The sequence below is a fragment of the Mercenaria mercenaria genome, chromosome 5 (assembly GCF_021730395.1).
Source record: "Mercenaria mercenaria strain notata chromosome 5, MADL_Memer_1, whole genome shotgun sequence".
Taxonomy (NCBI): Eukaryota; Metazoa; Mollusca; class Bivalvia; order Venerida; family Veneridae; genus Mercenaria; species Mercenaria mercenaria.
This window is the reverse complement of record NC_069365.1, coordinates 26,174,259-26,246,347: the sequence shown is the minus strand read 5'-3', so window position 1 is coordinate 26,246,347 and position 72,089 is coordinate 26,174,259. Positions and strand designations below refer to the sequence as shown.

Here is a 72,089-nt window from a genome sequence, read left to right as displayed (position 1 = left end):
AGAGAGCGTTTGACAAGGTCTGGACTGATGGACTCCTCGTCAAACTGGTGACGACTGGAGTAGGAGGTCACATGCTGAGGTGGATTAAGTCATACACAACGTAGGGAGCATATGAACAAATACTCAAGACAGTATATCATGGAACAGTGAGACCCCATTTAGAGTATACCTCAACTGCCACTACTGCCAAAACTAACCAACAGGCTTTAGACAAGGTTCAGAACCAAGCATTGCGGATCATGACAGGTGCTACAAAGTCAACACCAATCTCCTTCATGGAGAAGCTAACAGGCACACAGCCGTTACAAGACAGGAGACATGCAAAGGTCCTGCTTCAAGCAGAGAAGTTCAGGTCTTTTCAAGACCATCCCATGAAAGTCAAGCTAGATGGCTACACCAAAAATCGGCTCAAACGTAGCAGCTTCGTTCATAAGGCAAAGAAACTCAACCGAGAGTTCAAAACTGAGCTGAATATACCAACGACTCCCCTAGGTAGTGAAGACATTATAAACCCACTGCCCTCAGTGACTGTGAGACTTGCTGTTCCTCGTCATGACTGCGGGAAACAAGAGGATGAAGACATTCGGAAGAGCCGCACACTTGTTATGATCAATGAAGACTATCCTCCGGAATCATGGACTCGTGTCCATACAGACGGATCAGCCACATGCACCGTCAAAGATAGAGGAGCAGGAGTTTTCATTCATTACCTATCTGGCAAGAGAGAAACACTACATACAGCCACAGGAAAACACTGCAGCAATTACAAGGCAGAGACTGAAGCACTCATGAAGGCCGTCTCAATGGTTGAAGACTCGACAGAAGAAAGCTCCTCAGTCGATTTTCTCACAGATGCACTGCATTGTCTGTCATCGAAGCTCTGGTCAGTAATAAAGCTCCGCAGCTAGCCAGGAGAATGCAGAGCCTGAGTATAACCTGCAAAGTAGCACTTCAGTGGATTCCATTCCATTGTGGACTTGCAGGCAATGAAGAGGCAGATAAACTGGCTAAGATAGGAGCTCAGTCAGAACAACCAACAGAACCTGTGAGTTACAAGGAGAAAGTCACCATCATCAAGGCACTAACGAGACCAAGGATGGAGGAAGATGCTTTTCATCTCCTTGATCGGTCTGAACAAGTGATGATGGTCAGGCTTCGCTCAGGGCACAACACGCTCAGTGCTCACATGTATAAGAAATACAAACTGGCATCACCGCCAACTTGTCCATGTGGTGAGGAAGATCAGAATGTGGAACATATACTTCAGAGATGTAAATGGCATGACCAGGAGCGAGCTGCGACTTGGCCGATAGATACCTCAATCCACCAGAAACTGTATGGAAGCATTGAGGATCTACGGCAAACCACAAGTTTAATCGAGGCTACTGGTCTGACAGTGTAGTCGCGGACGAGAAGAAGAAGGAGAATGATAAGATTTTAGTCATTTTATTCCATAATGCATCTGAAATGTCGAAGTACAATACAGACAACTATAGGAATAAGTTATCAGTAAATACTGATACAGCATGTTACACGCGAGATGTTTTTGAGATTATGTGGACTCTACAATTTATATCATAAAGACTGTTTAGAAGAACAACTACTGTACATAACAAATATGTGACCTTATATTATTTAGAACATTTAGGAGAACAACAGTGTACATTTATTTTTAGCTCACTTTTCGAGGAAGGTAGAGCTATTGCACTCGCCCCAGCGTCGGCGTCAGAGTCGCCGTTGATTTAAGTTTTTGATTAAGCCGCGTTTCTCTGTTACTATCAAAGCTATTGTCTTGAAACTTAATAGATATTTACTATTAAGGTCTACATCAGGAGAAACAACCCCCATATCTCTGATTTGAATTCTGGTGGAGTTGTGCCCCTTTTTTACTTAGAATTTTTGGTTAAATCTTCTGATAAAGTCAAATATCTTTGTTAATATCAATGCTTTGGGCTTGAAACTTAATATTATTTGCTTTCAAAGTCTACACCAGGAGAGGCAATTCCCATTAGTCCGATTTGAATCTCGAGTTATGGCCATTTTTAACTTAGAATTTTTGGTTATTTTTTTTATTGTCAAATATATATGTTACTATCAAAGCTATCGACTTGAAATTAAAATATTTGTTTACTGTAATGTAACAGGTTTGAAAGGTTCGGAATATTGTATATTATATAAATCATTGTTTAATATGTTACGGAGAAAGATGATAAACTGTAATGCTTGAATCTAAATAGAAAATATTTAAGGTTGCTGAATTATCAAACCTGTCACAAAACATGTAGCCCAAGGGTTAAACAGGTATACTTAGTTGTTTATACCATTTACTTCCGGGATCAAAGTTAAATATGTTTAAGGAAAAGGCACGACGAATTGCGTAATTTTACATAGCGGCTAGACTGCTTAATTAAATATATATGCTGAAATATAATTATCTGGGGGAGAGAGATTTAGAGTTAGAGAGAAAGATGGGTTATAGATGCTAGATTGACAAGGTCAACTTTACTTAAATAATATCTAGCTAAAATGTTATGTTTAAACATTAAAGACTGTTCCTATGATAAATAAAACTGGTTAAAAGGTTATGTTTGTTGTACTAAATGTCCACGCTACGTTACAACGCGCGTTTCTTATTCTCTTTGCTTGTTAAATAATTTATTTTAAAATGGCAGACAACGCTTCTATTCAGCAAATATTTCAAGATTTGGCTTTCAATTAAAAAAACGTTTCCACCGCAATAGAGAACTCAGAGCGTACAACATATGATTTCAAAATTTAATGGAAAATTGAAGATTTTAAGTCGTGGTTAAAAATCAATAGAAAAAAAAATTTATTGTAAATGATTTAAATGATGAAGAAAGAAATTAATTTGCTATCAGACTGCAACAGGGCCAGTTTTCAGATTTTATATATAGATTTATAAACGAAAATCAAAATTGTACTTGGGCTCTTTAAAACATGTTTTATTTACTAGATTTTCTGAAATACACGACTCACAGCTGCTTTATATTTTTTGCAAAATATAAAAAAAAAACCTGATGAAAATATAAATGTCTATGCTGAAAGATTATTAACTTTGGCAGAAAAATGCTATGAAAATCAAGATCAAGGTCAAAATCATATTGCAAATTTAGCAATTACCCGAAACTTTAAATAGGTCATTTTTTTGAGGGTTAACAGAAAATTTTCTTAAAATGAAAGTTATGCGTGATTCGCCGAAAACTTTAAGGCTGCAGTTAGGGTCAGGAATGAATGAGCAAATTTAAAGAAATGGGTTTAATTTACGATTCGGAAATGCTACTAGTAGCAAAATTTTTCAGAAACTTGTCCAAAAAGCTAAGGAGTTAGACCCATATTCAGCCACAAATTCGTTGTCAATATTGCCGAAGGCTAGGTCTAATGTCAGAAATGTGGGGACACGCCCAGAAAATTTTTTTCATGCAATATTATTACGAAAGAAAGCCACTAGACATATGCAGAAATTAAGCCAAGTAAATTTCAAAACAATTACGATTGAAAAAAATAAAATTGATTGCTGGAATTGTGGGAAAATAGGAATTTTATGAGAGAATGTAAGTGAAATTGAGACCTAAAAAAAACATATTTAGGCCTTTAAAACTAAGATCTTCCTGTCATAAAGAAGTCGATGGTAGGAAAATGATTTAAAACGTATTTTTAAGCGCTAGCAGGGAATCCAACTCTTGTACAATTAGATAGGAAACAGAAGATTAGGGCATTAGTAGACTCGGGAGCAGAAGTTCATTAATTAATAAGAGGACATATGAATCATTAAATAAAAAGCCGAAACTATTTAAAAATCAAAAAGTTTCATTACAGTCTGTAAATGGTAATTCCACTGCATGTAGATGGATAAAACAATTTGTTTTTCGAAAGGTGGTGAAAAAATAGAACATAAATTTTTGTGGTCTCATATGAATAGAAAAGCAATACTTGGAAGGGACTTTCTCATTCAGAACAAATGCAGAAATTTATTTGATCTTTTATCAATGAGAGTTAAAAATAGTATGTCACAATAAAAGGAAGATGTAATATTGCTTCAGTAGTTAGATTGCAAAAAGATACTGTAATTAAACCTCAGACAGTACATATTTGTTCAGGACAATTAAGAAAGACCTCAAATAAAAATTTTAAAACATTGAATTAAAAAGTGTTGAAGATGGTTATCTTAGTCAGAACCTGGTTTAATGGTAGCTAATTCAGTCTAAATTAGTAAACATCTTTAGGTTTCCTGTTATTTTAGTAAATTCTAAAAATAAAAACAATTAAATTAAGAAAGGGTGTGCCGTTGCAATTGTTGAAAAAAAATTGATGAAAAATGTATAGTTCTGTTTCTGATGTCAAAAAAATTATCAAACAATAAGGGTGAAAAATCAAGTATAAATACAAAAGAAATAATAGCACCAAAAGAAACACTTTCGTACGTAGAAAAATTAGTTCAAGCAAATAGGGACGTTTTTTGCGAATAATGATCAGAATTGTCACAGACAGTTTACGTTCAATAAAAATTTCCCTACGTTAGAACTAAAACGTTTAAAACAGCGACCATATAGAGTGCCATTAAATGACAAAAAAATTATGATTTGATGTATAGATGAAATGCTTAAAGCTAACGTAAAAAGACCTTCTCAAGCCCTTATCCCAAGTCTGTGTGTGGTTAAAAGAAAAACGACAACAGTACTAGATTTTGCAAGACTTTAGGGATCAACGCCTGGTGAGACCCACAGCATCCCCTCTACCTCATATCGATGATAAAATTGGCTCTTTAGGTGATTCAAAATTATTTACTACCCTGGGACTGTCGCTCAGGATTTTTTGGCAAATACCGATTGATGAAAAAGATAAAGGGAAAAAACTGCATTTACCACTTCAGAGGTCTATTCGAATTTAACGTTATGTGCTTCGGATTAGTTAAGCCCCTGGGGTGTTTCCAGAATTAATGTCTAAAGTCTTAGAGGGATTAGATTTTGCTGTGGCATATTTAGATGACTGTCTTATATTCAGTAAAACATTAGAAACATAAACGCCACTTAGATATTATTTTTCAAAGGTTAAGAGAGCATAAACTAAACTTAGTTGAAAAAGTGTCAATTCTGCAGCCAAAAACCGAATACTTAGGTTTTGTCATAGATGAGAGGGGCATTAGACCAAATCCTGATAAAGTTAAGCTATTAGGTCATTTCCCGGGTTTCCCAAAAAATGTGCGTGAAGTTGAAAAATAATTGGGGCTTCCTCGTTCTATAGACGGTTCATCCCTCATTTTCAGAAAATATCAGAACCTCTTTAAACCTTACAAGGAAAAGTCTCCATTTATTTGGACAGAAGAATGTCAGAAAAGTTTTGAGAAAATTAAAGACAATTAACAGCTATTCCTTTCTTATTTTACCCAGATCCAACCAAGCCGTATACACTGTATACCGATGCCAGCGATAGTCATGTGGCAGCGTGCTTAACTCAAGCGTGTAATTTCACCAGAATCACAGGGAAAAAAAAGAAAGACTATATATTTTCTGTCTCATAAACTAAGTGAAACACAAAAGAAATCAGAAATTTTGAAAAAGAGGCATAGCCATCTTTTATTCTTTGCAAGTCTCCATTTTTTTTAAACACAATGCTAAATTTACAATCAAATGCGACCATTCTCCGCCTCGTATTTATTAAAAAGTCCAATGCAAAACAAGAAATTCAGTTATGGCATTGTTTAGTGGTTACAACTGTAAGATAGAGTATCTTCAGGAAAGGCAAATTTTTATTGTGATTTCTTTTTACGACACCAGATTCTGAAAATAAAAAAACAGAAAGTGAGCAAGAAATTGAACCAGATATAAATGACAATACCTACAAAATTTCTGACAACATACAGTGAAAAGTATAAATGTTATAAACTCTAACAACTTAAACCGAAAGAAGTAGCTACAAAAAATATCAAAAAAAAGATTCTTTAGTTGAAACTGCCCCCATCATTTGCAGATTTAGATATGTGATTAGAACAAGATAAGATCCTGCAATTGTTCAGATGAAAATGCAATTAAGATGGTGACCCAAGTAAGGCTGAATTGAAAAAGTATTTAGAAGTAGACAATGTTCTATAATATATTTTCGAACCAGAAGAAGAACCAGTTATGAGACTGTATGTTCCTAGTCATTTGAAATCATTAGTTATAACAGAATATCACAACAATGGTCACCCTGGTACACAACGTATGTTTGCAACTATAAAAACAAAGTACTGCTGGCCAAATATGTTTAAAAAACTTCATAGATATGTAACAACTTGTGTGTTTGCCGTCTAGAAATTTCACAAAGGTTAAAGGGCTCCCTTAAGAGAAAAAAATTATTGCACCATTTCCATTTGTATTGTGTCAAGAGACATTGTGGTCCTTATGAGAAGACACTTAGGGGCAATCGTTACATCATTTGTTTTGTTACATGTTCAGGGGTTTTCCAGAAGCTTTCGCAGCCCCTAAATAAATAAAAATACGTAATAGACTTACTTTTGAATGAGATATATCTAGATGTGGATGTCCTCCCCAGATAATTCATGACCGAGGGTCAGAATTTACGAGTTCTGCGTTTAAGGAAGTTCGAAAGGATTAAACCATTGACATGTATCATGTACAGCATACCACCCTGAAAGTAATGCAAAACAAGAACGAATGCACAGAGTTTCTCATGATATTTTAGGAAAAGAGTTCGGGGTTATACACGAGAATGGGATCTCCATCTTAATATGTCCTTACCAGGCATACGTCACAATGTTTCTTCAAGTTCAAAGTTCACACCTTTCTATCTAGTTTACAACAGGACCCGATATTACTCATAGAAATTTGCTAAAGCTAGAGCTAAAACAATGGCGAAGAGTTTCACAAGATGTTCTTCAAGAACAACATGCAAGTTTCCTTACTCCCTATAGACATTTAAAGCGCCCAAAACGAAAACATAGGCAGAAGTAGCCAAAAAAGCAAAATACATTAAGTTCGAATAAATGACCCTGTCTATTACAAGAACTATCAAAGAAAAAACAAGCTTGAAGATCGCTGGAATCACATTACAGAATTCTTGAAAAAAAGGGTCCAGTTACATACCTTATTAAAAACCAGCTTGACAATTCAGTTTTTAAAGTACATGCAGATCAGATAAGGCTTGCTGACATTGCTGAATGGCCCGAACGTAAAGCTGTCAAAGGTTATCCAAGACGAAGGGTTAAACTATGTAATACCCCCAGATATTCTACTCAAGCGTAATGTTGAATCTGATGTTTCTGATGCTGAAATATAAAAACAAAATCAGAAAATTTTAAAAGCTAAAAGCCAAATAGGGCCCGTCAAGAACGTGAAAATTTTCTCAGAAGATAACATCCCTTTAGCTCAGTTAAAAAAACCCATTTAAGAGAACAGAGTAGGGACAAATGACTCAGAAACGGAACAAAAAGCAAGCAATACTGGCGAAAGTTCAGTAGTATGGGTAAAAAAAACGAAGAAAACATTACCTTGAAATGAATCCGTATGGAATCAGGTGCTTGCATTTGATCAGTCCCTAGAGACAGATGACATGGTACACAGTCTTTGTCAACGAGTTGAAAATAATCAAAGTAAATGTTATGAAAATGTAACAAGACACCCAAACACCCCAATCATGTTAAAACATGATCTGATGCAACAAAAATATCTGCAAATGATATTTTAAATCCATGGTCGAGAATGAAAAAACAAAATGAATGATTCAAGGACTGGGTAAAGACTGTTTTTTGACTTTAAATGCTAGACAATTGTTTAAGGACTTACGCGGAGGTCCTGTCTTTGAGAAATTTTGCTATTTAACAGATAAAATGGGTTAACAAGAGTTGGTAAGAAAGTAGCGCTATATGATGACGTTGATAAATCCAAATGACTTCCAAGGTGTATATTCATATACTGTATTGTTTTGTAAATATCTTCAATTAAAGTTATTGTTCATACTTTATTATTATAATTATTCGGTGTTGGTTAAGTTCCTAATGCACAAAATTTATTTTCTGCATACTTTAAAAGGCTAGTAGAAAATACAAAATACAACCCCAAAGTAAATTTTTTTTCTTAATTTGTTTAGAACAGAATGCCTATGCTGTTATTCACATTTGTAATTATTGGGTTTTCAGAATATTTTTAAAGGCAAATAATTTAGTGTTTTAAACCCGTGAGAACAATTTATAATCGTGAGGTTCACTAGTTTAAAGCATTTCTTATTTTAAGACGCATGAAACAGTCATAATGTGAGATTTACAATAATGGTTATTGATTAAGTTTACGATAAAGTATAAAAATTTTTCCTGGCTAACATTTTTTAAAGTATATTTTGTTCTATTTTTAAATCAATAAAGTAAAAAATGGTCACAAAAATGCCCGTGAAAAAAAAGAAAAATGCGGGGAACCAGTACAAAAATTTTGTTATTCGTTTAACTATGTATCAAATTCACTTGCCCGAATAATTTTGGCGAAATAATTCATAAAATATTAAAAGATAAATATATAAAGTACTTACCTTATAATAACTTGAATACGTGTAATCATTCCTCCCGGTCCCTTGTTATATCCTTTTATTATAAACTGATGCACGTATTACGGTGGAACTTTAATTTAAAATTTTAAGCAAAATTTCTAAAAAACGTCTGCACCACAAACAAGCAAGAACTACAATTGCCAGTTAGATAACAGTTTCTGCCAGAATGCAAAAAGGGATGACAAATTCACGGTTTGAACGCACGATAATTGACCAATGAGAGACTGCCCTAACAAAAACAGCCCTCAAGGCCTTATTATCAGTCACTATATCAGCAACTTCCTGATGGAACGCCGAAGAGACAAAGATTAAAATCATGAATAATACAACATCAACGAAAATAACTCGAGCTATAATGATATATTAATCTTTCTCTCCATCTACAATTAAAGAAACTTTGTTAGGACAAATCTGAAATTTTGTGTAGAAAACAACAAAGGAACAAGACAAACAAAAAACATTTAGCACAAAAAATATTTATCGATGTCAGATTTCGTCGAGTATTATACTTTTATTCCCATGCAATTTTATGAAAATACCCGACAAAGTTTGCAAATAAATTGATTATGAAGACTATTTTACCAAGATGATATGAAGACTATATTTTGCTCTGCTGAAAAACTGTAAAGAATTTTAAAATATTAAAACTAACTGGAAGTGTTTTAGGGCAATTTTAGGATTAGCAAATTCAGGATCCCACGGCCTGCTCCGCTACTCCGCAACGAGATGTGTGCATATAGAATTCAAAAAAAACAGAGAATTATTACGGAAAATATGGGACGCCGATGTGAACAACGCGAAACAGCGATTGGTACCACTTGCGGACAATTGGTGATTGTACTCTGCAGAGAAATGGCTGATGTTTTGGGGGCAGATTTGTTTAAAACTTGTATCATTATATTGTTTTTTCATTTGAATATTTAAAAGAAAGAAAGGAAATTTATAAATAAATAAATAAATAATAATAAATGTTTTCGGTGCATACAAATGTATTTATAAAATGAATGTATTTATAAAGTGTATACTCTATATAAAATGTATACTCTAAATACAAGTCTTTCAGAATTTATATTTTTTAAAGAATATTCGGTATTTTTAAATGTGTTGCTTTAGATATCCGACTTTCGGCTAAAACACTTTGCAGAGCGCCCAAATTTAAAAATCATGTTCAAGGCATATAATACTTGATCTTTTTAAACTGTACTTTAACAAGTCCGCGTATTTAAATTTTAAATATTAGCAGTTTCAAAAGATATATCGTATCTATAGAAGATGTGATTTTATGGCTGTTGATATCTATAAAATTTCCCTGTAGTATTTAAAAACCCGATATGTAATTTTGCTTTCTAATTTCAGAACCACTTATGTTTTTATGTATGGCAAGCTTTGATAGATGCATCAGAAAGACGGAATTCCACTAAAAAAAACGAAAAACGAAACAAACAGACGCTTATTTTGACAAAGTGATACTGTACAGTTATAGATGTTATATTGTATTCTCTATATATACATGTAATCGTGAAATATAGACGATGTGAAATTTTGCAAATGAAATATTTTTAATTTCAATGTATAATGTAATATTGTAAAACTACAGAGAATTGTTTAAAAAATATATATATAATGCCCTTTTTTTGTATGAAAGAAATCATCACGTTTTAGGAAATTCCTCCATTTATTTGTATTATGCTTGCACTAACTATTCTGATGCTAATTACTGAGAAATTGTATCTATCTGTAATATTATTACTTTAAATTGTCTTTTAATATGTATGTGTAAAATTACCCAACTGTTTAAGTCGTGCATTGAAAAGCTAATTACGTTACTAAAATTATCCTGGCAAACCCTCGGCAAAAATTTCAAACGATCAATATTAAGGATTTGTTATAGCTTAGATTTACTATTAATTTTTTTTTTTATTTTTGTGGAAGAAATGAAGGGATTTGTAAGTAACAGGTTTGGAAGGTTCGGAATATGTAAAATTATATAAATCATTTTTTTAATATGTTTCGGATAAAGATGATCAACTGTAATGCTTGAATTAAATAGAAAATATTTTAAGGTTGCTGAATTATCAAAACCCGTAACAAAAATGTAGCCCAAGGGGTTTAAAAAGGTATATTAGTTGTTTATACCATTTACTTCCGGGATCAAAGTTAAATATGTTTAAGGAAATGGCCACGACGAAATGCGTAATTTTACATAGCGGCTAGACTGCTTAATTAAATATATATGCTGAAATATAATTATCTGGGGGAGAGAGATTTAGAGTTAGAGAGAAAGATGGGTTATAGATGCTAGATTGATAAGGTCACCTTTACTTAATAATATCTAGCTAAAATGTTATGTTTAAGCATTAAAGACTGTTGCTATGATAAATAAAACTGGTTAAAAGGTTATGTTTGTTGTACTAAATGGCCACGCTACGTTACATTACTATCAAAGTCTACACCAGGAGAAACAACACCCAACATTCTGGTTTGAATTTTGACAGATTTATGTCCCTTTTTAAAGCTAGAATTAGTTGAAAATTGGGAGACTTTGGTCAGTTATCTCCCTTTCATACTCTATTCTAGTAAGTAGGTCCTTTCATTTGGATTACTCTGTTGTTATCGCTATGCTATTTGTAACAATATGATGTAAATGAAGCTAAGTTATTGATCATCATGACTATTGATTTAAAAATACCTTCAACTATATATTATATAAACACTCAAGTCTCTAATTTTGACATTCCAGGCATTTAATTTAACAAACATGCAAGATATCTCAAACCTTAGAACTGAGATATCTCATATGCAAAACAGCGACAAAGTCGGAGGATTCCAAATGTTGGGACCTACTTACAATTTTATTATCTTGGACATAATCCAATAAGGGAGACAATATGAAACTCACCAAAGTCCCCCATTGGTTAAAGTTTTTGTAAAGTTTCTACTGGTAAAGCTCTAATTCAGAGTCCAACACTGAGGAAAATTAAGCGCGTTGTCTTACAGACAGCTCTTGTTTTAATATCTATTACAAGAATACATGTACATAGAAGAACGACCATTGTATAATACAAATTATGTGATTTCAAAACTTTCAAATTTAGACTCATGACAGTATTAATTTGTACAAGTGTCTCATAAGCCATATTTAGCTGGATGTATAACAAATGATGTGGTAATTTTAGTTTTAACTATATGTGCCGAACTGTGTATATACTGTTCGCATAAGCCATATCGCAAATGATGTGGTTCTTTTAGTCTGAAATATATATGCCGAACTGTGTATATACTGTTCGCATGAGCCATAATTGTCTGGCTGGGTGTAAAAAAATGTGTGGTTCTTTTAGTTTTAACCATATATGCTAAAAAATGTATAATACTGTTTGTATAGTTAAATATGTGACACTCTAATAAACAATAAAATTGTTAAAATTGTTAAACTGTTCATATAGCAGATATTTTTGCAGAATCATTTAACATGTAAATACTTTCTTTTTAAATTTCCTCATTGGCTTTAACAGTATCTACCATCGATAATGTCATGTTTTAAGGGCATTTATTTCAAGATATATTTGCATAGCGATAAGCTCTTATCATGAACACAACAAGGAAGTATTCATATAAAAACATCTTTAATCCACACAAACATGATAAATGCAAAATCGTTAAAACAGTTATCTTGTAATAAACAAAATATAACACGCTCGTATGAAGGTAACAGAAATATATGTACACTTCCAGGGTGTCAAGTGACTGTAACATAATGTAAAACATAATAGTCAACATGATTATCGGTGATTTCTTTTTGTACATTATAAAACAATACTCATATTCACCAGCTATGGCGCTAGCTCCAGTGCAGTAGTCCTAATACTCGTATCTGCTATTAATATTTTGGAGAAATAACTGTCGATTATCATTTTTATAAGATTTCGGCAACATCTATAAGCATTTGATATTCAATGGGTCGCAATACATACAAACACAATTACAGACAGCACGAGAACGATAAAATGGTTGATAGTAACTTTGACTGCAGATATACAAATTTCAATGAATAAAATGTTTAAATTACATTGTAAATTACTGAGTAAATTAATTGAAATTAAATGTAAATATGTAATATATATCGGCATCATTAGCTTTGAAATTCTACCTGTGTATACATGTACAGCAACAACTACTCTAGAAATAAAACAATGCAATCCATCTAAAACATACCGCACTATTTCCACGGAATATACACTGGTAAAATTTAAATTTTCCCCTTAGTTTTATTGAAAATATTTTAATAAACATCATTTAATATCAAGTACACATGTATAGTGGGAACTCGCTTATTTGGTTATATTATATACCCTTCTCAAATGCGCTCATTTGATTGGTCGAAAGGGGTGCACGCGCGGGTCCGCAAAAAGCGATATTGTCCCGCAAAAGTGATAATGGCTCTTTTGACCTTTTCATATGTGTATGAAATATGGGCCAGACAAATGAGTTAGGACGCATATCATTTTTACAGGTTCGTAAAAACACATATTGACCGAAACATAACTCAATAATTGTATATTATTGACACACTATACCTGCCAGTATGATACACATGTAAAATGATATACCAGAAAAAGTGATCTTACCATTATAATATATATACAGAAATGCTAAAATGAATTTTATCATAAACGTTCATTCATTGTTACTTCTTAAATAATCAAGGCCTTCAAATGGTTTGCCACCAGTCCTGATTTAAAACGGTTTAAGAGATCAAATGTCCAGGAATTGGACCACGAGGGGGTTAGCTAAGCATCTGAACGGAAAACCTAGGTAATTATAAGACGATAAACCAAACGAAGGTCTTGATAGTTTTCATTCTTACATGTTCATTGCCATATTTTGATAAAAAAATATGCTTGACATCATTTATTCGAGTAGCAACGAACCACTGTCATGCAGCAATTCGACGCAATAACTGACGTCATAATGTTCTCTTACCAGTCTGCGCGTCAACCGATGTTTATCGTAGAATATGTATAATTTGACCTTCTTCTTTGTTTAACCGGCAATCAAATTGAGCCATTTTAGAACTGAATGTAGCATAACAGTATAACTTTAAGTTATTTTCATTCTATAAAGGGACTGTGCCACACAACAATAACAGCACTAGTTTTGTTTACGTTCATTTACAAGATATACTATGAGCATGCAGGGTGGAAAAAAAATGACTAAGCTATATCATATGTGGATTTGCTCTGTAATACATTTCACAGTCGAAGATATCATTACATGTATTATTAAATAGTTAAATTTGCACGATAATTATATAAATTTGGTAGTCCTTACAAGTCTGATCTAATTTCCATTATTCTCCAAACAGGTGATAACAGTATTTGTAAAGCTATGAAAAAAAAACAACTATTTTTATAAGATTTGTTTAAGTATATGGATTTTGTTTAAGATAACAGATTTTGTCGCGTTCTGTTGTAGATACTTCCGGTATGGAGTTTACAAAATGACTAATGTTAATAAAAAGCGTTACGAGACACGTAGCTGTGAATACTTAACTTTTAAAAGTTGACAGACGTCACTTTAAATGGAAATTGAGTTTTACTTCTCTTGGTTCTTATGATTTTTCTCATTTGTTATTAATATACTCATGTTTTAAATGGTAGCTGTTTGGTGGAATATCCTTCTTTGGACCACAGGAGAAGCTTGAAGAAATGTAAGGCATGCGTATTCATATTTTAAATCAATACATTTCGTATTATAATAGCTCCTTATTGATATTGTATTTAAAGTGTTAATTTTAGAATTATTTTCGATTAAGAAACATTGTTACTAAGTATTTCAACACTAGCCCTCAGAGTGATTCATAGTTTTTGATTTTATGTCATACGTATCAAAAGCCAGTCTAGAGATTTTTTAAAGTGAACTAATGGCAAGTTAATATTATAAAACTAAGGACATAGGCTATGACTTAAAAATGTAAAAGAAATATAACAGAAAAAATATAGCTGTCACTGGAGTGACGACTTATACCCAACAATACGGCCTTGTCACAAAAGTAAGCCAATGTCAAAGTCGAACCTCAAAATCAATGCGGGTCATCTACTGGTCATGACCAACCTCCCTATTAAGTTTCGTGATCCTAGGCACAAGCTTTCACAAGTAACCGTCCAAAAAGGTTTCAGTTCCTGCTCACTGTGACATTGACCTTTGACCTACTGACCTCAAAATCAATAGATGTCATCTGCTGGTCATGATCAACCTCCCTATCAACTTTCATGATCATAAACCCAAGGGTTTTTAAGTTATCATCCGGAAACCGTTTACTGTTCCGGGTTATTGTGAACTTGACCCTTGACCTACTGACCTCAAAGTCGAAATTGAACTGTATTTTATGTATTACCAGAAATTTGTGATCATAGGCCAAGCATTCTCAAGTTATCATCCGGAAACCGTTTACCTGTTCCGGGCCATTGTGACCTTGACCCTTGACCTAAAAGTAGAACTTGACCTGTATTTTATGAAGTTACACATGTGCAATAAAAGTTTTGATCCTAGACCCAAGCATTCTCAAGTTATCATTCCATAACCTTGACCTGTGACCTACTGACCTCAAAGTCGAATTTTTTAAATTTATTTACACCCGTCTACCAAAAATTATTTTAATTTTGTTAAGCCTTTCATGAGTCATTGTCCGGAAACCATGAAAACCAAAGGACCGACCGACCGGACGACCGACAGATACACCGACCGACCGACCGAATAGCTCACTCCTATATAACCCGCCCCAAACTTCTTTTTGTAAGGTGTACATCATTGAAAATGATCTTCTAACCTTATTACAAGCTGTTAGTGGCTGGTGTAGTGCATCAGGCATAAAAATAAATTATTCAGTTAAACAATACAAGAAGAAAGATGACTGATATTCATCTCCAATAATATACGTATGTTGTGATTTGAAATATTATATGTAAGAATTCAAAAACTGTCGATTTCGGTTTTTCTATTTCCAGGTCATTCTGGTAAATGCAAAAGACGAAATGGAAGCCTCAAAGTTAATTTTGTTCGTTTTGATAAGACTGACATATATCAATGCAGATGTTGGTAAGGGTCAGGTGGATTATTGCTCTACCTACGAAACTTATTATATTCTTTGTAATGAAATATACATGTTTCTACTCTAACACAGTAAACACCATTTTTTTTTTACTTTATTCGAAAGTATTTTCATGTCCGTGGTTAATAATCTAAAAATGCTTATATAATAGCGGTCAAACAAATTGGCCGTCTGGATATGTATAAATGGGTTTTGATATTTTGGTGTGACAAATGGGTGCAATGAAGATGTTTTTATTAAAGCCTTTGTACGGAAATTGAAAGAAAGGACACGCAATGATACATGATGTTAGCCATACATTGTCTGTGTCTTGACAATTTAAGTATGTTTTGAATATGAAAACTATTTAACTGTTTTAATGATAAGAAAATTCAGAAATGCGTTAGCACAAATAGTCTTTCTTCATATAAACTAGGAAAACAAAACAAAATAAAAGGCAGATATAGTATAGCAAGAGAGCAAAGAATATGGAAACGTTGAAATAATGCGGTTGAAAATGAAATCCATTTCGTATAAGAATGCTAACTCAGACTTTATACTTTATTATACTTTGTATAATTCCCGTGCTTTGTTCACATGATCAGTTTACAAGCAGATTATTTTTTTTCCAGTAAACGTGGCAATAGGTAAAACAACCACACAATCTGGCGAACTATGGCCATCCAGAAATGCAGTTGATGGAATAAAGTACTGTCCAGTAGTAAATGGAACGTATTATACTTTAACAGACGACAGTCATTTACCATCATGGCAAGTGGATCTGGGAGATTTGTTTAGGATTGAGCAAATCAATATATTTGGAAGACATGACAGCATTATAAGTAAGAGCTATACTGGTGTATCGTATATTATTTATGTGTCTGTAAAAGTATTAGTTTCAGCTAAAATTTAAAACATATCAGATCATAACTTTTGACACTGTAGACTAAAAGATAAAGTATTTCTTAACACCATGGGACATATGATCGTGAAATATAGTTTTAGTTTCTTATATACCTACACGTAAAATAACGTGCCATAGACTATACATGATATTTTGTTCACTTTTGCGTTGAATGACAGAATAGAATATATATTTAATATATGTTTTAAGATTAGACACGGTCATAAACACACGAACATGAATATTTAACATACATGAAACAAAACAAGAATCAAACGTAAATGTAAATTTAAAGTATTTTCAATATTGTTAACATGTGTGCCAAGTGTTTTTATTATCTTGCAAGATACAGAACTTACAGTATTTTGTGAAGGAAAGACGGGCGGACGGAAAATCAGGCCAAACACAAATATCTCCATATGATTTTAGGAACCCATTTATTTATGAGAACACATACAGTTATCGTCATTTGTAATTCTACGACACCAAAAGTTAATTCTTATATAATGAATAAAGTTAATACCTTGCAAAAAATGAAGTGATTGCTAAAATTAATTTACTCAACCCTCATTTATAGCTATCGTTAATTAGCGAAACACTATATCTAAGATATGCCTTATCATTTAAGACTACAGCTATAGTTTTACATCATGTAAGGATAAATTGTGTGAAACATGTAATACTTTAAATCTTGACACCTCAGAAATAAATAGTTGAAATGGATACCCAACAGGTCGCCTAACATGACAAGAATGAAAATGTTGCAGGCATGGTTTTATTAAGCCTAATTGTATGCTACCGTGTACACCCTCTATTAAAATTTCAATTTGGACTCTTATTTGTACTTGACTTTATATAAGTATGGTGTCAAAAGACGTTTCCCATTTCGATACTGCCAATTACCAAACGTATAGGATATTTGTACATTTGTATATCTTTCATTGTTACCATGAGTGAAACATTCAAAACAAATACATTTTCTTTCTATATCAGGTGTTTCAGTGGATCTTCTAAAATTTTGTGTATTTGATATTAAATATGTATGATATGTTTCTCTTTGAAATCATAAGATATATTTCACACTAATATTTGAAATTCACTGAATAACATGTGATAAGTATATGTTTGATGAAACATTAATCTATTTAAGATCAACTGCAAGGGTTTCGACTTTACCTTTCCCATGACAACTTCAGTGAGCAGTCAAGGCTAGTATACACAAACATAGATTCCAATAACGGTTTTATCACAGTCACATCAGTTCCGACGGGACTTTATCGATATGTAAAACTCGATTTACCGGGCACATATAGGTCCTATGCACATCACCAACGCATAGAAAAACAGGAAGGACCAGTCGTGCTATGCGAGGTTGAGGTTTTAGTAAATGGTAAGTTATTGTCAGCTATACATTTTACGAGATTTTCAAATCCCAACAGATGGCGGCTTTCGAGCTTTGATAGTGGAGGAAGACCCCTGGTGCCCCTTCGTGCATTTCATCATGAGCGGGTACCTAGGTAGAATCACCGACCTTCCGCAAGCCAGCTGGATGTCTTCCTCTAAACGAATATTAGTTCCTATCAAGAATCAATTATTTTACATTCTAACATGGCTCAATTGATTGCTAGTTAAAAAAGAAGAAGGTCAAGCTTTGTATATTCTGCGATAAACGTTTGACGCGCAGACCGGTAAAAAAAACATAATGTCGTCAACTATGACGTCAAATTACCGCATGATTTCCGGTTCATTACTTCTCGGATAAATTAAGTACAGCATAATATTTATCAAAATATTTCAATGAGCTTGTAAGAATGAAAACAACTAAGGTCTTCTTGTGGCTTATCGTCTAATTTACCACGATTAATCGTTCAGATGCTTAAGTATTTAACCACTCGGGCTAGCACCCTCGTTGTTCAATTTCTACGCATCTGAACTCTAAAACATAATAAATAAGACTACAAACTAATCGAAGACCTTGATTATTTGACAAATAACCAAACCAACCTAAAATTGAAAACTGCTTTTAGTGGTGAGCTCTTCCTCATTGAGTTTTCAAACATGCACTTTAATGGGTTATATTTGAATCTCGGCTATTCTTCATTCCACGTTTCAGCAAAGAATGTTGCTGTCGGAAAAAATGTCACAATGTCTTCATATATTTCGAGTTGGGATCCATATAAGGCAGTTGATAACATTACTGATCAAGAGGCGAGCACATGTGATTGCTGTAGTCATTCTTCCGACAGTAAACAACCATGGTTAACTGTGAATTTGGGGAAGCAGTACACTATTATTCAGATAAAGGCAATTGGGAGATATGATGAAGACCACAGGGGTAAATAACACTAATTGTTCTTGTAATTGTCTTAATTAAGTTAATATTTATAATATTTATAATACTCATTGAAAATGTTTTGGATCGCTTTGTCCAACCATCTACATGTACGTAGTATGGTCTGCCACCCGTCCTGTTTTCTTGTCAAAGCATGGTTTTTAACTGTCATAGATAATTCCATGATACCGGGAAAGAAAAACAACTTCACAGTACAAAACAATCGAACTCTTTTCTTTGTTTATTCTCCTTCTTTTTAGAGAAATAGCATTATCTTATATTCAGTGAATAATCTTTAAACTCATTAAAAGCATTAAGACGTAACAGAATTTCCTTAGCGTTCTTTATAAACCATCAAAGTGATATTGAAAGCCGATCCTTGTATCTTGGATTTAACTGTGTCATCGGTTTCCACGAGGGCTTGCTAAGTTAAATGATCAACATCAATAGTGTACTTCAGCAAGTACGAGTAAATTTGTTTCTACTGTTTCTACTGTATGTATCATTGCTTTTTATACTCTTATAGTAGCAACTGTATAGAAATCTCAGTCTGAACATCATTCGGATATTTGAGTAGTTGAGTGTGAGTTTTGGGTATAGAACATATGTAGTAACAGTAGTATACAAAATTGCAATAAAAGCTCGAAGTCGCTCGCCTGACATTGACTTTTGACCTTGAATATACGGTATAACATACTATTTTAGAAAATGCACAATGATGTTGAATATATGTAAACGTTCTTCCCGAAGTATAATAAACAGTTTTCAGAGCTTCTCGGACTTGACTTTCAAAGTATCATACAAAAGTCCGTTACCACACACCTAAAAAGAAAAATGCAATATTAACATGACTATATGTGTCTCATTACAAACTATCAGCATTACATACCTTACATCTAGTCTTTGTTTTGCAAGCCCAGAAATTTGTGTTCTTCCTGTTAGGAATCTGAAGTCACAGTCACAAATGCTTAATTTTCAAGTTTTCAAACTGTTGTGGAACACTCCTTGCAAATGATAGCACCAACGGCTATGAGGTTCTTATTCTAATAACACTGCAACATTATATACAAACCGTATCGTTTTTCACTATTTAAATCTTCCTGAGGCCCCTGTCAAAATGACAGCTCCACTTGACGTTAGCTCAACAAAGGCATGTATTTACTTCGTCATGATTGCAAGATTAATTCTATCTAAACGACTTTTACTCAATGACTGAAACTTAATATTACCCACTGAAACTTGCGTGTTAGGAGTTCTAGCATATAGTATTAATTAAGAGTGCAAAAATGCACCTCTATCGAAGTCTATAAATTGCCTCTTATTTATAAATTTGACCCCGACCAAATCGACATTAACAGCTGAAAACGGTTAACTGCCTTCTGAAGCAAAAAGGGAAAATATTACAATATGATTACCACCTTTAGACGGATATGAATATAAACATAAAAAGTCGCCTGCAGAAAACCCTTTCAAACAAAGCCGTATCAATGCATACATGTCTACAATAATCATGTATTGTATATGTGAAGTCAAAATAACTTTCACCATGTAAATTTTCACGGAGGGCGCAGTCGTGAGTCAAAAAGTGTTTAAAGGAGTTAAGGTATTAGGCCCCTAATAGTGATGTTTAAAAAATGGCATTTGCTTGGTATATTCTTACAGTTGACCATGCTTCGCACTATGTTGCAAATTTTTAAAAACTTTTACCGTGCCGTTTTTTTTTTTTTATAAATTTTGTGTAATTTATGTTTTTTCCTCAAGCTCAAGTAGAGACAAATTTCAAAGTGGCAGCCTTCATCCAAAATGTTTGCAGAGAATTCATTATACCATTATTTTTTATGAAAGAAACAGCAAACTATTGGTAAACAATTAAAACTTAAAATAAAACAGTCAATATCATTTTTTTCTGGGGTACCTCAAGTAAAGGGATTTAATGAGACAGAATTCTAATTTCAACATTGAAAAATTAAGGTCAAATCCTGCGTGTCTGTTTTGAATTTTGCTCACTTCATTCAAAAATACCCTTGGGGCAGAAGTAAAACCTACCTACATTTCTTCCATAATATGTAATCTAAAGAATGAAGGCAAAATAGAGAACTTTTACCACATATAACTCAATATTTTTAAAGATGTCTAACTCTATCCCTTCTGTTTCAGAGGTAAATTCACTTTGAACAGCAAGAAATCGCTTATCAAAAGAATTGTTTTTACACTTTTGTACAATGAGTCAATAACAAGTATTGAAAGAAGTAAAAAGTTACTAGAAAAAAAGAAAAATAAGGAAAAAAAATGTTGGTCCCAGTGGGGCTTGAACCTACGCCCCCCTGAAAATTGCAGTCAAAGTAGGTTTATGGTAGGAATTTAATACTCTTCAAAAAGGAGGTACTCTGTTATGGGCCTAAAACCTTAAGTGATTTAGGTAGATTGCGCATGTGAAATTAAAACAAAGACATTTTCGATTCACATGTCTTTTAATGGTATTCACCACTTTATACCCATTTAACCCGCGCACTGGGTAACGTAACGCGCCACGTTGTTTGTTTTGTAAAAAAGGTTAAATAAATCTCTGAGATTTCTAGATTTCTTTTATATTTTGATATAGAGGATTGTATAAATTCATGTACAATCTATATACTTATTTATGTATATGGAAGGAGTTTCTGGTTATAAAACGTATTTATAGTTTATATTCTTCCACGTTCAACTGTTGGTTCGTAGCAGTGAAAACTTTAAATATAACCCAAAAGCACTTCGCTCTTGAGATTAATCTTGTCTTTATCTGACCATATTATTGTTATATAAGCAGTGTATTCAAGAAGTGGTAGAGCAATGCCGGAAAAATAAAAGACAGCTATTGGATTGCTTTCAAGATGAATCAGTTTCTGCGTTCTCTGTTTCAGAAAATCGCCAGTTATATGGATTAAAGATCGTCACAAACGGTTCAGATAATCTTTGGTCTGACGACAATGCCTCTACAAACCTATTCCGAAATACCATTACTTTTAATCCAACGAATTTATCAAGTCAATTTGTGACGTTACGACGCCCTGGGCCGCCAGATGGTGAATGGTTTTTAGTTGTATGCGAGTTACAAATATTTGTCAGGGGTATGTTGGACCATTTCTTGCATTATCAACAGGGGGGGGGGGGGGATCCCAGTTAGGTGTCTGCGCAAAATGTTTTTTGATTTTCTCTATATTTTATTCTTTTATTGCATAGTTATTTTATCACGAAAGTTCCAGGTAAAAAGTTTGAACCATTTTTAAAAACGCGGCGGAGATTGTGTTCCTGGCTGGTTACATGTCAAATTACCCCACCCACTTTAAATGTGAATTTCTATAAAAGTAAGTCAAAACTGATAACAGTAACACTTTTGAATAAAACTTAATACATGTAGGTATATTGTCATAAAATATAGAGAAAATAAAAAACATTTTGCGCAGACACCTAACTGGGACCCCCCCCCCCCCCCACCACCCCTTTAATTGTAATTGTTTTAAGGTGATAGTTACTGTAATAGATTGATTGTCAGGTAAAACATTGAATCCTAGTTCCAGCTTTGTTATAAGAAGGTTTCTTATAGATTTTATACTCATAATTCAGACACCTTATACTATTTTTTCTTAAGAAAAGAATATGATCTTGGTTTAATGTAAAACTGGAAACTCTTATCGTCTGGAAAACTACTTTGTTCCGTTACCTTTGCGTACACTTACACATATAAGTATTTAATTAACACAAACAGTATACACTTTTCAGCTGTATATATTATAATGCATTCTAATACTATATAAGCATTTATATCCGTTACATTTGTTCTAATGTTAGGAGCTGCTGTAATAAAGCAGACTGCGTGAATTGAACCATGTTAGCCTGAATGATTGAATATCCAAGTATTTGAAGAATATACAAAGCATGAACTTATTCTTTATTTAACTGACAGCCAAATTGAACCATGCTAGAATGCAATGTTAGCACTGTAGTTGTTATTCCTTTTTTTACTTTTGTGCTCAGATATCGTACGGACACAATTATATCAGTGTGGGGATCGGTACTGTTTTGCTTCCTTTTCATCCATAAAGGTGGAAATGTTTCATAAAATCAAATAACATATTACCAACAAATAAATGCATAACGACAAGTTAAAGCATAGCAAAAGTTCCTTCTAGGGCACAACTATATAAATATATAATGATCATCTTGTAAAATTTTGGTTGCAATGTCTGTTTTATACTGCCAAGTAAGTATTTACGCTAGTTATTTAACATAAATTGTTAAATCCAACAACAAATTAAATCTGTTACCACTTTCAGTAGAGTAAATACGGCAATAAGACATTGACCCGGTCAATCTATTACGATTCCATGCGTGAATTTATTGACATAATTAGAGGGTCGCAATGGGGTTTGTTTCCATATATTAACCATGCATTTGAAGGTGACGATAATATTTAGTTGTTACATGTAAATTTGCTGATATATGTCTATCTGGTCGACTGAATGTACATATGTTATCTTCTTCAAAAATGGAGGAAATAAAAGAATCAATCAATCATCCCCGGGTTTAGTAATATGTATTCCACAGAACGCCTTTTAGTAAGAGAGTCGCCTGAATTAGGAAAGAATAGTTTAACGTCAGAGGTTATTTCTAAGGTCACGGATTTTAATTGGCCAGCTTGTAATGACAACAGCTTTCGATATCAGTAGCTCAGTCAAGCGTGACTTACTCAATTAAGATAATCCTTCTCAAGAGAAGGAACAATAAAATACAAATATAAATATTATAGCCTGACTGTAACAACGAAATACATATTTATAGAATATATTTTTACGTTTAATATCAAAATATAGATAGATGATCTTATTGCTTTCTGAACTCATAATACACATATATTGCAAACTTCCCGAGTACTTTCAATGTCGATTGTAAAATTACCATTTTGTACAAAAACAAGAAAAAATATCCAATAGGGAAAGCCACGTTCCAAAAAAACGCACCTTCCCTGAACCTTAACCCAGGACGCGGGCGTGCACAGGACCAATAGAAACACACACAAAGCAAACACACTAGGACAAAACGAATAAATAAAGGAACACAGTGGGGCACCGCCTTGGAGCGGTCGGTAACAAAATAACCAATAGGGAGCTTAAACCCGTTAACGGTGCACCTAACCACATAGGACAGTATAAATAAAAGTTATCCCGCCTGGTAAATCCCTGACACACGCAATGGCAACAGAAGGCATGTTATATAAAACACAAAAATGTGCTTGTAAATTTGTATAACAAGCAATCCTTAAGAAGATAGCTTAATGCGGTCGTTCCCGTTTGTATATCTACTGTGTAAGGTTTAACATTACGCAATCATTTTGTTTAGAATGCGACAGCGGCACATATGGGATCAGGTGTGAACACAAGTGTGGTTACTGCAAAAGGTTACCATGTGATGCCGAATCAGGGTTCGGTTCAGATGGAGAATGTCTGGCAGGATGGTCTGGGAAGACGTGTAAAAGTATGTATTAAAGTGTGGCGGCTGTAAAAGGTATCCCCGTACTTGGATTCAGTGTTGTTATATTCTCTGGTCCTTTGGGATCATGGAGTCCATTCAATTGATGTATAATAGAGTTCCGCTTAAGCCGGTGCTAGGGGGCGTGAGAGGCGTTGCATACTTCATTACCTCTCATGTCTGCTATTATTCTGCTTGGTTGCATTCTTTGCTTCCAAAGGATCTTTTTACAGATTTTACAAATGTACATTTAATATTGTGTGTTATGTTACATAATTTACCCTTGATTTATAGAACATGAGATTACCTGAAGTCATACACGTCATATAGATTACACGTTTCCAATAGATTGAAATATTAGGTGAATTTAGACTCATTGTTTTGTAATCTTTATTCGTCGGCACTGCTTTTATTGGATAAAATGATGAACTGAAATATGATCAATGTAATTATCATTATTTGCAACTTAAATGCAAATCCACAAAAATTTATTTCATCCGTTTTACTGCCAAAAATATCGAAGTAATAAAAACAGGGTCATCTCTTAGTCCTCCACCTCTAATTCATGTGGAAAAGTTGGCAGTTTCTTGCGGGAAACAGGTTTGTACTGGTAAAGAATCCAGTAATACAGGTTAGGTTAACAAAATTTCTTAGTTCTGAATAAATAGGCAATCTAATGATACCATAGGAGAATTTTTCTAAAAGGATCTTCCTTTCCGTTTGATACTTTAATTGATAATGATGTATATTTAATGGTACAGTCAGTTTTAATTTACTGGCGTATTTTACACGTATACTTACAGCATGTGCGGCTACAACCTTTGGGGAAGAATGTTCAAGTGTTTGCCATTGCAAAAATGATGCGGCTTGTAGCGACGTTGATGGTAGGTGTCCGGAAGGTGGATGTGCTCCAGGTTGGCAGGGATCAGCTTGTGATACAAGTATATATTTTTAAATATTTAATAGAACATCAGCTATTCTTTATATTGAAGTCAACAAGCTAACTGCAAAATTATTGTATACTCTTCAGATTGATTTCGACAGGACTGGTGCAAAATAAGGCGAAAAACCCTCGAGAAAATACAATCATCATTTATTTATGCCGTTTTATTAATAATATTATGCTTGTAATTATGTCTCAAAACTAGGCACTTCTTTTTGTAAATATAAAAGAACAGCTGTACAGATCATACTTTACTTCAAATCTGATAACAGCCAGAATTAAGTTACGTATATATTGATGATATTTCAATTACTTTACGAATTTAGTTTCACTAAGCTAAACAGAGCATCTACCTACTGACCAAATTCAACATATTGTAATACGAGATGTGTTCAAATTATATTTTAACAGTTTACAAACCATAATTAACACCTTGTTGATTTGAAATCTTTTACAATTATTAATCATTCTGAAATGCTTAAAGCAAAACGACAAAGTTGTGTTACTAGTTAGAAAGTTTTCTTCAAAGTTGTGTTGCTAGTTTATGGCTCACTTTTCTTCCAAAGTTTTGTTACTAGTATAGTGGTCATTTTTCTTCCAAAGTTGTGTTACAAATTAATTGGTCAGTATTTATCGGTCAGTTTTCTCCCAAAGTTGTGTTACTAGATAACTGAGAAAAAAAATCTTACAAAGTTGTGTTACTAGTTTATTGGTCAGTTTTCTTCCAAAGACGTGTTACTAGTTTATTGGTCAGTTTTCTTCCAAAATTGTGTTACTAGTTTGTCAGTTTTCTTCCATTTGCCCTTAAGATCAGTTCTAAGTCATTTAATGGAATCTAAACAAGCCTCTGCAGCTGTCTCTTAAGGAATCCCCATATACAATAGGCTAGTGGGTTTGTGTACCCATTTCGCGGTAGTTAAGAAAATTTACACGCTTAGTTTTAAGATTTTAGACAGTCTAATGTCTTTTTAGATGTACGGCAAAACGCGTTGAACGCAAAGTTATAGCGAAATTCATTAGAAACATTTTTGTCAACAACTTGACAAAGATAATTTAAAACTTTTCAATATAGAATTTAAAGTTTGCTTTAATCAATTTGTTGAAAATGCAACTCGCAGTGTGGCTAAAAACGAGACACTAGCCAAAGTTATAAATCTCTCACTGAACGATCTTCTGTTTGTCACGATCAGTGACTCCTTTTCGTATGTGGTACAACCTTCTGAGCCCATAGGTGATATCTCAATAGAGGATACTCTAATCAGTAGTAAAAATTTTGTTTTTAAAATACCATTGAACATTTTCAGATACAATCTTCAGGAACAAGGCCTTTGTTTGTTGATTTTTGATCAGATGAACCTTGCATTTATGCAGTAACTTTCCTTCCTAATATCTAACAGAATTAAAAAGGTTATAAGTTCCGAGAGAAACTCTTAACCTGGATTAACCTGGAGTACATTCAGTTTTACTTAAGTAGAATTCCGCTTAAGCCGGTTCTAATGGGCGTGAGGGGTGTTGTACATTTCATTAACTTTCATGAAAAGATTCAAGCTACCCGAGTATGATATTATTTACCATGGTTATATTCTGTGCTTCAAGATGGTCTTGTAATAGAGTTTATTTACTATCACAATTATAGTAATCTTAAAGTGCCATGTGGCGGCTGTATAAAGTCTCCCCATACTAGAACTGCAGTTATATTTTCTGGTCCTTTGGAATTATAGAATACAATAGACTTCCGCTTAAGTAGGTGCTATTGCGCGTGAGGGGTGCTGCGCATTTCACCATCTTTCATGAACAGACTCGTTTTGCTTGGTGGCATTATATGCTATAGACTTTGTTACATCTGATTTTATATCGTTAGATTGACTGAAGATCTTATAAGCGATATGCTAAATTACCTTAAGTGTTGCTGCAGTAGGTCAATTTTAAAACGTTCTCTTCCAGCAATACTATACTTATTGCACTTATATATCAGTTTTATGACAAATTTTGGTAATTAGCTGAAAGAAATTATTGCATTTTATGAATAGCCAAACTTCAAAATCCTATTTTCGTGTATATAACGTAAAACTTTCAAGTCAAAGTAAATGTATCTGTAAGATACTGTGATAAAGATAACAGTGCAATGCAAATAATTCGAGATTTTTATACATATTTCTCATAATTTTAGATTTAAATTATAAATTGAACATTACGTGCATCTCATTTTGTGTGTCATTTCTTATCACGTTTATAGAAAGTTTCGTTTTTGTATGATAAAGAAACTTGAAGCCTAGTAAAATTTTAATTACTAGTACTGAATATATATTTCAAAATATGTGTTTATAACCTAGGATAGTACCTAAAGCTTGGAAGCTTATAGATAAATGTTGCGGCGTTGTTTGTATAACAATAGATATATACTATCCGCCAAAACATGTGAAATTACAAACTCTCATAATTTTCCACGCAGGAAATATTCCAGGTAATAAATTATATGCATTTTCCACATTTATAGGTAATATCTAATGTTAAGATATTTTAGTGAAATATACGCATAGAATATGGTTGTTTTGGGATTTTAGTCAAAGTTTTCAGGAGACAGTATTTGTCTGTACAACAGTATGCTGATACAACCAAGTTATTTGATGACACAGTTTAATTCTAGTTGTTCAAACAAGTGTTATTACAGATATTTCATTTATTCAGAATGTGCAAATAACACGTTTGGTCCAGATTGTGCTCATCAGTGTCATTGTGCAAATAACTCACCATGTGACAGTTTTAATGGCCACTGCTCAGCAGGATGTGACATTGGGTGGACTGACACCGGCTGTAATGTAGGTAAGAAATGTTAGTGACAAAATAGCTCTTCAGCGAGTTCAACAGGGAACAGGTAAACAATGGACAAGTGCAATGTTCATGTTATAATAAATGAAGACATAACCATAAAATGCTATGGTAATGCCTAATTTGCCTCCATCCGTGTTGAACATGCAACTACAGTATATTAATTATAAAATTATACAGAAGGAAATATATTTTCATGTTAATGCAAACTAAAAACAGATTTTCGGTCGGATTTCAAAGTTAAAGATATCATAGTAAAATGTGTAGAAAGTCAACAATTAAAGGTAAAAAAGGGTGAAATAAACTTATATTGAATAATAAAAATTGTTTTGCAAATGACTGAATTGTTAGAGATAAAATAGTTAATTACAATTAATTACTTTTGGCAAAATAATTGTAATTAATTAATTACTTTTTTGAAAATGGCTTGTAATTTAATTTAATTTAATTAGCAATTTTCTTAATGTAATTGGAATTAATTAATTATTTTCGAAAATAATTAGCCACATCCCTGCCTAGCAGAGACTTAAGTGGAATTCTATTACAGTAAAAATGAATGTTCTCCATGATCCCAAAGGACCCAGGAAATATAACAACACACTGCCTAGCTACAAAACGTGCTATCATAGCTATATGGTATTGGTGGGAGGAATATGGTTCGCGTTCTGGCTAGGGCTTTGAAAAACATAGGTACTGTTTATAACATGTAAAATCCACCTCCACAAAGAAGTGTAAAAAGAAAAGTTGTTCCTAAAGAGACAACAGTGCCCATTTCGAGTGAACAAAAAAGATACATATTTACTCAAGATATGATCCATTTTGTTCTCATGACAATATTTTTACACAGACAGATTCGTAATTTTTCTGCTACAAGGCTGCCTGTACGCTGTATAAAGCACCTTTAAACGTGTTAATCATAAAAAGAGTGCTATATAAATCTGTAACAATAATAGATTTAAACAATCCAATACACTCTACATAAACAGTATTTTTCAAATGCTTTGTGAGGCCAAACGTAAGACCCAGCGTACCCGTTGGATTAAAATTGATTGAGGACAGACTAACAACCAATTTAAGTCCGTTAATTATGCTTGCACATTGATGACATAGTTTCTGTTAATCTAAATCTAATAACAATCTAGTACCATCTGCATTTATAACAACCTACAACTGACATTCGAAGATAGCATTTTATTTTATTAGAACAGTATAAATCAGAATGAGGAACGCAAATGATTTGGTTTGTTTAGGGTTTGGCGCGACTTTTCAACAGTATGAGCGAACATACCCAGCGTTTCTGAATTAGGCAAAATACTAACATTTTCTCTCTGTAAGTAACTGTCAACTTCTCCACAGGAATCAGAGGTTGTAGATACAGTCGTGTTCCATCAAATCGTGGAGAACATAAGCATCTCCCCAGATTAACTACAAAGTTCAATGGAATCCATATGAAGAGTCTTCGTAAGCGTAGAAAGCAACCAAGCACACAAATAGGAGACCAGCTTTGATCTTATATGTTCATGTGAAATGTATAACATACCTCACGGCCCAACTTCAAAACACAGGCATTATCAGAGCTCTTCAATAACTGAAGTCTTGCAAGTCGTAATTTACTTTAGATGAAGTAAGTCGTCGTTGATTTTAGTATCAAAACTGAAATGAGGTTATTATTTTTTTCACAGAGGAAAATATCATGCATCTTTTAAACATTTCCGTAAAGACGACCATGTCATCTATTGCTTCAAACAGGACATCCGATCTTGCTATTGATGGAAATATTGGACCGGACCCAGACCAATGTCAGTGTTGTAGTGAAACAGAAAACGCACAATTGTCTTGGTGGATAGTGGATTTTGGACAAACAATTCCTGTTAGAAGTGTAATCATTTACAGCAGAAATAACGGTGCGTACATTTTAAGCTTGTCTATAATCGTCTTTTGCTGTTACAATGTTTTAAGTGTCATTTGTAAATAAATCTTTCATTGTACTCTTCTGAAAGTATTCTTTCACACTACTGTCTCTAATTTCAATTTTGACACGTCACTCACCCCGATACCACAGACAATTGGTGTTAGGACTCCACCCACCACACTCTCAGTCGTCCCTGCGTAAGTTTAGCGAATATTATTTTAGCACTTGAAATGCGTTTAAAACACTCTGAAATTGTTACAAAATGCGTTTTATGATCGTCACCTATGCTCAATACATGTTAAAATGCAAAAAATTATTCGCTAAACTTAGGCAGGGATGGAGGAGATTGGGGTGGGTGGGGGTTACTGACCCCAAGTGTCTGTGCCTTAAATGTAGGGGTTGGGGCAATTGGAGGGGCGGTGTGTGGGTGGGGGGTGTTTGGGGGTGAAGTTGGTTGCGATGTCGATGTAACATCTTTTATCAAACGTACAAAACAGTTAGATACAACATATGAAATGGTATGGACAAAAGACACAGTAAATGTTGTCCTTATTTTTAATGCTTAATTTTCTTATATATAATGTCAGCCTTATTAGTAATGCTTAATTGTCTAATATATAAATAAGTAGAGAGAATTTATACGAACCATTCACCATCATAATATACCAGACCACTTGCGGCGGCAAAGCCCTTAGCAGTTCAAACGAGCTTGTATATGCCACAAGTCCACTAACCCAGAAAGAATATTTTCGATGCTTTATGCCAGTACTACACATTCTAACTGGTCCGACATTTGCATATATACCCAAATTTCTCTTATCTAAGTGTATCATGTCTCACAGATCAGCAGTGACATTTTAGTCTTTTTAATTGATTTGGACCAGAGAAGCTTAATATTCTGTCTATGATAGTTAGCTGGATCTCGCAGGTTTATAGAGATAGTGTGCATTAAGGGATGAGTTGACTTTCCATATACATATATATGTGCCTTTCAGAAAATTCGTTTCATCACCTGGATGGTTTTCAACTGAGTTTATCGAACAATATACTATACAACTCAACTTTATTTAGACTCAGCAATACCGTTATGTCCGGGAAAATGTACAGGATTTTACTTCCGAATGTTTTAACAAGACAAATAAAAATCCAACGACCTGGTGTTCTGGCATTTTGTGAAGTAAAAGTTTATAAAGGAGGTATGAACATATCATATTTAAAACTTTAAATCGTTGCTAATACTTGTAGCGTTTCACTTCCATAGTTGATTCCGTTTGCAATAAAACACGGTTGAACAATATATACAATTCATTAAACCATTAAAGCATTTCGAAAATATTCCAGAGTAAAAATCTAAAATTATATAAAGATATTTTGAACTAAATTGTGCAGTTTCTTTTTAGCATTATAGTAACTGTATAGCACATACTTTTGAATAATTATCTGACAGCGACAAACGAAATACAGGGTCAATGGGCCAGTTTATAGATAATTCAAAAGGAACAGTAAAAACAAGCCTGCAACATTTTTTTTGTCATGATGGTTTCCACATTTTTTATTTGAATGTATCCGTCTATGCAGGGTCGCTCAATATAAATGTGAGCGTTCATACAGATGATCGAAGTAATACTTTGTACAACAGCGATCTTTAAGTGTCGTGCCGCGGCCATTGAAAGAATGCTAGTATATTTTCTGGTCCTTTGGGATCATGGAGTCCACTCTATATTTCTGTATAACTGAATTCCGCTCAAGTTGGTTTTAGGTGGCGTGAGGGTAGCTGCGCGCTTCGTTATCGATAATGACACGAGTTCGTTGTTGTTGTGCTCGGCTATCTTATTTGAAATATTTTTAACATTTAAACAGTGGTATGCAGGAATCGAGGGTTGATCCAAAGTAACGTGACTACATCCATTGCGCTTTCATTCATTGTTATATTCTTATCAAAATTATATCAACGTGTACTTTAATTCATTTATGATTACATGGCTAAATATTATTTTCTAGGGTTGTTTTATATAAAAAACATAGAACTTCAAAGTCCCTCACTTTAAACATTTGGCCACAAACTAAAACAGCGATTCTTCAATATACAGAAATAAACAAACAAAGGCAATCACCAATTGACATCAAAATAACGCACCTAATATTATGAAATTATGTCTTACAGCACTCAGTCGTGAAAATTATAGTGACGTCCTCGAAATAATTCGCTATGAAGTTCTAAGGCTTGGCATGCATAGTAACGTCGATTTCGCAAGTGACGTGCGACGATCAAGTTAATTTTTCTGTTCTTGTATATTTTGTGGGGAAATTTCAGTATTTAAGTAGAAATGTTTGTGGTTCGACAAACATAATATATGACCTAACAATTCAGGCAACTAACCTATAAGTCAAAGCCTTGAAGGAGTCATTGGGGTTAAGTTTATTTATAAACCGTTTTGCTTTTAGTGTGTGAGGTAGGAGCATTCGGGTATGAATGTTCAAAGAAATGTCACTGTGCAGACAACCAACCATGTGCTCAAGTTACAGGCCTTTGCCAGAATAATGCCTGCAAAACAGGATGGAGGGGATCAGCATGCGACGAAAGTATGGAGGATTGTCACCTATTTTATAAACTAAAAGAACAGTTTTGGTACATCAAGCAAAACATACATCATTTGCATAACATAAGGCAAATATTCGTATTTTGATGTGACATATTATATCGATTAAAATAGCTCTACTAGTAGACGGAAAACAGGTATATTCGAAAGTGCATATTGAATCGTCTTTACTTTTGTTAGATTTCGATACTGCAAATGTAGACAAATAATATGTTCATGAACTCGGTAATATATATAAATACGTACTTAATAGCATTATGATTTGTTTTGTATAGAATGCCTTCCTGACACATTTGGCGATGAATGCAGAGAGAAATGTTACTGCGAGGTGGGAACATGTACAAGTAATTATGGCATATGTACTGGAAAATGTCGACGTGGATATTATGGCCCTCACTGTAATCTAGGTGGGGATGTTCTTTATAAATCTGAATTATACGATGGAACATCGACAGAGATTTTAAATTTAAATGTTCACCTGATAATTTTGTTTATTAACCATTATATCAAATTCTTACAGTACCCTTTTCATGATAAACACATTCAGAAGTGAATTACATACGTCCGTCCGTCTGTACGCACGAACCTACATACCTTCATAGTAACACAACAATACAAATACCCAGAGGAAATGTAACATATAGGATGTTTTTGTAACCGAGCATAGTCTTTGTAAATAGAAAGTTCAGTTCTTTGTGAAAAGAAACAGTGCTGGTCTCTGAGTAGAGGTTGCTTACACAGTAGAAATGGTTGTTGCAAGGTGAAATGTATAAACACTTGCGGTATAATGTTAACTATTTTCACAAAAATCTAAAACCCGGTTTTAAAGCACATACTAATTTTTGACACTACACGTCTTAAATGCTTACGTGTAGAACTAGAACGGGCTTTACACACTCAATGTTGATGATGACGCTTAGTTCGTCGTATCATAGGTTAAACATTGCACAAAATGTTAATAATTTACAGCACAACATTTCAAAATTTCAAGATATACATTGTATGCTCATATGTTTAGCAGTGATTGAAATGTAAACAGCCTGAAGATATGTATAATATGGAGAGCGCTAGCAGTTGGAAATTAAATGTACAAATGAGCTTACAAGTATACTGCTACTAATTCCTGATGATTGAACTTTTATATATTTTATACATGTACATTAGAAAACGCAGTTGATTTAGCAGTTGGGTTTGAAATACAAAATCAAACAGATGATCACTTCAATTGCAAGAAAGACTACAACATTGCGGTCGTTGTTGTTGGCGCTGTTGGTGGTTCTGCAGCAGTTATTTTTGTAGCGGTTGGTGTCATCATATTCAGGTTCCGAAAGAGAAAGAGGTAAAGCAGAGAAACTGAGAACATGCGATTAACCCAGATCATAAAAAATATATGTTTGAAAATAATATAGTTTTTATATGAAGTGGGTGGCGTAGGAATTGTCCATATGACATGTTACATACCTAAATTAATTACCATTAAATTGGAAATATTGAAATATCTGCTAAATTAGTTTTCACAGGTGAAAATATATGAACAATGGAGATAAGCATTTAACAGATGATAACAATACCTGTTTAGTTCACCAGAAATTTTAGAATCGTTAAATGTATGTCTGTCGTCCGTCCGTCGTCCACAATTCCTTTAAAGAACATTTCCTCACAAGCCAGGGGGATGGGGCTAGTTTTCTCTATATAAGTATATCGATCCCGCTTGCCCTATTTTAAACAACACAGGACTGATTTTCTTTCAAACACCTTAAAGTCTAGGTCGTCCATGCTGAATAATGTTAGTCACGGTTACCAAACGGAAAGATTTACAAATATTCTCCTTAGAAGCCGCTTACCTGATTTCAAAATAATTTCCCAGCAGTGTTCCGTAAGTGACACTGCCAAATTCGATTAGGAAATGTTATTTGTTTATAAAACGTGGCTGAGGGTGGGCCTAGTTTTCTCCATATTACTATATGGAAATTTAAAGAATCTTCTTTTCGGTCACCACTGGCTTAATTTTAAAATTGTTTCAGATAGATGTTCCTTGGTTGACTCTGTATAAATCTCTTTCAACCATAAACAAACCCTCTTGAAAATGGGATTCTGTATGTGACTATATGGTAAAAATTGAAAGATAAATTCATACAAATGTTTCTAGGGTGACCTTTTCCCACATTCCTTCAAGCCATTTTGATTTGTTAGAAAAATATGGCCACCAGAGGGTGGCGCTAATTTTTCTCTGTATCGCTATATGAAATTTGTCTTTTATGAAATCGCTACCCCAATTTCAAAATATTTTAACTGACACGTCCCTTGTGTGCCCTCTACCAAATTCCTGCAAGCCATGTTGAGTTATGGCTATTATTTTCTGTAACTTTACAATGATCAAATGGTGGTTTAAATGTTCAGGAGAAATTTGGTAATAGAATTCGCATTACTGGTTCTATTTCTAAAAGTATATAACACACTTAACAGTATATTTTTGCAGTGAATAACTGTATTTATGAAATAGTGCTTGAACACGTTATTTTTCTATGTAAGATGGCTAATGTTGAACATGTCTTCTTCTTAATAATTCTTCAAAACACGTTCGTTTTACGTAAAACTCAAGGTTCGGGGACTATAGAATTGCGCTTTCCTCGTCCGTTTATCAAGAGATTTTAATATTACTTGGCAAAATTGTTCTCTATAATGAGACAATGTGTCATGTGCAATATCCAGAACCTCAGTTTTAAGGTCAATGTCGCACTGGAGGTCAAATGTCAACAGTGCATTTTTCCTGTCCGGTCTGTAACTCAACAATCCATGAAGGGATTTCAGTATGTACTCCATAATTAGACAATGTGTCATGCAGAAAGTTCCGAACTCGTCAAGGAATTACCGTATTACTTGGCATAAATGTACGCCATAATAAGCCGACGACATCGTGTCTTGCGCAACACCCAGAACCATAGCTCAAAGGTCAAGTTCATACTTGGGAGATCAAAGGTCAATAGGTTTTTTTACTTGTCCTGTCCATAACTTTGTCATGCATGAAAGGATTTTAATATTTGTTGGCACAAATATTCCACTAGATAAGACGACGTGTCATGCTCAAAACCTTGACCCTCAGCTCAAAGGTAGTGGTCACACATTGAGGTCAAAGGCCAACAGTTCTTTGTCCCGGTCCGATCAGTAAGTCTGCCATTCATTAAGGGATTTTAATATTACTTGACACAAATGTTCCCAATAATGTGACAATGTAACATGCACAATGCCACGATCCCTAGCTCAAAGGTGTATTTCCCTTTTCTTTCATGAAATGAAAAAATATAGTATTTAACTGTTTTCATTTCTTTTAACATAATTCTACTACAAAACAGATAATAACGAGTCAGTTCATGCGCTCATGTTGAAGTCATTTGATTTGGTAAAGTCACAAGAAATATTACAGGGGAAATGACTTATTCCATTTATCATTTCCAGGTGAAAATTATTTAAAAGTAATTGTACTGAAGGATAAAGCTGGAAATATCATGTATATAAGTACTAAATGATACAGCTGGAGCTTTTTTTATTAACAATATTTCTCCACGACAATTTTGTTTTGTGATAATACGGCCCTGCCGTTAGTCTGACTACGACTTGCCAATCTGTTGATTTGTGGTATTATTAATCCACATTTATGTAGCACTCTTTTCATGCACATGTATACGCTCAAAAGTACTTTGCACAATACATTGCAAATGATACAAACAATTGCAAATTCAACGCAAACAACAAAAGTGCATTTTACATTAACATGGAAATATGAATGTAAAGCATACAGATAGAACAATACAAGACAACCACATATATGTATAGTTAAAAAAATTTAAGTATCCCTAGGATAAAATACTGTTCTATGCTGTGACATAAAAAGAAAACAACATATTTCTCAGTTTGCGAAATGTTGCACTAAAATGGGTTTTTTTGGCAGGCTTCCCTAATCTTGACAGGAAGGGAGTTTAAAAGCTTGGGAGCAGTGAACAAAAAGCTCCAATTGCCATACATCAATTGTTAATTTGTTTTCTTAATTTCTACTTATAATTTGGGGATAGAGCTCGTGAGCGCTATATTTACAGTATTTAAAATTCAGTACACCTATGATCCTATCGTTCCATTGTTGTTTAAATTTAAAAGTAGCAAAAGCTAATAAATCAAATGACTTTATATTATCCGTAGTCATAACTTTGAGAGTAACAATGCGTGTATTTTGCATCCTAAAGATTACAAAATCGTTTTAATTCAAGCGACGAAGTGTAATTTTTCATTGAGCTTGTCTTTCAGGAGTAGATTTATTATCGGACAAAAGAGCAAAACACATATCATTCATATTTGTGTTGTACACAAATTATAATTACCAGTTAGTGGGTATTCATAACTGTCTAATTTCGTAAGTGAATAGTTTTTATATATTAGTGTCTCATATTAGCATGAACGTCTTTCTTGTTTTTATTTATTTTGATATTACAGTAGAACGAGCAAAAATGAAAACGCCACTGCAAGCTTCTATGTTACACCGACCCATTCGCCAAACTATGACACTTTAGACATACAGAATGGTATGTACTTGTGTTTTATGCTTTAAAATCTGAGTATAGATGTATAGAGATTTGTAAGTTGCTGTCTTGTTTAGAAGGAATTATAGAAAAATTATACAAAGATATTTTATTTGTAAAATATATGGTATCCTTTATTAAGAGTGCGTGTCAGTGTAGTGGATAAAATTTATGAATTCATCCTTTTTTAAAATGTCATTAACAAATTTATACAGAATAAATTTTAATCAATTAGATCTATGAATTATGTATTCGGAAACGGGTTTTGAATACCTTAATTTGTGAAATATGTTATTTTTTTCATAGATAATCAAGGATCAAGTAACAATGAATATGAAAATGAAGAAGTCGCCAGCGTTTGACAACGTTAAATCTTCTGTAGATCAAGAAGCATATTCATCTACTTATTTATAAACAACGACTATATACTGTGAAAATATTAAATACTACAAACGAAATAATTGTATAGAACTGGACTTTCTACTTTAGTACCAATGGCATCAACTAATCTTTTTTTCTTTTCTTTCTTAAAAGAGATACATGTACATATATACCTTATCTAAATTTTCATTTACAAAATCTGCGATTCTTCGTGCTTTTTAAAGCCGTTATAAGGTCCGGAAGAAGATTTAAGATTTATATTCCTCTAAACACGTCAATGTCGTCAAATACATATCTCGATAGTTATAATGATCAAGTGTAATGAATTGAATCATTTAAATTGCGGATATTACAATGTTAAATTGTTCAACAGAAATGACCTTTCCCACAATGGTCATTCACCAGTAAGTAAGCAGTTTCTATTAAGAAAACAGAGATGTGTGATGTTCTTCATCTGTTTTATTATAACTGCTAATCCTGTAATCACCATGTGGTCTACCTATTGTTTACTATAAGGAATGTCCAATAAATATGTGTTCAACCTTTGGCGAAAGATCATGAAAATGTAAATAAACGCTGTTAAATTTACTGGTCGGCAAAAAAAGAGAGATGAAAACTGTTGCTGCTTCAGTAAAAATAGTTTGGACTAGTTTGAGTATAAATAAGTGGAAATTGACAATGGTTTTATGGTCTAAACTGACGTCTGTATTTCATAAAACTAGTACCTGATGTTTTAAAACAACATTTACACACGACAATCGGGACTTTAGTAGAATGAATTGTTGCATAATACATAATATATTTTCAAAGTGAGTGTCTGTCTTGAATTGTATGAATGAGTCAGTCATTTTATTATATAATGCTTGTAAATGGTGATGGCATGTCAGCTGCTTATCTGTTTTAATAATTATATATAAATTGCATTTTTGATTGTACATGTAGATAGACCTATGTCTTTTTTTTTTAAATTTCAGAAAGCAACATTTGAAATTAGATGTAAATAATTGTTTGTATATTTCTTAATGAGTTCATTAAATAAAGATATCATTCTTATCATTATTGTTATCATTCCTTTGAAACGTCTAACGATATCAGTTGCTCGTTACTTAAATACTAAAAGTAACAGAAAAACACACCGGCGACTATAAACAATACCAAATGTATTCGAAAAGTAACAATTCAAATACCTTGAAAATATTAACAAGCCGTTATTTCCAATTCTAATACACAAGAGTAATCAAAATCCTGCCCTGATCTAATTTAAATCCAATAAGTATAAATTTTTTTCAGTACAAACGGAATTGAGTATATCCGAAGAATATAATTCTCTCTTAAAACTATTTCTAATCCACAAAGGTGGATAAATGTACATCCAGTATATATGAAATGACCAAACTGGTAATATTATTGCTAGTAGGAAATACAGGAAAGTTTTTCAATAAGACCTTACTTTAAGTTCTGCCCTAATCATCCCGTAAAGTTTGACGACTGTATGTTCAAGTGTCCTTTAGTTGTTAAACGGAAGCAATTTAAAGTCGAAAGGTCAGTGTTACTTTGAACCTTGACCTATTGATCCCTAAAACGTTATATGTCATTTACTGATCACAGGTTATTATTTTGTGAAGTCTGATGACTGTAGGCTAAACGTGCTTAAGTAATTGAGTGGAAACCACATTTTCAGTCTCAGGCAATAATCCTACGAAATTAACTGCAGAAGAATGCATCTTTTTGTTTTTGAGCGGAAACCATTTCCTGTCTCAAGGTCACTGAGACTTTGAACTTTTAACACATTACCTCCCAAAATAATAGAGGTCATCAGCTTACAACAGGCAAATCATCATATCAAGTGTGCCTCCTGTAGACAAAAATGTTCTTTAATTGATGAGCGGACACTGTTTTCAGTTTCAGTGTCACTTTGACCTTGATCTTTGACCTACTGATCCCAAAACAATAGAGTCACCTATGTCCTAACCACCACAGACAATCATGCTCTGATGTTTGACTATTTTGAGTGCAAGTATTCTGTAATACTGATCGAGAACGTAATGGTCTACCAACAAACGGATCATTCGACAGATTAGCAAAACAATATACCCCCTCTTCTTGGGGTGATACGAAATCGTAGGAGGTGTTGTTTAATCAAATTGAAAATACTTTTAGAACAGGACCTTTTCATATTTTTCAACAAAGCTGTTTGTAATCATTATACCTGTTTGAAATGTACGTATTTATAACAGTTTTACTAGAGAAAATGTTAGAGACACAATAATTAAAAACAGTAAGAACAACTTAAAATCTTTAATTATAATGTTCTATTAATAAAGTTGGGTTGTAAAGATGTTAGAGTATCGGAAACTTCAATTTTGATTGGAAGAGCATTCCATATTCCAAGAGTGATGGACGCAAAGATTCGGTTACATTACTTTGTGATCTTAGGTTCCTAAGTGGCTTGTAAGCCTATGTTATGTTCTCGAGCCAAAATGTTCTTCAGTATCTCACTGATAGCAATTGGATCTCGTTCAATACAGGTGTAACACAAGTCAAATGGTTTATCGCGGCCAGAAATTTGTACAAACCGGACAGAAGTTGCGAAATTGTCATTTGTGCAGGAATGAAGCGTTTACCATAATGTCCAGTACTGGACAGGTATAGTGACCATGCACGGACACAGCCAATTTTCTCAGAGGGGGTCCGATCCCCTGCCCCCACCCCTCACCCGCCCTGGAAATTTTGCAATTTGGCACTTCATTTTTTGCATTCTGGGATAGTTTTATGGACTAACCTGTTAAATTTGCGAAAATGATAAAATCAAGCTTTCTTGAAGGTAAAATTCTTAGTTTCTTTTAGATAAATAATATGAATTATGTCGGGGTCGTATGTAGCAGCAGCCGCATATACTTTACATGCAGTCCTAATGTTGCTTTTTTCGAAAAACATTTTCTTTCCTTCTTGTCTTCTTTCCTTTTTTAAAGATTTTCCAGAGGGGGTCCGGACCCCCGGTCCCCACCCCACATCTGGATCCGCGCATGGTGACATATCATGCTTTCTGTTTATGCAGGTAAACTTGTGTTTGGTTAAATTTCAACAGAGCACAATTGTCTGAACAGTGTACAAACTCATTACTGTTTTTTTCAGGCAAGGGTGGAAAAAAAGTGGTAGACAATGAAAGCAGTAACATTTTTATTAAAAAAAAATAAACAATGAGACAAACATTTCCAACATCTTTGGACGGTTAAAAAATCCCATGTTAAACATACGATAAAGCCCGAAACGCGTGAAAATGTTCCGAATGTAAATCGGGTGAAGTAAGCGCTCTATGTAGATTATGCGTCTAGATTGATTAAACTGGGCGAGTCTACTTACTTATTACTTGAGGATGAAAAAAAAACGTGTTTTTTAAATGTTGCTCTTAAACAAGGGTGGCGGTTGAACTACTAAAAGTACAACAACAGTTGATTCACAACAAATCGTACGGTATGTTTTATAATCAGTAGAAGCTAGTCGTATTTACGCTTATGAGACCTGTTTCACCCATAAGTAAAGAATTGACAGGTCCATCATGAAATATTTTCCCCATCGTGCAAATACTTGTCCTATTCATCGGCCGCGATCAATGACTATGATAGGACGTCCTAATTATAAACAAGCTGCCAATTTCTGGACATGATGAGATGTGTCCAATATGTTGTTGGTATTACTACTCAGCAACGCATTACAATAGATTTATCGTGGGGTAACCAGTCAACTCACAAAAGACTTGGTTCATCACACAAAAGGATTTTGTCAAGTTAGTCTCAATAGGATCCCACAAACTCACAGTTATTATACAAACTTTGTTCTTCACGGTGCCTATCCATATCGGCGGACTCTTTGCGAAATCTGCTATATCGGAAGTTTCTTTGCGTCGGTACCGGACATTCTTTGTTTATAAACAATGTCCCGGTCGGATTTACACACCAAAAAGCGGGCTGACATCCATGACAACAGGTATGCTGCTCAAAAATAAGTAGAGCACGGAGCATTAGAATGTCTTTACTATGTATTGTAGTGTTTACTTTTTAATTTTCAGCGATTTTGCCCGCAAACTCGATGAAACTAGTTGATGGTGTACCGACATGGAACACAAACCCGACCTTTTCAACGGTCTTTAACGAGAGTTTGCTTTGATATCATACATATCAAGCGCACTACTTGTATTCATTTTTCAATATTCTTCCAAAAAATACTTACAAATAGGCCGAAATGTAAATAGAATTATTCAAAGCCCCTTACTTTCGGTTTTGTCGGGGCACCGGCGGCCTCTCTGCTAACCAGTTTTTGATGCACAGGCAGGCTCTCTGCATTACGCACAGGCAGGCTCTACGCTAATGACTATTTGGACACTGTTGATTCATCATACTATGACAAGGAAGACTGCTGTCACTACATTCACTAAATAAAATGTAAATTTAAACATAGTACATGTAACATGTACATGGAACTTCCCAAGTAGGCTAGCCTGGCTCCCTGGCTGCATGGTTATTTATCTTTTTCATATAAATACTGCAAGCAAAATAAGAAAGTGTTAAGAAAGTGTAAAGCACATTTCATCCGATGGTTGAACCTATGTTCGGAACCATGGGCAACAGAAAAGGTCAATGTAGAAACAACCTGCTGGAGCGACTTCCCTCTTAATGAATAAATTTATATATGTGTAAATAAAAACAAACATAGGGACGGGAGCCAATCTACAAGTAGGCCTACATAGTTTATTCCTCGCACAACTAACTTGCCCTGTAAAAACTGTTGATTTTCGTAGTCTTTTTTAAGACAAGAGGTACAAATAATTATATGAAACTTTTTTAAAGAACAGATAGTACGTAGATTAAGTTAAAGAAAACCTGTTCAAAATGGTCACATTACAACTTGGTCAAAATAGATGCCTAAGCACAAAGAGTGTTTTAAAGGCACGTTAAAATAAGTTAGTACACGTTTTTTCTCTTTAGCAGAGTCAGAGGGGAAAAAAATGTTGTTTTTTCTTTGCAGTCCATGTTGTACAAATTTTACATTATTTTCGATGAAAGGGTTTATCGTAACTTTGGTATATCTACTATCCGTTCTATCCGTTTTGTTGTTGTTTTTTTAGGCTAAGACATCTTCTGAAATGTTTTTTCTTAAAATGCTGATAGCGATTTTGAACAATAATATGACTTAAAGCTTTACATGGTTGAAACTCTTAGTGGAGTTGTAGATCCTATGTTCATCATTCTATATAGTTGTAGTTTAAGCACAGACGTAAACAGATAAGCGTCTACTAGAGTTTTTAATGAATCACCTGGCTGTTCATTCAAAGCTTGAAAATAGATAGATATTCGTAAAATATACATTGTACCTATTTTAAAACATATTGTGATATTACCGCACCCAATGTTTTGACAAAATATCAGTTGTGAATTCATTCAATCATTTATGTACTAATTGACTTACGCACTTACTCACTTACCCGACCACCCACCCGGCCACCCATTCATTCATTCAAAGCGTTCGTTTTTGAGCTTTCCTTAGCAGGATGTTCATGTTGTATTTCTTGTGACCGATGGATGTCCGTCGTCCGTCCGTTCGTCCGTGCGTCAACGATTTCTAAAAATATCTTCTAGAAAACAAGTGAGTAGATTTACGCCAAACTTCACAGAAATGATCTGTAAGTGGCCCCTTTCAAAAATTATTCAAAGAATAGAATTCCGCAGATAACTATGGTCGCCATGTCAACCGAATGAAAAATCTTTAAATATTTTCTTGTCCAAAACCACAAGGCCTTGAGAATGTACAAATTATCCCCCTGGAGTCGAAAATGGCTCCACCCAAAACTCTTGGTGTTATATGCTTATGTAAGGAACAACTTTGAAAATCTACTAAAATTTGATATGTAGCATCATCTATCATCTAGTTGTCATTTACAAAGATTGTACAAATAATGTCCATGTTTTTAAAGCTGGTCTCCGGGAGTCACATGGTCTGTTTTGACTTGAATGTGGTGGAATCTCCAGAGCCTGCATTTTTCAACAGGAATTTGGAGTAGTATTCTTGAATGCACCTTAAAGCTTAAGTGCACTGATACTGAGGTGGACGATTTTGGTCCATTATGGCCCTTTTTAAAAACAATTTCTGCAACAAAGATATCTTCTTGTTTCAGATCAAGAAAAAGGAAACACAAGTCTTCACTTTTGTTACACGCCCCTAAAAATAGAAAACTAGATGTAGCTACTGAATGTATTTCTCCAGTCAGGTCTACTGATTGTTCATGGTCACCTTTAACCAGTATTAACTCGTCACCTGGAACTGCAAGAACACCTTTGCAAGAAACAATTGAAACAGTTCTCCCTTCAAGTACAGAACTTCGTGCGGCTCCAGCAAAGAAATGGAAAGTGAACCAAGCACACTCGAAGAGATCGTGTCAATGTATGTTTTCACTGGCGGTCTTACAAAGTACTTAGTAGTCTGTGATATGCATTGTCTATGTTAACTTTACGGTATTTGAATTGCAAGTTCTTTCGTTTGTTTGTCGTGTTTAATGACACATAACTTTGGTTCTTTTAAATAGAGATCATCCTTTCGATTCGGCGTTACGAAGAAGGAAGAAACAGAGAAAGTCTAAACGGTCTGATGTTTCAAAACCTCACCAAATTGCAAGAGGGTGCCTTCCTGTACGTGCACATCACAAGTGCGATGAAAGCAAACTACTCCCAACTACCAGGCTTGGCATAGATTTGAAATAGTCGAACCACTTACGATGAAACAGACATTATGTTTTAAAAAGTGAAACCATACCATTCAGTTGTCTTGACGTACCATGTCCAAAATGAAAATCGTAACTTAACTACGTCATCAAATCAGTTTGGTCAGTTTTCCGCGCGTCATCTTCATATGTATGGTATAGACATTGTACATTGTTTTATACATGTATCACCGCTTGTATTTGATGTACTTTTTCCATATCGTAGAATAGATATACTCGTTTTCTAATACTATCAGGATTACGAAGTATATAATGCTTTACTGTTTTCTTCGGCATGGACATTTTGGATATCAGTTATTGGTTTTGAGGACTTTCTGGTCACTAAATGCACTTACAGTGCATTCTGCGAAAGTTGACGATTTAATAAAAACAAACAAAATCATGTGACAAATTTATGTTTTGTTTCCGTTAACTATTGAATTGAACATCTAACATTATGCAATTATTTGTAATAAATAGTCAACCAAAAGCCACTGTTTATGTCTAGATTAAATGCAATCACAAGGTGCTCCTAAGCATGTTTTTGTTTTCCCAACCTTTTAAGGCATACATCTTGCCAATGCTGGTTTGATTTGAATTACAAAGCGAATCAACGAAATACATTCCGTTACATATACGCAGATATGATTCTCACCGAGATTGCTAAATTACGCTAGGTAGATCGTTCTTACGGGCACAAGACTGATATTGAAATGAATTAAATCATGATGCATTTTGATCTATAGCGTGTGGAAAAAAATGGATCAGAACAGCACAAACGGTATAAAATACACAATTATGTAAAACAACATGTAGTTCTGTTTTTTTTCAAGATTCTTCTTGATCGCTAATTCTAACAAAAGGTTCAGTAAAATAAAAATATAATTATTGTTAAATAATTGTTCTCAGCATACCATTCCGTTGCCTTAGGCTACAAAACGCATATGTCGTAAGTTTTCCTGACGTAATAAGAGGACCAAGATGGTCCTACATCGCTCACTTGAGGGAATTACTATCGCAGACCTTTAATGGATAATGACTTTTCCAAGCTGACCTAAGAAAAAGGCCCAATTAAAATTACAGCATCAATAGCATTCACTAGGATTTTCTATTAAGTGACCATGCATTTTTTTCCAGCTGACCCAGATCTGTAATGACCAAGCTTCGAAATCGACTTAGATTCTGACTAAATATTTTAAAAAGTCCAAATGAAAAATACAGTCCCCTTTTCACACACAAGGTTAGAAGATATAATTTCATGAAGATCTAATGTAAAATGCAGTCCCAATTGCATATACCTTCTAGATTTTTTTATTGACCAAATGACCTAGTTATGACCTCAAATAACCCTTATTTCGAGCTTAATCTAGATTTCATCAAGACAATTCTTCTGATCAAATCTCATGGAGATCAAGTAAATATGCATCCTCAATTATATACACAAGGTAAGTATGAACAGACTACGGACATCGAGCAATCGCAGTAACTCACCCAATCATTGGTCAGGTGACCTGCTAAAACGGAAAAAGGTATTATAGAATGCCCAGAAATAAAAGACATTAATCCCTAGTATATAAACACTCAACATACAAACTACCTAACCTGAGATTAAAACATTGGTATAGAGCTTGTAAGAAATTTAATGATTTAAATATATGTAAAACTAAGGCGACGTATTCATGAACACTATTCATTATCAAAACAAACCTAAATATCTTATTTCAATAGGATATAAACATTTAAAAAGGCGCATAAAATATAGTTTCAATTTAAAACAAAACATTAGAATATAATATCCTTTTAAATCTAAAATGTTGTCATAGATCTACTTGATCTTTCTTATGAAGTATTTAAAACAATTCTTTATTTTGTATATACAGTAGTTCCGTCGTGATTCTCTGTAACATTGAAATAATCTCGTCTGCTTGCGTTCTTTCCAAGCCCTATATTCATTCAAAAACAACAAGCATCGTGATGTAACAACTTTCTTTCCCCAAAGTTTTCTCATGTAAGCCTCGAAAATATTTTTCGCACTTTATCGGTGTCCGCATTTCTTTTTATGCCTATACAAAGAACTATGATGTAGATATGTCTCTCCGCATTTAGGACACTGAAATAAATTCAGATCTTTCTTGTGTTCTTTTAAGTATCTCTTATATTTAAACATGTTTCCACAGGTATCACATTTAAACTGTTTACTGGTACCATATGTCGTTGTCTGCCTTGCGAGGTTTGATCGCGTTTTGAATGTTTTAGAACATTTCAAACAGGTGTATTCTTTCTCGTCCCTGTGTGTCGTGCGATGATTAACTAATAGCGTTTAGTAGTTAAATCCTTTACCACATAATTCACAGTAATGAGAAAATATGTTTTCGTGAGTTTTCTCATGACGTTTGCACCCTAATTTGGTTATGAACATTTTGTCACACACTTGACATTGAAAGCGAGGACCTGCATGGGACAATAAGTGTGTGTTTAATTCTGAATTGGTGTGATATATTTTTCCACAGACATAGCACTCAAAGCTTTCAGTTTTGTGTTTGTTCATGTGACGAGAGAGACTTGACTTTAAACTGTAACTTTTTTCACATATCGAACATTCAAAACGCTTTTGGATTGATTCAGAATCAGTAACCTCAAATATGGCACCGACTGTCATATTCTGGTTTACGTCAATGATATCATGGCTTTGGGCGGAAGTATGAGTGTTAGTAATGACGTCATTATTCTGTACATTTGCTAGGTCAAGACTTTTGTTTGTGTTGACGTAAATGTTACCCTCACTTTGGACTCCCGGGTAAGTGTTTTTGATAGCGTCAATCGTCTCTACACGTGTATAGCTAAGACTAGTGTTTGCGTTTACGGCAATGTTCCCTTCACTTTCGACGCAAGGATTAGTTGTAGTGATGTCAATGTTTCCCTCGCTTTGGATGCCGAGATTATGAGTTAATGTTTACCAATCCTAGGACATCGGTACTAGTTATCGCAACGTTAATAGTAGCCACAAGGTTATTATTATGATCGCTTTCAGAAGAACTGTTTTCTAACACTGTCAGCCCAAGGGCTTTTAACCAACTGTCGTTTTCCTGCAATTTAAGCAAAGCACTAGACATAAGAAAATATTTTGTGTACAGGATTGGATTGTTACGTGTCTACCTTAAGGACAATGGTGATCATTACAGCATTTATTGATTTATGAATTCTACTTATGCTTCAGTCACAGTTCAAAAAATGGTCCTGCGTGGTTACCTAAATGTTTGTCTATTTCAGACGCGGGCCCTATAGATTCTATACCGGGCCCGAACGAGGCAGCTTGGGCCAGAATACATTAAAACAATCTGTAAGTGAATCCTTTTGAAGCAAAGAATGCAACCAAGCAAAACAATAGCAGACTCGGTTTCAATGAGTCTGTTCATGACTCTACCCGCCTCGGCACCATAAATGGGCAGTTTTTGTCATAACTGAAAAGACTGACCAGGTTGAAAAGTGACTCAAGCATTTACATCTGTTAACAGCATATCACCTTACTTATGCTCTGAATCATTCCCTTTAACCATGTATCGATAGTATGAATTAGCTTAATAACATTCCCATGCGATGTAAGGTTGTCGTACAGAATGAGTTCAAATCCTGGTTCTGCCATACCATACAAAATATGTAATTGAGTCGCGTCATGAGAAAACCAACATAGTGGCTTTGCGAAGAGCATGGATCCATAACAGCCTGCGTATCCGCGCAGTCTGGTCAGGATCAATGGTGTCCGCTTTCAAAGCCTATCGGAATTAAAGAAACTGTTAGCGAAAAGCATGGGTCCTTATCAGACTGCTCGGATGCACATACTGGTCTGGATACATGCTTGTCGCAAAGCCACTATGTTGGTTCTCTCATGGGGCGGCTCGTATTATATTTGCATTTATACAACAGCCTTTTATATTGAACAAAATGAGATCCGTTTAGACTGTGAAGTTCGCATAATTAAGAAAATAATTATATCGACCCTATTAGTAATAAAACAACTTTCCATGTTAAAAAAAAATTGCACAGTCCCTGTTATCTGAAGAAGAAAAAACACAAGAAAGATAAAAAATAACTTAACAAGAAAGCATCTTTAATTTTACGCTCGTAGAACAATTTAAACCGACACTGGTAATAAAAAGAAATGTTAGAGGAAAATCACTTTTCAAAATAGCTTTTCTTGGTGTAAATCGGCTGTTCATAACACTATACAACCAGACATCTGGTAGATTTTGTGAAACGAAGCGTGCGCTTAAAGGTTTGAACATCCGAAATTTAAATCTACCGTTTTCAAGATTCCTGGTTAAATGAAAAAAAGACTTACATCAAAATAGAAAAATCATCACTTCAACATAAATTCTTTAAGTATTTTAAAGTAGTAATATTATGGGTCGATAGTAAACCCATTTTCAGCTTTGAAATAAGGCGTGAAGGTTGGCAGTTATAAAGAATCAGGTCTACACACCAGATTTATTAACATAATCTGTCCAAATAGTCATTAGTATAGAGCCTGTCTATGCGTAATGCAGAGAGAGCCTGCCTGTGCATCAAAAACTGGTGTGCAGAGAGACCGCCGGTGCCCCGACAAAAGCGAAAGTAAGGAGCTTTGAATAATTCTATTTACATTTCGGCCTATTTGTAAGTACTTTTTGGAAGAATATTAATACAAATAGTGCGCTTGATATGAATAATATCAAAGCAAAATCTCGTTAAAGACCGTTGAAAAAGGTCGGGTTTGTGTTCCATGTCGGTACATCATCAACTAGTTTCATCGAGTTTGCGGGCAAAATCGCTGAAAATTAAAAAGTAAACACTACAATAAATAGTAAAGACATTCTAATGTTCCGTGCTCTACTCATTTTTGAGCAGCATACCTGTTGTCATGGATGTCAGCCCGATGTTTGGTGTGTAGATCCGACCGGGACATTGTTTAGAGCACAGAATGTCCGGTACCGACGCAAAGAAACCGCCGATATAGCAGATTTCGCAAAGAGTCCGCCGATATGGATAGGCACCGTGTTCTTGTTAGCTATAACATAATATGCATTACTTTTGTTTAGATCTATAAATATTGATATCGCTGCTATCACGGCATCGTATATTCATAATCGCCCAGCTACCTTCAGATTAATACTTGGTTATTATCACCATTACGTTGTCATGCTGATGTTTAAGCTGTGTATTTTTAACCTCAAGCTTCAAAACAGAAATTGGACTAAAGCTACAATTTTACTTTGAAATGTGATCAATTTGAGCCATTTTGCCTTAATCACCTTTTTTCTTATCATAATCAAGACACGTCTAATATCTACTAGACCCATTGCCGTGCTGTGCTAACTATCTTAAAGTTAACACTAGGATACTCTTAAACTAAGGGTGGCACTTATAAAGCAACCTTTAAGTACCTTTTTATTGACCTTACATAACAATTTCAAATAATGCTTTTTGATTCATTTAAAAATATTTAGTGTTTTTGTTAGCTGTTATCTTCCTACTAGTATTGTAGATAAATTTATCTAACTGACCTTTCAGATATCTCAGCACCATATGAATGCGAGTATTCAAGTATGGTATTTATTTAATTTCAGTTCAAGTTATATTTTCCTCTTTCCTAAAATTGTTAAATTGGTTTTGTTTTCTTTGTCTAAAGAAATGATGGGAACACTTACACAACCATATTTGTGCATAGTTTTGACATACGGATTGGAGATTTATTCTCAAAGACTAGGTAGGATTTGCAATTTTTTATTTGTATGTTACGTTTTCGAGTATTATGTTCCCCCGTCACGTCCATTGGTCAGCCCACCTGCCACGGGAGTTGTCTCCTGAGTTTGGTTTAGGGCAAAACCTGTAACATAAACAGATTATGCACGTCCGTTTACTTTTTGTTTGTTTGCAAAATGAAACAATGCATTAATCTAAAATATGTAAGGTATAATAACCGTATTTGATTACATGCCTGCCCATTGTTTTCTCGTTTAGGGCAAACCCATTACTTTATCTGGGGACCAAACGCCGCTTTTCATGGAATTACACGCCACAACCCGTGTATCATTGAAGGTTCCATGTTCACCGCCGTTTGAATACATCTGCGGATGTCTCTAAATTACTTTTTGTACTTTTAACATGTGTAAATGTTGAGTTCTGCTCAACCCGGGGCTAGAGGGCGTGGACGGTAGCATGCATTTCCACTACCGTCCATGAACAGGCTCAAACCGAGCCTGCAACATTTTCGTTTTTTGTCGTGTTGAGCGACCTGTGAAGTTTCTACTTTTTCTATTTTACTTATAGCAAACTAAATACAAACGTTTGACTTTATTCCTCTGTTGGTTTTTAATTATGAAGTTTGAAGAAAACATGTGAAACAAATACTTCCACGCGATATATTTATAACAAATATTTTGGGCACACCTCAACATGTCTAGAAATCGGCAGAGGAAGTCCTACAGTCATATTAATCTTGCACTGAACGAGCTCAGTTTGCTACCGGTGAGATAAAGAGTACACTAAATACTTCTGCCTCGGGAAAATAAAAGAAACTTAAAGGCTTGGTAAGAGCCTAAGATCAAAATATAAAGTACGAAACTCGGATGTAACTGGAGCTTTACGTTCACTGTTCTAGGACAATGGAAAGCTCTTCCAAGTAAAAATTAGAGATGCCTATACGCTGAATAGTTTTAAGAGTCTATAAAACCGACTTTAATACAGCACTTGCATTAAATGAAAAGTTTGTTTTTACCACAATGGTCGTAATAAGCATTTATCAGAAGAAAAACTGACCCTTAAATATACCCTTTTAGTATATACCTGTATAAATTCTATAAAATATGTACATCGTATTTCAAAAGGTATATACGGATATGCAAAAAAGAAAACAAAGTCCGTATTGTATTTTAGATCCGGCATTGCGCGTGTTGCCGGACTACTCTTATTAATTGATACAGTTCTATAAACAGCGCACAAAAAACAACTCATTTATGTTCTAATATCGATAAACTCGAAGTTCTTTGGTCGAAAACAAAACAACGAACGAAAGCCAGTATTAACTTGTAAGAATCACTGTTTTTGCACGGATATGGAGCCAACATATCACGGTCATTTCTTTCTAAAACAGTTTGACAATTCATTTGAATGGACCTACGTTGCAAAAAAACATAGGTCAGAAATTAGATGCATTTTGTTGGACAAAATTTGTAATTATGTAATTCGAGGTTATATCTATCGAACTCTCTATGTAAATTTAGAATATTTTAGATGAAAAGATTATCAAATCAAGTTTTAGGAATGTGTTTGTCACAGATGTTTAATAATACTAGGGGTCTAGTTCACAAGTAAAATGAATATTTGTAGCAGTTTAAAGAGATCATTGTTGTTCTTGCATAAATTGATGTATCATTCAATTTGGATCGTTTTTATATTTCAGATAACCTAGCGTTGTATAAGCCAACTGCACAATTAGGAATATTCCACTATCCACCAAATAATCCGCATGCACTCTGGTTGTCAAGCAATGCAGTTGATGGACTGAAAGTATGTCCTGTAGATGCAGATTACAAACATTACAGTGCAACAGAAGTGAGAGCAGAGCCTTGGTGGCAGGTCGACTTAGGAGATGTTTATTTGATAGCGAATATTACTGTATATGGAAGACCTAGTCAACCGCCTGGTAAGTAGAAAAAGTAATTGTCTAAGTAGCTAAAATCAATGTGGCCAATATATATTATAGTAAGGGAACATATTAACGATGATCCAAGTTTAAAGAGAAACTGATAACTCATTTTCCAAACAACTGATCAAGGACACTCTTTTTACTTATAAATCATAACATTTATGCACACTGTTCTCATTACTTTGAATGTCAGCTTTAGACTCTGGCAGAAAAGTTTTCATGCACCCTGTTTGAAATAATTCTTAAATTATGTGTACGATTTCCCACGACACATTCTTTAAAGCGGAAGATAAATAAATGGTCAATGACAAGCACACAAAATCAACACGAAAGGTACAAACTCAAAATTACGCTAAACGTTCCTTTTTCACATCCGCCGTTGCAGTATCTTTAAATAGACGTCGATTCAAGGATATCATGCAAGTCATCTTCTGCTTTTTATAAGCGCACCTGAGCCAAAGTCTCAGGGTGAGCTATTGTAATCGCACACCGTCCGGCATCCGTCCGCGGTACGTTCGTCCGTCGTTCGTCCGTCGTCCGTCCACATTTTATTTTAAACAACATCTCCTCTTAAGCCACCTGTCCAGTTTAGATGAAACTTCACAGGGGTGTTCCTTGGATGGTCTTCTTGAAAATTGTTCAAGAATTGCATTCCGTACAGAACTCTGGTTGCCATGGCTGTGGTGGACGGATAGCTCAGTGGTTTGCACACTGGCCTTCCAATCCTGAGGTCGGGGGTTCGATCCCCGGCAGCTACTCGGGGATTTTCAGAAACGCTTTTTAGTGTTTCCCACCCAACTAGAGGTGTACTGGTCAGGAACCCAGGCAGTCCTTGCGTGTATCAGTGCTAAAAACGTGCCGTCAAAGAACCAGTCTGTCTATTCGCAACGAGCTAGGCTAAGTTAGCCGGACAAGCCTGTGTCTGATTTCTGATCTCTCTGTCGTGGGGACTTTGTCTCACTCTGTCCCTCTGGTCAGGTCGCTCTGTGTCTGTACTAGTAGAGGCGGCATTTGAACTATGTAAAGCGCCTTTGAACGTGAAATTGGTCATGAAATGGGCGCTATATAAATCTGGTATAATAATAATAATAATGGCAACCTAAAGTAAAAACTTAAAAACGTTGCAATATATAGTATTCCTTTATGATCAATCGATGTTTACTTCCTGCTTCTTGATATCTAAAATTGTCATTTCACAGATAAATAAACCGGGTAAACACTGATAATTTCCCTATTAGATATTGTCGGTTTATGTTAAGTCTGGCTGTCGAATCGAATACTTGCTGTGTAGGGAATGTTTCAAAATACATTTTTTATTTCTGTTTTGTTAAATAAAAGAAGGACAAACTATTTCAGACGCAAAGTTTTCAAAAGTCTTTCTGTTACGTTAGGACGGGCAGTTGAGTAACCAGTGCTCCTTGATTGTATACCAGATACTTGTTCTCAGCAAGTAACTGCTAACAGCTCTAAATGAATAAAAGGACAAACTATTTCAGACGCAATGTTTTCTGTCAAAATCGTCATGGAGAACGTACATTTCGCCTATGGGTCAAACTCACGAACCTACGATCCATATCTCTGCGCTCTCTTTACTGGGATAAGCAGACGGACAATTGATTTTATGTAATGACAAAGCAAAATGACAGTGACTTTTAAGACTGCATGATTTCTTTACCTTCCCCTGTGTAACCGGTACATCGGGTGCTACACTGTAATGGAACTTACATATATAAGCACTGGAACAAGCAACTTTCGAAATGCGCAACATTAGCACACCAATCATTGCTCATATTTGAAATAATTGTGAAAAGCATAACATTTTCGGTATTGTTGCCTCCAACGACAATAACTTGTCTTTAAATCGAGAGGATGCATTTGATTTTGCTACTCGATGCAGATGGGCCCGCGCGATTTAGTGTAACTGTTCTAAACATTTCGTGTCTCTAAACATCTTGTTTCCTTGCTTGCTTATTGTCGATACTCCGGTTGACCAATCCTCCTGAGTTTTCGGTACCGTACACACGAGGAAAATCGCTTGATTCATGAAAATTTATGTTTGTATTTCTCTTGCTACTTCATGGATTTTGACCAAATTAAAAGCTTCAAAAAACACTGAACAACAAGTGTTTTTTTTTCTTTACAGAAAACGCCTGTCAGACTTTTTCAATACTGTCTGAAACTACTCACGAGAATCGGACAGCTGAAGCTGAATCGATTAATCAGTCTGTTTCTGATCTCTCTCTCTCTGGTCCGATCGGTTTAATCGGAAAGAATCGGTAATAAGACCAAGATAATCTGTTGTAATATAGCAATATGATAGTAACAGCAAACTGCATATGACTTACATCATCAAGTAACTGCTAACGTCTCCAAATGGACAAACTATTTCAGACGCAGTATTTTCAGTCAAAATCGTCATGGAGACTTTTCAGTCAAAATCGTCATGGAGACTTTTCAGTCAAAATAGTGATGGAGACTTTTAAAACTGTATGATTTCTTTACTTTTCCTTGTGTAACCGGTACATTTGACGTGACATTGTAAAGGAAGCAGTGGAGCAAGCATTTTGCAAAATGCGCAACATGACAATAAACATAATATATTTAACAAATAATCAAAGCCTTCGAGTTGTTTATCGTCTGATTTACCACGGTTCAGAGTTCAAATGCGTAGGAACTGAACCACGAGGTCGTTAGCCCGAGTGGTTAAATACTGAAGCATCTGAACGACGAACCGTGGTAAATTAGACGATAAATAACAAGATAATTATATTTTAATAGATATTATACTGGACTTCGTTTACGCGAAGAGTAATGTATCGAACGTCATGCGGCAATATGACGTCATAATTGACGTCATAATGCTCTCTTACCAGTCCGCGCGTCAACCGTTGTTTATCGCAGAATATATAGAGCTTGATTTTCTTCCTTGCTTAACTGGAAATCAAATCGAGTCATGTTAGAATGAAAATTACACATTGTTGTTAACAAGCGACGATTGATTTTAAAGAGAGCTGGACGCTCCCACCTCCAAATAAATAAAAGAAACAAAACGAAAACAAAACCCGGAGACACTGCTATTTTAATAAACCGACAAATCCCCTCCTGTGCACTTAACAAAATTATCATGATTTAGCAAACTAAAAATTTCAGTATCAACAAGTGATTTTTAAACCTTAATGTACATCATGGAAATCTCTTAATATAAAAAGTAAGTTTGTGGGAGAGGTTTTGCCCATTTATTAAAAGTCCAGTGTGAGGGTATTTGTCCGTGATGAGTTTCGTCCAACCCTCGACTTTCAAATATGTTGGTGCAGATATGGTTTTATTAATAACTAGCTTTGTTTTTCTTTTTTATGATTTGAAGAAACATGTTAAATCGAGTTGTACATTGTAAAGTAAAAATATCAAAACGGATATGAGCCGCGCCATGAGAAAACCAACATAGTGGCTTTGCGACCAGCATGAATCCAGACCAGCCTGCGCATCCGCGCAATCTAGTCAGGATCTATACTGTTCACTTTCAAAGCCTACTGCAGTTAGTGAAACTGTTAGAGAACAGCTTGGATCCTGACCAGACTGCGCGGATATTTTCCTTTTTTTTTAAGAAAGTTTTTACTTCTTTCAAGATTTATTATGGATGTATTGTGGAAATTTCCATTTTATAAGCGATTTCTTGCTATTCGAAGTGAATTTACCTCTGAATCAGGAGGGGTAGAGTTAGACATCTTTAAAAATACTGAGTTACATGCGGTTAAAGTTCTCTATTTTGCCTTCATTCTTTAGATTACAAATTGTGAAAGAAATGCAAGCAGGTTTTACTTCTGCTCCAATGTTATTTTTGAATGAAGTGAACAAAATTCATAACAGACCAACAGGATTCGACCTTAATTTGTCAATGTTGGAGTTAGAATTCTGTCTCATTAAATCTGTTTACTTGGGCACCCTAGAAAAAAAATGATATTTACAGTTTCATTTTGTGTTTTATAATTGTTTAACAATAGTTTGACGTTTCTTTTATCAAAATAAATGCTGTAATGAATTCTCTGCAAACGTTTTAGATAGCGGCCATCACACTGAAATTTGTCTCTACTTGAGCTGGAGGAAATACCATAAATTATACAAAATTTACACACACAAAAAACAAAACAAAAAAAAAAAAAAAAAAAAAAAAAAAAAACAAACAACAAAAACGCACGGTAAAAGTTGTTTAAAATTTGCAACACAGTGCGAAACATGGTCAACTTTAAGAATATACCAAGCAAATGCCATTTTTAAAACATTACTATTAGGGGTCCAATACCTTAAGTTACTATTGCATATGTCAATGTCCAGTCAGTTTTGAAGATTGAGTTGCAATGCACCACTGACTAGTGTGTTACTATTTGATTGATTAATGTTGTCTTTTTTTTTTCAATTGAAATGCTGTTGAAAAAAGAAAGCAATCAATTTATCTATTTACGTATATGTCTATCTCGTACACATCCATACTACATATTGCTCGTAAGTATTGACCTGGCACTCATTAATCTTCGCCAATATTTTCGGGCGTTTTCGTTATTTTACGCGATCTTTGTGTCTTAAAAAATATCTAGATTCATCCAAATAAACGCAGTGGAGTTGTGGTAAGCTGTCCGACTTGAAATAACTTTACCAGTGGTTCGAATTCATTTCTAGCCATTTTTTATATATACTTCCGTGTGTTTGTATTTGTTTCTATTTTACATTATTTTATGAAACATTTCATTTTGTGTCGTTAACAGCAGTTCTTTCAATTGTCCGTTGAATGAATGAATGAATGAATAAATACTTGTCCGGTCCTGAAGATTTTAAGCGACATTTTGTAGAACGATTTTAATAGAAGAATGATGATGGATAGTAGAGTATTTCGTTGATAAATCATGATAAGTGTCACAATATTTCCGTCTGATAATTTTACAGATAAAATAAAACAAACAACAATTTGGCCAGATAGAGGACTCGAACACACAACCCTGAGGTTAGTGAAACAACTCTTTGTCCGCACAGCTATATCTGCACATGATACATGATGGTATATAATTGGCTTTTCAATAGTTATATCGTTCTTTAGGTTGGACACCAAAAATTTTTTTACGGAAACATACGGAATATTCATGAGTGCCAGGTCAATACTTACGGACAATACTAACACCTCTAGTCTATAGGGTTTGGCTTGGACAGGCTGCGTCTTTTGAATCCACGTTTCCTTACGGCATTTTGTCCTTTTTTATGCGAGTCTTGCAATTGTTAAATTCAGTTTAAATCTTTAAAAAGTCTAGACTTTAAGCTGATTGATTGTTCAGTTCGTAGTCCAAAAAGTTTTAGCAGCCGTGTTGACGCTTGAAATACATTGGAAATGCGACCGCGCTCTTAACACGTGATCGCATATCGTATTATCAAAAATATCAACAAGAGATAACGCATCATTTATTTTTCTTTCATTTTACAGTTCAACTGCATGGATTTAACGTGCATCTGTCGCTGGATAACCAGGTTTCAAGTGCAAACATCATCTACAATAATAAAGTCCCATACGGCAATGGAATTTTCACAGACATAATAGCAAGTGGAAAAGTTTACCATGCTAGATATGTTACTATAGTTCTACCTGTAACTTCTGTACGTATTTACGACAGCCCACTTGTACTATGTGAGGTAGAAGTTTATGGAGTGGAAAAACAAAGAAGTAAGTTATAGTTTGTTATTTCACGAGGGCATATTCAAAATACTTGAATATATAAAATCTATATGTAATACTCAAACAGTCTGGCCCCAATTTCACGAAAAAAAACCTCTGCTAAATTAAGTCTGTTATTTCAAATGTTTGTTTTTTACCCTTTATGCGTCTCCAATGTTGACTTCTACTCTATATCAGAACCGTATATGACTATTATATAGATCAAAACACATTAATTCTTAATTTTAAACAAAACGAAGTAAAGAAATGAGAAATATACTTATGCAGAGACTTAAGTTCGTTATATCATACTTAAGTAGTAATATCATATTTGAGTGACCAAAATATTTGTTTGTTTTGGGTTTAACGCCGTTTTTCAACAGTATTTTAGTCAAGCAATGGCGGGCAGTTAACCTAATCAGTGTTCCTGGATTCTGTACCAGTACAAACCTGTTTTCCGCAAGTAACTGCTAACTTCCCCACATGAATTAGAGGTGGAGGACTAATGATTTCAGACACAATGTCGTTTATCAAATAGTCACGGAGAACATAGGCCCCGCCCGAGGATCGAACTCAAGACCCTGCGATCCGTAGACCAACGCTCTTACCTACTGAGGTAAGCGGGTAGGTGTGACTGAAATAAATACTGCAGTCAAATATTACAAACCATAGTGTAATTTAGCTATACATACATTGTTCTAGAAAAAACAACAACGTTAAATGACAATAACTTAAGCAATAATACGACTTCAGCTGTAGATTTATATGTATAAGAACATGTATTTTGGGAAGACATTTTGTGATGTCCTTTCACAGATAATTTAGTGATTTACATGCGTTTTGATTATGTTTTAGACTGTATGGTAGTTTCAGGAATAAGATTAAAAGCGCACATTTAAAAAAAAAAAAAAGTTGATAAATTTAAAAGTATTAAAACTGTATGGTATATACTGTATATAGTTTCAGTGTATAAAATGTAACATGTACAGTATACATACAAAAAACGATACCGCATTTACACTCACGGATTCAGGGGGCGTGCAAAGCGCGACCCCTGAAATTCGGTTAGCATGAATTTTTGATCGCCTACACAATACAGACAATTTTCTGCTCGCTACATTCGCAAAACATGGTGTAAGTAGTATTTGTAATTTAATAATTAGCTGAAACTGGATAACATGTCGCTCTGTATTGACAAATATAGTTATACAAGGCCTAGAATTGGATAAGATTTACATGATAAACTGACAGGCTAAACCATGGTTTTCCTTCTACAGTAATAAATAATTTTTTGCTTCATGTTCCTTTCTCTAACCAATTCTCTTTGATTTCACTTATCTTAGAAAAGATTGATCATGGCTTGCATTATATCCAGATCGATTATTCGAAAGTGCTAAGTCAAACATGGGCTATGAGTTTCATTATGAACAGGCAAGACCTACACAGGACTATCATAATTTTTAATTCAAACCATAAAGTTACAGAGATACAGCTCGACAGTTGCATGCAAAGCTAAGCAAATTTACTAAGATGAAAAAGATCAGTATTTACATAAAATTCTTCCAAGATTTCTCTAACTGACTTTGTCAGTAGATTTGATTCCCGGTCCAATTCTATAGCAACTGCTGTCTCACTTCAGTTGAATCGAGCCAGTGGTAAAATATTTGCGAACGTATTCTGGTTAAAAATGTGCGATATCACAAATCGGGCATCGTATACATTAAGACTTATCCTGGAAAAGGGGACTCTGTGGCTGTGTGGTTAAGATCGCTGACTTTAAACCGCCGACTTTAAGAAACCAAAGCTGGAAAGTCGCCATATGACCTATAATTGTGTCGATACGACATTAAACCTAACAAAACAAATAAATGAATATCCTGAAACATATGTGATTGTGACAATTGATTGATTAAGAACAGTTGAGGTAAGATAAAAAGCTGTAGGTGACCAGGGATTTATCCTGTCACTTGCAGTATTTTCGACCCGATATCAGGATGCCGTTTATCTTTTTTGATATACCGTCAGCTGACACGTGACCAGTGATATACGGTCAGTTGATCATGTGACCTTATGATCGATATTGTTGTCATAAGAAATTTTGCATTGAAACCATCACCATTGTGTTGGAAATGTCCGAACTAAGAAAATGAGTGGTCAAATAATAAGTTTTTATTCAAAAGCGAAGAAGTTATTGCGATTTTTAATTGTAACCATATTACTGTGTCGGTGATTACGTCATTATATAAGTGACTCATTACAAATATGACGTCATTAAAACGGTTGTCGCACACTTATATTTGTAAAATAAATTGCCAAATATCGGAAAATGAAGTAATGACAAGATAAATAGAGTAATAGGTTAGTGCCTAAGATGGAGAAAGTTTATCTGGCTCGGCTCCGGACGTTATCAGGTTCGCCTTCGGCTCACCTGATAACCTCCTCCACCTCGCCAGATAAACTTTCTCATCTACGGCACTAACCTATTATTCTCTATATCTAACTGCTGTACATAAATATTTTTTTTTTCGTGTTGAGCTTCCTATTCCAAACAAAAATGTAGCAAATAATACCATCAGTTTGTATATCACTTAACTTTAAATCATGTCTTCCTTTCATGCTGAAACGGGTCAAAACGTAAAGGACACTAAGACTGCGTCACCACAGATAGAATTAATTATATGGTAAGATTAAGAAATTATACTGTACATTTGTAGACTAAAGAAAAGCGTTTTAATATTTAGAGAGAGCATGCGTATGGAAGAAATCACTCCAGTGAACCATTTTACCTAACCAGAAGTAACTAGTGTACGTCATATATCACACAGTTTCATACATAACCTGACAGTAATGCTGTGTCGAATTAATACATGTTGCCGTCATCCTAAATGTAATGTGAAGGTCTTAGTTTTTTTAAAATGTGTTGTGGACTTCAATAAAAGATCGAAACTATTTTTTCAAGATCAGAATCGTACTGAAATGAAGAATGTACGTAACCCGATCTTAATGGAAACATCTCCAACTAGAAAGTATTGAAGATACTGCCGCTACACAAAATACGTAACATGGAAACATAGAAAGAACGTCTTGGTTTGTTTTTGAAATGTGTCGTGGAATACAACAATACAAAATATTTTTACACGACCTAAAACAGAAAGTTATTTTGGACGTATTGAAGTTTAGTATCATACAATATCAGGACATGGTGCAGACGTATCCAGAAACATGTGCTAACGACTCTCCCAAAGAACGTCTTTGTTTGTTTACGAAACATGTTGCAGGATACAATAAAACCTTGAATATATTTATCCAATACTAGCAAACATGTCCGGTAGCAAATAAATTCTAATTTACTTTAACTTTTTAAAAGAAACTGACGGTTTTGTATTTAAAGGTCACCTACTGAATCATCTTGAAAATATACACACATAGTATTTGCATGTAAATGTATCTTGAATTATACTGAATAAATGTATTCATTTCAAAATATGTAAGATGTTTGAAGCAGTATGTTATAGTGCAAGTCATGTATTTACATTTAACGTTCCGTTTTCATCTGGTGTATTTTTTTTTAGATTTTGTTGTAGTATATCGCTGCATGACTATTGTATAATATTGATGATGTGGTTTAAATCTGTACCAATTTGTCACTTCCAGTTCGCAATTTGGCATGTAACCATGCAAATATATTTCAACTTTGATTCGAATCTCGATGGTACCTAAGCGATAAAACGCCGTAAACTGATAAAATTTTAATGTATCTGCATGAAATTAACATCAATACATGCTTAACTCGATATGTTTGCATACATTTTATCCATCGAAACTGAGTAAATCAAGCACACAATAACTTGATTATTCAACATTGTCCTTTCAATACAAACAAACAGATCATTGAATAAAAATACTCGCCTATCGTCATATATACCTTTTTGAATGGGTACTCGTCCAAATCTATATCGCCGTATTATATATTAGACGTATTATATAAATAATGTCCATTTTGATACTATTCTTATAATGCGGGTAAATATGTTGTTTCATGTATAATAAATATATCATTTGCTCTTTATGTTTTGAGGAAATGGTAAGAAAATTACGTATTCTATTGTTTGATATCAAAGTAATTCTGATCACAGCCCTGTTGTAGGTAAACTTTTGTTATCATGCTTTGTTTTTACCAACATATATATAGAACTTTTATAGACACTGCCTCTCAAAATATAAGTTAAGGCTCAGTAAACCTCGTTTAAGATGGTTAGCATATTTCAAATGAAAATATGACAAGAGGGTGAAGCATTTGTAAACAAAAATAACGGTACAAAAGTTGCGTCGCCTTGAAAAGATGAAAAAAAAACAAAACAATCTTACAACCTGTAAGAATTGATAAATATCTACAAAATCACCATTGGTTTATACATTTTTCAGATTAATTATTGGTGTTTTATACGGTATACTAGTATATCTTGTTGAGAAAACGTTTTCCTTTGAGAAAATTTTAAATTCAAGATACCATTGCACTACAGCAATTAAAATTGTCTGATTTTAATAGCAATGCTATTATTCGTGTCAAAACCTTTCTATATTGATATGTTAGGTTAGGTATATTCTACATTGTTTTAATACATACAGAATGTGACATTGGAAGGTTTGGATATGGATGTTTGCATCATTGTCACTGCTCAGACAAGAAAGCATGTAATTCAGTAAGCGGAAGATGTAAGACGCCTGGCTGCTTACCCGGATGGCAGGGATATGCCTGTGATAAAGGTATGCTCAGGCTTCTTATGTCTTAACTCTGTTCCCTATAAGATCTTAGCTTTCCTTCTATTTCGATAAATTAAAGGCTGTGACTCAACGCAGGCCTAGAGCGCCGATATAAATTACAGACTCCGGCATATACCGGACTCAAGCAGTTTGAACTAAATGTATCTTAAATGTATATATTTTGTAATCATAGTTATACTAACCCTAACCAATAGTCAGTATATTATACATATCATGCACTAAATGCGTGCGGACATGCAATAATTTGCGTATTTTTGCCGTGCACTCAAATTGATAATCACTTCCGAACATGCGCAGAAGACACCTCCAGCTCTGCAATGAGCAACATCGTAAATTAAATCGTTATAGCTTTATTTAATATATCCTTATTTCGTCGTGAAGTAGAGTGCTTTATAGAGGGTTGCAGTCTTTTACCATGTCTTCTGTTTAACTTTTGTCCTTTTTTCAGTTTCCAATCGCTTAACCTTATGTCTGCTGTGGTACATATTCACAAATGTTTGTGTTCATTTGTCGCTTCTCCGTTTTTTCGACGCAGCCGGCCCTCTAGCTCCCCCCGGGTCGAGCATAACACAAGTACCGAAAAACAATTTAGAGACATCCGCAGATATTTTCGTGCGGCGGTGCACATGGAACCTTTAATCATACCGTACTGGTGCGTAACTCCATGAAAAACGGCGTATGGTCCCCAGTTAAAATAATGGGCTTGCCCTAAATGAGAAGATAAGGGCATACGGTTAGGGTACGGCATTTTTTGATTGGATGATATAAAAAAAAGTTCATAAAATACATAGATGATAATTATTACACGAGTGTTTTTGTTACATATTAAATCTATTAAACGAGTCTAATTAAACAATAAAACGCGAGGCTTTGCCGAGCATTTTATCAATTCTATTCGACGAGTTTTATAAATTCAATGTGAAAAGTGACAAATGTAATATTCTTTTTATCACATGTTAGCTTTTCCTGCCAAGAAAATCTACTTTGTTTAAGTATTTTAAACATGTCGATTCGACCAACGTCTCCTATATTTCAAACGATGTCGGCGTCAAAGCTTTATTACACTAGTGTATTATAAATTTTATGTAGTGGCTTAATTCTCGCCCGCGACGTCAGACATGTGATACTGTAGGGATAACGCATGTTTTATACTGTTATAACGTCTTCAGAATCCCGAGGGATTCTGGAGGTATTATAACACGAAATGAACATGCGCTAACGCTATTATAGCAACAACACGGAACAAAAAAAAACAAACAAAAAAACAAAAAACAAAACAAACAAACAAAAAAACAAAAACAAAAAAAAAAAACAAAAAAAAAAAAAAACAACAACAACAAAAAAAAAAAAAAACCAACCCACAATAGACAACAAAATGTCAGGTTCTGTCCAGCATTTTATCAATTTTATTCAACGATTTTAATAAAGTCAGTGTGGAAATGTGGAAAGTCACAAAGTGATATTCATTTTATCACGTATTAGCTTTTCCTGTCGACACATAATAAATCTACTTGCTTTTGCTATATAAGGCAAGTTGACCAACGTCTCCTAACTGTAAAGGACGCCGTCAAAGCTTTATTACAATAGTGTATTGCCATTCTTAAGTAATGGCTTTGTTTTACACTTTTACACTCCCACGACGTCAAACATGTGATTAATGAATATATTCTACCGCAACGTTATTAAATTTTCATGAATGCTCGGGAATATCTGATTTGATTTTTCACGTTGACGCCATTTCCATTTGAATTATCAGTTTTGGGGCCGTAATACGTTTACGTTTTGCCATGGAACAAGCATAAATAAAAAGATGTTAAAACAGTACGAGAGCGCGAGAATCGCTCTGTTAACACATTCTATGTCTATTTTTAAACACCCCCGAAAAGTGATAAGAACAGCAGTTTTATGCTAGAATGTTGTGTTTTCAGGCTTTCATGAAAAGGTTTAATTTTACATTACTTTAACAGCCAATCAACTTTATTACAACTTTGCTTCTGACTCCAAGGTCATATCGTCGTTTCGTTTGATCTATCTATGAAACACTTTCATTATTTCAAGTATCCTTGTTCACCATCATTCACTGAATTTGCCTGGCAGCACATGACACTACTGTATTCGTTGGAATATTGCTTTCTTCATATACAAAATAAATAAATAAATTTTGAAAAGTAAAGTTTATTATATCTTGTAATATGATAAATATGTCATGTTAATTAAATAATACGCCTGACAGTGCCAAATATGAAGCGTTTAATATCGGGTATTTTATTAGTTTGAACTTCATGTAAACTGCCGGTACACCTCGCAAAGAACAATCAGTGGTTGAATACATGCGTTTCGGATAACAAAACTGATATTCATGGTCAGTTTTTGGGTAATGAATATTGTGAACTCAATATGATAGTTTTTAGGGGGCGGGTTCAAAAAGTTGTTCTGTTACAAACACTTCGCATGATCAAAATATTGCCAGTTTGGTATACTTAAGTTTTCGTTAACGCTTTTAGGTTCATAAGATCATACACACAGTTTAAAAGTACAATTATCACATTAAGTAAACTATGGTTTGTATGATATATAAAAAGCGAACATTTTCTAAAACTAACATGTAATAAATCTATTTTCTTTTGCTATATAAACTAGTCAATTTGACCAACGTCTCCTATACTGTAAAGGACGCCGTCAAAGCTTTATTACACCAGTGCAAAATCGTCCCTAAGTATTGGCCTTATTACATTCCCGCGATATAATTGAATACTTCTGAAGCGGCGCTTAACCTCAAAGGAACAAAGAAACACATAAATATTTTCCTAGCATTTTTCTCCGGTCAAAATTTATGTCTGTCGAATGCACTATCCTCATGCTTCAGTTTATTGCATTTTGGTTAGTTTAAATAATATTCCAACGTTTTCCAGGCTTATATGACAATTTCATTACTCTAAAATATATTCCATAATATATATTCCATACCGGTGACGGCATGTCGACTTATTTGTAGCTATTTTGTGTACTGTGTAATATATATTAGATATATTGAAATCGAAATTTATTAATGCAAAATCTAACAATAAGTTTGATTCAAAGTGACGTAACCGTCATAAACTTGCTCAATAGATCGTATTCTATTTTGACAATAAAGTTGCCTCTGCTTTAGATAATATTGTGCTAAAATAGACCAGATTTGAGTGATTCCATAACAAATGAAGCAATATTGGATCTGTCCAAATTTGCAGATGTTATCCTGAAATTGAAGAGATATGTCTATTTTTTTCAAAATTGTGCATATTTATGTAGTTATTTATGACTTTTTTCTGCAAGACTGAAATTCTGTGTTATGCTAAGATAGTGAGCTACAGATAACTAGATACCATTAAAAATATGCACATTTTAAAACACGGCAATTTGACGTCACGTTAATATTTTAGTTGGTGCGTTGTAGGCATTTAGTGCTAATTAAAAGGAATTTATTAATAGGAAATATTGCTACCATATTTGATCTATTGTTTTGTACAAATACTTTTCAGAATTGAAATTATATAACAGAAAGGTGGTACACTTAATTCATACACTTAGATCGATTATTATTTTGCGCGAAGAATAGTTCAGTAGACGTCTAGGCATTTCTAATACCCTGTTCAGACTGAACATGTGCATTACTATTGTTCGGGCTCTAATTGGTTGTTTAGATAAAAAAGCCATTTAAATATAATCTAGTTTGCATTCACATTAGGCAGTAGGATGTGGAATAAGGTATATACATGCAAGAGTCATGAATATTTATAAGCATTGTTGCATTATGGGAAGAAAACATGGATGTAGAAACATGGTTTTTTAAGGAAAAAAATTGTAATGAACAGAAAAGATAACAAACAAGGAGGAGAGATGTAAAATTCACAGTCAGTCATTGAATCCCTACTAAAGATGACCATGCGGTATATTCTCCCGCCAAATTGTCATGGTTATGGAGTAATGTGACACGATTAGATATTATCCACATGTAGATTAGGTATAATATTTCAATTGTCCCATGTTATATAGCAAAGTTCTCGTTCTCATCATTTGCAAAGAAATACATTATTATGGGACGTCTGAATTTTACTCACTAAAATACGTCAATACACAATTTGATTGACCAAGAATATTTGGAAAATAACGTATTTTTATTAGATAGTCATTTCATATGATACAGTTAATTTTGTTGCGAAAAAAGGACCGAACAGCAAGGGTAAACTGTTCCTGGCATTATGTTTAAAAGAGCAGGTATAATAGTCCTCCGTTGACAAGATTATCTCGAAATTTATTAACGGTTCCGTTACTAAGACATTTGGTTTACATACAAAGATATGTTCTAAAACGCAATTAATCACCCAATACAGTTCAAAGGTCTATATTTCTTTACTTACAGTCTGCTGGCCGGTTGATCCATCGCACGTTAGACCATTTGATTTCCGATCAATAACTAAAGAATAAGTGATTTCAAAATGATCAGCCTTTTTAGGATGATTGCCTGTGCTTACTTGATGACCCCTTCTTTTTTGGGGTTACTTGAGCAAAGGTCCAAGTCACAGTAACCTTAATGTTGAAAGCGTGTTCCGTTCTGTACCTGAGGAATGCTTCGGCAGACGCGAAACCCTTGACCTTTATAGTTTCAGGAGTCAGAAGGTCAAAAGTCCAGGTCACAATGAACTCGAGACTGAAAACAATTTCAGCTCAGTAATTTAAGAACGCTCTGACTACCCGTCTTCATATGACTGTTGTCTGTAGTCAGTAGACGACTTCATTGTTTTTGAGGTCATTTGGTCGAAGATCAAAACCATAGAGCTAAAAGTACGCATCAATTTGCCTCCGACTAGCCATAATGGGGAATACGTTTTACAAATAGCTCTTGTAAACGTGTGATTTATTTTTAAGTGTGTGATCATCGAACATTCGGCGATAGGTGTTTATCGGTATGTCATTGTCTCGGCAACACGAGTTGCAATGCCGCTTCCGGCGAGTGTAACGCTGGTTTATGTGATCCTGGTTGGAGAAGTGTTAGCTGCAATCAAGGTAAGATATTTTATATATATTGGAACATAAAGGTGAGAAGCTATAATACATAAATGTTTTGTCTTCAGTTGCTTCAATACGTACCTGTACACATACTTTCATTTTACTTTGAAGTTTACGTAAACATGTCCTGAAAATATTTAATTTCTTTTATACCCACAAACGTTACTTTCGGACATGAGGGAAATTTATTTATAACATATTTAAATGCTTTGAAAATCTATTTCGTTGTATATTTATTTCTTTTTTTTTGTAGTTTTGCGCCGTTTTTCAACAGTATTACAATTATGTAACGGCCGGCAGTTAGCCATATAAGTGTACCTGGATTTTGTACCAGTACTAACATTTTCTTTACGTCAGTCGCAGATGAAATGACGAATAGTTATAGACACACTGTCTTTTATCAGTCATTAAGGAGAACAGGCGTATCAAAACTATACGTGAGAAAATATTAAAAATAGTGAAATGAAGATTAGTGACTGTGTACGTACATAATGGTTTTGAGGTATAATCCAGCATTTTTGAGTTACCTAATTGATATAGAGGCACATTGTTTGCAAGTCTCTTACAGTATTAATGGCAGGCTGTAATAAAGTCTATACGACGATTGTTTGGAAACATAGTAGGCATCCAAGCAAAGTGAAAACAAAGTCTGACTCAGTTTAAATGAGTCTGTTGACAAGAGGTAAAGGAAAATGTTGCATCCCCTGACTTAAACGGAATTCTATTGTGGTAAATCATACGTACATGAAATGCAGCTAATCAATGTGCTATGCTAAAGTCTGACTCAGTTTGACTGAGTATGTTTACAAGAGGTAACGGAATACGCTACACCTCTCATGCCCAAAGCACATGCTTAAGAGGAACACTTTTATATCAAAATCGAATGTATACATACTCCTCGGTTTCAAAATCAAATTGGCGTGACCGTCATTTGAATACTATTGTAAGAGACTTCATATGATTGTAACTGATCTTTATACTTAAGTTTGTGATCATCTTTCTTTTGACTGTAATGTTCAGGCACATTTTATTGCCTTGATGATACAAATTGCAAAGCTACAACGAGAGAATGTGATGTTGGTAAATATGATTCTGGTTAGTAGGGTTCTATTTGTTACAGAGTTGCGTATTTTTTCCACTCGGGCACATACGTGTTTGCCAAAAAGAGACAGTGCGAAAAAGAAAAACAACACATCTTATTGCAGCTGCTTATTACGTTGTTGATATAAGTTATTCATTTTATGTACTTGCAATTATAGAACTGATTATTGCGATAAAAAATTTGACTTTCTCAGAACATAATCTTTTTCTTTTTTGACCGTACGTCATTATTTATTTATTATAGAACATTTTGATCTTAACTGCCAATGCCCTGATAATTTCAGTTGTATGGACGGTATGTTTGTCAAAAAGGAGAATGTGAATCAATGTGAAAAATCACATTTCATCACTGCTACCAGTGCCATTTTTGATATCAGTTATCAATGAATTATTTAAGTAAGACATAAACGAAATGACCATTGAATTAAACTATTATATTATCAGATTTCGATGACTTTCTGTTTTACATGGACATAATCTTTACTGTTTTCTTTCTCAAGCCTGTGGTTATCGAACTTTTGGCTATAACTGTTCATCTACATGTAATTGCCTTGAAAATGCCAATTGTAACGCCACAACGGGAGAATGTGAAGGTGGTTTATGTGATCTTGGTTGGCAGGGTCTTGGATGTGACCAAGGTATATGTTTGTTTTGCATATTATCACACGAGTATTTGTGCCAAAGAGTAGGTAGTGTAAAAATCCATTTTATCACAATTAGCGATGACGTTGTTTGTATTTGTTTTTGATAGAATAACGTTTTATTTATATACGACACCAAATAAATGATTTTTGAGTTACAAACGTTGTGTTATTATACATTTCCTTAGCTTTCTCTGTGTATCATGAGTGATCTTTACTTTTTGATGTCAAGCCTGTGATTAACGAACGTTTAATTATAACTGTTCATCCAGATGTCATTACCTGGATATTACCAATTGCAAAGGGTCAACGGGGAAATGTGATGTTGGTTTATGTGATCCTGGCTGGCAGGATTCTAGTTGTGACTAATATTTATATTAATCTTTTTTTTGCATTATGGCATGAGTATGTGTGCCAAAGAGGAAATAGTGTGAAAAAAAAAAACAACACATTTTATCACTGTGTTGGTATCAGTTATTTTAGGAAATACGTTCTATCTAATCAAAACATTAAGGAAAAGAATATAGAAATAGAAACGTTATATTAATCGAAATATACGAGGGTCCTGAAAAAGTTCTGTCATTGGGTTCGGATTTCTTAAGTGCTACGTTTTATCAAAAATATTTTTATTACTAACCTTCAAAGTATCCCCCTTAAGCGAACACACATTTTGATAACCATTATACCCAATGGCGAACAGGTAAATAGTCTTCTTTTGGTATCTGTTTGAGACACTGATAAATATTTCTTTCCAAAAGCATTTTCTTAAGCTTTGGAAATAAAACAAAGCCATAGGGACTCATGTCAGGTCAATAAGGCGGATGGTTTACAACTTACACCTTTGTAGAAGCCTATAACAATTTAAGAACCCCGCACTTGTGAGAGGAGGCGTTTCGTGTATAAGACAGACTTCTGGCCATCCTTTGCTTGGACGTTTCTTATTGTAAAACTTTTTCATTTTCTTAAGTACATGTATGACCAGATGGACAAGGCACTTGAATGACTGGCCCACTAGAATTGAAGGAAGTTGCATACAATACTAGTATATTTTTCGAACTTCTGGTTCTCTTGGCAATACAGGGGCGTTTTTGATCTTTTCGCTTCTGTTGGTTATTATCAGCTATTCTCATACATGTTCACCCAGGTTTCGTTACATGTAAGCAAGTTAGAAATAACCCGACTATCACAGCCTTTGTATATTTTCAAAAGTTCCCGGGCACATTTAAGGCGTTGTTTCTCTTGCTCCCAGCGCAAACCTTTGTCAGGTCCAAACGCTTTTCCAGAATTATTTGCACACTGTCTTCTGATATGCCGTTATAACTGGCTATGTCTTTCACCGACAATCGTGCATCCTGTTCGACCACAGCTTTTACAGCAGCGATGTTTGCCTTGGTAACAGAGTTTTAAGGCCTACCAGAACGGGTATCATCGTCGACAGATATTTTCCCAGCTTTCAAAGCTTTAACCCACCTATAAACTATGCGCACTGAAATGGTCTGAGATCCATATATACCACACAATAAATCAAATATCTGCTTTGAATCTATTTCAAACCTTATGCGGCAATTAATACTTGACCAGCTACAAATTTCAGTCTTTTCTTACATTTTACGGTGTGACAAGTAAATTGGACAGTGTATATCTCGGTCATTTGAAAAACATAAACTGATATCGTTAGCTATTGGACACCATTCAAGTGCGATGAAGCGTTTTAAAAAGAACCTGGAGGCCATTAGTGACAGAACTTTTTGCAGGACCCTCGTACGGGGCTCTCGCCGTTTTATAAAAAGAATAAAATTCTTATCATTTTCGTTTTCAAGTATGTGATTACCGAACCTTTGGCTATAACTGTTCATCAACATGTCATTTTCTTGATAATACCAGTTGTAAAGGAACAACGGGGGAATGTGATATTGGTTTATGTGAAGCTGGCTGGCAGGGTTCTGGGTGTGGCAAAGGTATTTATCATTTCATGAATTCGCTATTGCTTCGTAGGTTAGAAAATAATATAATTCGAATATAAAGACACTAGTATGTTATTTGTATACTTTCAGGTTAATGAACATAGTACATTTAAAAAAACAAGGACCTGTTTAGAATAAATAGTAATTTTGTCAGAATTATTACTTCTACAATAACGTAGTACGCTTTAAGTCAGCTCAGAATGTGACATCATTTAGATATTCATATGATAATGTGACGAAAATGAAATGGAAAGTTTAAATAGCAGATAGATGGGTAAATATCAGACCAAAAAGGAAACAGATGCAACGGAATTAAAGATAATGTTAGTCAGATAGAAAGAATATGTAAATCACTGTTGTGAATGATGCTGTGCAGACACAGTGTCTTTTATTTGTTGTCAAGGGAAACATGCGCCTCGCCACGGGGATAGAACTCATAACCGCGCTATATATAGACACGTACATTTTCTGCTAAACGGACGAGAATGTTGCATATCAAAAGTATATGTGAGAAATGTTTAAAATAGTGAACAGTGTAGGTACACAATGGTTTTAAGATATTATCCAGCATTTCTGTGTTCATATACAGGCGTGTTTAATATAAATATATTTCATAAAATTAATGGTGTGCTGCTATGAAATATATACGACGATTAATTAGAAACATAGTAGGCACCCAAGCAAAGCGATAACAAGAGTCTGACTTAGTTTGATTAGCCTGTTCACAACAGGTAATGCATATGCAACACCCCTCACGCTCTTAGCACCGGCTAAAACGGAATTCTGTCATAGTTAA

At 34.4% G+C, this 72,089-nt stretch overlaps 1 protein-coding gene across 1 annotated transcript; it reads left to right on the top strand.

Moving 5' to 3' along the window:
• The first annotated feature begins 14,017 nt into the window (after window positions 1–14,017).
• Window positions 14,018–62,546, top strand: LOC123558234 (uncharacterized). The gene is made up of 20 exons (XM_053544494.1): window positions 14,018–14,263; window positions 15,561–15,651; window positions 16,276–16,485; window positions 17,698–17,937; window positions 18,661–18,882; window positions 21,780–21,986; window positions 24,256–24,390; window positions 25,188–25,325; window positions 28,016–28,150; window positions 29,839–30,060; window positions 31,064–31,264; window positions 32,514–32,651; window positions 32,944–33,075; window positions 33,833–34,007; window positions 37,154–37,242; window positions 37,546–37,598; window positions 49,922–50,117; window positions 51,813–52,055; window positions 57,526–57,762; window positions 62,383–62,546. Exons 2-20 carry the CDS (start codon window positions 15,588–15,590, stop codon window positions 62,544–62,546), a joined length of 3,201 nt encoding a protein of 1,066 aa, XP_053400469.1. The 5' UTR covers window positions 14,018–14,263; window positions 15,561–15,587.
• Window positions 62,547–72,089: the final 9,543 nt, after the last annotated feature.

What these genes read in the sequence shown, in the direction of transcription:
- LOC123558234 (XM_053544494.1), top strand. Translation starts at nt 15,588, where the DNA reads ATGGAAGCCTCAAAGTTAATTTTGTTCGTTTTGATAAGACTGACATAT. An exon ending in ATATGATGAAGACCACAGGG is followed by an intron (nt 18,883 to 21,779) that starts GTAAATAACACT and finishes TCTCTGTTTCAG; the next exon opens with AAAATCGCCAGTTATATGGA. An exon ending in AAGACCTAGTCAACCGCCTG is followed by an intron (nt 52,056 to 57,525) that starts GTAAGTAGAAAA and finishes TTCATTTTACAG; the next exon opens with TTCAACTGCATGGATTTAAC.